The following is a 72,089-nucleotide window of genomic DNA, read 5'->3' as shown; positions in this document are numbered from 1 at the left end:
TTGTAGTTTTCAAAAAACATTTATTCCTTTTATTTTAATTTATATGACATAGTTTGAATAGACATCTAATATTAGTCTTAGATTGCTCGTTTTTCCTTCGTGATGAGCCCAAGTTACGGCAGCTCCGGATTGTTCTTTTCGAAACAGATTAAAAAAAGTATATTACATAAATTGAGATAAAGTAAATTAAAAAATTATTAGATGTAGAACAATATTAAATATCTAGAAGGTTTTGCAAGGTCAAGAGTGAATGGAAGGAGACTAGAAAAAAGAAACGGCAAATGGTCAAATATATTCCTGTATTTTTGAAAATGATCTAAGAATACCCCTCGCTATACTATTGGGCTATATATACCTTTCCCGTCATACTTTGGAACAAATATACCCTTATTTTGGATGGAGTGCCACGTGTCAGCACCAGATGAAAATGACCAATTTTATTTTTTTATCCGATCCGTTTTTAAAAACCCACCACCCGACCCGTTTTAAAATTCAGTTCTTTTAAAGCATATATTTTGTAAAAATTAGATTTTTTTTTTGTAAAAACTGAAAAAAAAAAGTAATTTGCAAAATATATATTTTTAAGTCTTTTTATTTTTTTTAAAGTATTTTTTTTGTAAAAACTGAAAAAAAAAATATTTTTTTTAAAAATGATTTGAAAACTGAAAAATATATATTCTATAAAAACTGAAAAAAGGAATTTGCAAAATATATATTTTTCGGTTTTTTCAGTTTTTGAAAGTATTTGTTTCGTAAAAATTGAAAAAAAAAAGATTTTGCAAAATATTTTCATTTTTTTAAAACTAATGCATATGTAGTCCACTGCTTTAGGAGAGTCTTTTTTTCCAGTTTTTACAAAAAACATACTTTAAAAAAACTGAAAAGACTTAAAAATATATATTTTGTAAATTCCTTTTTTTTTCCAATTTTTACGGAATATATATTTTTCAGTTTTTAAAGCATTTTTAATTTTTTTTCCAGTTTTTACAATAAAAATACTTTAAAAATACTGAAAAGACTTAAAAATATATATTTTGCAAATTAACTTTTTTTTTTTCCAGTTTTTACAAAATAAAATCTAGTTTTTACAAAATATATGCTTTAAAAAAACTGAATTTTAAAACGGGTCGGGTGGTGGGTTTTTAAAAACGGATCGGATAAAAAAATAAAATGGGTCGTTTTCATCTGGTGCTGACACGTGGCACTCCATCCAAAATAAGGGTATATTTGTTCTAAAATATGACGAGAAGAGTATATATAGCCCAATAGTATAACGAGGGGTATTCTCCGATCATTTTCGAAAGTATAAGAGTATATTTGACCCTTTGATAAAAAAAAATAAAAAATTGGATCTACCTTCCTTAGTAGTACAGCCTAAAACAAACCAACAAACATTCACATAGTCACTCATTTCCCAAGAATTTCTCACTCGTGAGAAATCAACACTAACTTTGAGAGATTCACTCAGTCCCAAGAATTAGCCACGGATTCAACACTAATCTTTTTGAATATATAAACAAACCAAAAACACACTTTTCTCCCCACGGTATCGGTCAACCGTTACTCGTCCAAAAACCAGTTAGCTTCCAAGAATTATCACAACACACAAATCCTACCCTTAAGAATCACCACCATCACCACCAACCACCACCACCACCAACGTCATATAATGTCGTCTTCTCCGGTCGGTGTCGCCACCTCAGATAACGGTTTTTCTGGTAGTTTAGCCTCGCCATGTTGCACCAATAACTCAAAGGATTCCATGGAGGATTTAGTTGCTTTGAAGATCAGCCTCTTGGGTGATTATCATATTGGAAAGACTAGTTTTTTGGTTAGTCCTTACTACTAGAATTATCTTTCCATGCAACATTATCGGCATGCAGAGGTAGATGTAGAATTTAAATGTAATAGGTGCACCCAGGGATGGAAGTAAAGGAAGGCAATATAATAGGTTTAATGAATTTCATTCGCTTGAAAATTAGACTGCAGGAATAGGAGAAAAATAATTTTTTGAATTACATATCAACCATTATTATATAAATTCCTTATTTCACCACATCTTAATTCATCTGCATATTTTAGAACATTTTTTCTAGTATTCTATATATTCGTGTGTATTCTTACTATTCGAGTTTATATATTGGATCTCTCTAGCTTGAAACTCGTTATTTCCATATGTAATCATGTTTTTTTTTCATTCAGACAAAGTATGTAGGAAAGGAGAAAGGGGAAGAAGGTTTTTCAATAACAGGGTTAAACCATATGGACAAAACTCTGTGTGTTAGAGGTGCTAGGATCTCCTATAGCATTTGGGAAGTCGAAGGTATATAAATCCAATTCCTTCTTTAATTTATTTTATCTTAAGCAGTAGCATTCTAAAGATACAACAATGTGAACAAGAACTAATTGTTTAAGGAGAAATTTTCTAAATTAATCTTGACGATTCGATAATTATAATGCAGGTGACGTTTCTCATATTCCAGTAGCTTGTAAAGACTCAGTAGCAATGTTGTTTATGTTTGATCTCACAAGTCGGTGTACGTTGAATAGGTATGAGTCTCTTTTTTCCTCCTTTTTAAGAAGATGAAATTAACTAGAGGATGATTACCTGTGATTATCTTGGTGAATAACAGTGTCATTAGCTGGTATCAACACGCACGGAAATGGAATCAGGTAAGAAGATCGAAAGTTTCCTTTTATATTTTCTTGATTTATGTTTCCTGTAATTTGTTCTTTCTAGATGAAATATTAAAGGGTATATGTTAATGTGATTTCCATTTTGTTTTCAGACAGCCATTCCAGTTCTAATAGGGACCAAGTTTGATGATTTTGCCCAATTACCATTAGATGTCCAATGGACGATAGCTTTACAGGTATCATTCTCTTAATTTATGTGTGACACCAATCAAGGATGAAAAGCATTGAATTCTAAAGTATTGCTTAAGAAAAAATAAAGTTCATTTGCTAACAAGTTTTAGGAATTTCGATATAGATTTAAGATACAATATGCATCGACAATATAAAAAAAATTCAGATTATCAATTGTTAATGTTGTTTAATTTGCATGTTAATTATTATTTTTACTAGGTTACAGTTAATACTTTTCATAGAAATTTACTAGTTATTAACTTAATAGTGGTGTGATTGTAATTTTTTATGTCAGTCAATACGGTTAAGCTTAACTCAATTTGTACTCATTGTGTTCCAATGATTCTTTGAACAGGCAAGAGCATATGCTAAGGCACTAAACGCAACCTTATTCTTCTCAAGTGCAACCTACAATATAAATGTGAATAAGATCTTCAAGTTCATTACAGCCAAGATCTTCAACTTACCATGGACATTGGAGCGTAATCTCACCATTGGAGAACCCATTATAGACTACTAGATTTTCTTCCATTTTTTTTTTGTATTAATTGAACCCCTCTTTTCCCAAAGAAGAAAACAAGATAAAAAAAAACATTTTGAATGTAGATATGAGAAAATTTGTAAATCTCCTAGAAAAACAAATGACTCTGCATAGTCAACCGGTCACTGGATCTTGTTAGTATTGCTACGACCAGTGAAAATTCGGGTTGACTTGGTATGTCATTTTGTAAAATGGAGAAATCTGGATAACATTTTTCTTGTTTTCTTTCTACTGCACTATGACGTTTACAATTTTTTTAACAGAGGATTTACTGTGTCGGGCCCTCCCAATGTTGAAGTCCCAATATAATGGCTAGAGATAAATGGCACTTCATTGCAAATGCATCTATTTTCGGTCGAAAACTTTCTGCTTGTTTTCAGTTACTTCATTATCGGAACAGAGTATTTCTGTCCCAACCTGAAATTCCCACCTTCGGGACCGTGATGACGCCTAACATTTTACTTGCTAGACAAGCCAACGTTGGAATAATTTTAACTATTTTTTTTAATAATTTAATTTAATTAATAATAAAGAAACTAATAACTGGAATACAATCTGAAATAAAGTGAGTAAACCATAGTAATAACGATGTCTAAATACCATCTCAGATCTAGTGTCACAAGTGCACGAACTACTACTAGAATAATACAAATAAGGGTCTGAATGAAAGTAAAATTGTCCGACAGAAATACACAGCTAAAATAAAGTAGATGGGGACTTTAGAGCTGCGAACGCCGTGCAGCTATACCTCAAGTTTCCTCTGGATAGCTGAATCCGAGCAAATCTACTGTACGCCGCTGGGACCAACTCCGATATCTGCATAAGAAGTGCAGAGTGTAGTATGAGTACAACCGACCCCATGTACCTAGTAAGTGCCGAGCCTAACCTCGACGAAGTAGTGACGAGGCTAAGGCAGGTCACTTACATTAACATGTACGCAATAATAATAATAATAATAATAATAATAATAATAATAATAATAATAATAATAATAATAATAATAATAATAATAATAATAATAATAATAATAATAATAACAACAACAATATAGGAGAACATGAATAGAAATTAAACCGGTAAATCATATCAACAATCAAGCCAACTCGGCAATCATAACCAATTATTACTTAAATCACTTTTCGTTGCGGCGTGCAACCCGATCCAACAATATATTTATATTCAATTCCTTTGCTGCATGCAATCCGACTCCACAATATATTTATTTTCATTTAATTTCGTTGCGGTGTGCAACCCGATCCTCAAATATATTCACTTTCAATCAATTCTGTTACGGCGTGCAACCCGCTCCTCCAATATATTCACTTTCAATCAATTCTGTTGCGGCGTGAAACCCGCTCCTCCAATATATTCACTTTAATTTCTGTTACGACGTGCAACCCGTTCCTCCAATATATTCACTTTAATTTCTGTTGTGGTGTGCAACCCGCTCCTCAATAATATAATTTACCAATTCTTATAAAAGAAATTATTCCAATAAATGCAATAATTAATATGAAATTATAAGACAACAAGCATATAATAATTATGATTTATTTAGAAACAAGTGATGACAAGTAGCAATTAATTGTTAAAATTAAGGAGGAAATAGGCAATTTAATATTTAGTATGCTAAACGTCAAGTAACAATTAAGTCACATAAATCAAATAAGCATGTAGCAAATATAGCATGGATTCAAGGCATAATATTGAGCAAGGAATATGAGAAAAATAATTAATATAATAATTAATTCATGATTTAAAATAATTTATGATTTTCAGATAAATGTGCAAACAATCAATTTGATGACGTATAATCACTCGTCACCTCGCCTATACGTCGTTACACATGAAATTCACGTAACAATAATTCAAGGGTTCTATTCCCTCAAGTCTAGGTTAACCACGATACTTACCTCGCTTCGCAACCAAATTCAAGATTCCAATAAACTTTTGCCTCGCGAATTGATGTCCGAAAGCTTCAAATCTAGTCACAAACAATTCAATATTCTGAACACGAACCGTAGGAATTAATTATATATGAAATTACTAATTTTTCGGATTAAAATCCGAAATTTATTTTAAAAACAGACAGTGTGACCCACGTCTCGAATCCAGGAAAAACTCACGAAATTTGAACATCCGTTCCGATACGAGTTTAACCATACAAAAATTATCGAATTCTGATATCGGATTGGCTTTCAAATCTTAAATTTTTATTTTTGGAAGATTTTATAAAAATTTGATTCATGATGTAAATGAGTATGGAATCATGAAATATAACTAATTTCGGATAAAGAATACTTACCCAACTCAAACTCGTAAAAAATGCCTATGAAATCGCCCAAAATCGAGGTCTAAAACTCTAAATATGAACAAAAGTATCGGACTCTGGACATATATATTGTCCAGGCAAGTCGCATATGTGAGATGCGACTTGTCTCAAAATTTTCAAGCCAAAAATTACGGTACCAACCTTCAGTCAATCGATCATAACTTTCTGTATAAATGTCCAAACGATGAATGGTTTACTTTCTAGAAACTAGAATCAAAGGGTTACAACTTTCATGTTTTGATAATTTCTAGATTCCTTATAGATTGCGAGATATAAGCTTCCAAAGTCAACTCTGCGCATTAGAAATTTCGCACACTGCTGTGAAAAACCAACAGTTAAAAATGACCTAAAAATGGTCCGAAACCACTCCGAAACTCACCCGAGCCCCTCGGGACCCCTTTCGAACACACCAACAAGTCTCAAAATATATTATGGACCTACTCGAGGTCTCAAATCACACATAACAATGGCGAAACTACAAATCGCGCGTCAATTCGGACTTATGAGTTTATGAAATTTTTAATTCTATAACTCGCGCCGAAACATGCCAAATCAATTCAGAATGAACTCAAATTTTACATGCAAGTCGTAAATGATATAATGGAGTTGTTCCAATTTCCAGAATCAAATTCCGACCCCGATATCAATAAAGTCAACTCCCGATCAAACTTTCTAAAAGTCTTATATTTTTCAACTTTCGCCAAAATGCGCCAAATTGTCCTACGGACTTCCAAATCCAAATCCGAACATGCGCCTAAATCCGAAATCACCATACAAAATTATTGAAATCATCAAAATTTCATTCCGGGGTCATTTGCTCAAAAGTCAAATCTCCGGTCAAACTTTAGAAATTCAAGCTTTATAAAATCAAATCTTTTTTTTTTCAAAAACTAACGGAAAACATGCCTACGTACCTCGGAATAACTTCAAATTTAGTACATAAGTCATAAATATATTTACGAAGCTGATCGAACTCTCGGAATCTAAATCGGGACCTGGTATCAACAAAAACCCAATTATGACCAAATTTAGAAATTCTTAAACCTTTAAATTTATAGTTTCCGTTAAATGCCTATAATTTGAGCTAGGGACCTTCAAATTTGATTTCGGGCATACGTCCAAATCCTAAATAACGATACAGATCAACCGAAACTGTCATAAATATTGATCCGGGTCGGTTAGCTCAAAACGTTGACCGAAGTCAACTCAGTTGTGTTTTAAAGCTCCATTTCACATTTTAATCAATTTTTCATATAAAAACTTTTCGTAAAAATTTACGGACTGCGCACGTAAGTCGAGGAATACTGAATAGTACTTTTTGAGATCTCAGAACAATGAAATAAATATTTAAAATTAAAGATGGTATATTAGGTCATCACAATTTCAAAGTTCAGTCTCAATTTATGTGATAGTGTTTGACTGAGTACGGAGTTATAAGAAAAAAAGAAAGACTACTTTAGGTTTAAAACAAGTTGTAAACATTTGTTTGACAATAAATTATTTCATTAAGTTTAAAATAAAAAGATTAAAGTTAAATTTTTTTTAATAAAGGAGTTTGATATTCTTTTCGGAATAAACTAAAGAAAGCATAACAAATTAATTGAGACAAATGAAGTATTAGTTTTCACCCAAGTGAAGTGAACTATTATTGGAACTAGTTGGTAAAAAAGAAGGGGGAAGGTCGAGTTCAACCTCTAAGTTCTAAGAAGTAGGGGTGTCAACGCTTCGGTTCGGCCGATTATTTTATAAAATCTGTATCATACCAATTTTTCGATTAGTCTATTATGTATAACTAAAATTAGACTTTTCGAAACCATACCAATCATATCGTTTGCTCTTTGGTATCGGTACAGTTCGTTTAATTTTCGGTATTTTTTTAAATATCATGTACAAGTCACTAGTAACAGTAGAATGCAATAATATACATACATACATACATACATACATACATACATACATACATAGGACTTAGCAAACTCTCTAGATAATTTTACTATTTAAATGGTGATAAATTAAGAAAATATGAAAGATGACCAGAATATAAATCCATTAACTACTCTACAACAACGTAAATAAACTAAACAAAGACAAAGAAAAGATAAATCACACGAGTAGAAAGATATTAACCAAGCTGAGACTCAAGAATAAAGTCTGTAAAAGATTAAATATTTAAAAAGATAAATCTAAATCATACGAAAGAAAACATATTCAATACATTGTAGTTTGCTACTCATAATCGCTAGAATACTTTGTGTCTTGCTAATGAATATGCTAGAAATAATTTAGCTAGCGTTTGGCCATAAATTCCCAAATTTGTTTTAAAATATCTGATTTGGATGAAGGTTGGTTTGAAGATGAAAATCTGTTTGGACATAATTTTTCAAAACATATTTCAATTTTGTCTTTAAAAAATATGAAATGTGACTTATACCCATAAGTTTTAAAAACTATCAAAAATACCCAACAAATACAAAACAAGCGAAACAAATCTGAAAAAAATTCATACAAAACAAGAGAAACAAATCTGAAGAAAATTTATACAAACATTAACAGATTTTAGCAAATTATCTTTAAATTTTATTTTTGCAGTAGATTGCCACAGATTGGCACAACAACTTTGGCGAAGATTTTCTTTTGTTTATAGAGAAGGGCAAAGCCACGTGAGTTTAATGAGGGAAAAATAGGTAGATATGGATTAGTTGGGTCATAATAACAGAAAGTGGATTTTTTTTATAAAATATAAAAGTTTAGGGCAGTTTTTGAATTTTTTTTTAAAAACCAAATATAATATTTTGGGCCAAAAACAACTCTTGAGCTGGTTTTGGGATTTGAATATTTGCAAAAATATGGATAAAATCTATAAACTAACAAGTATTTGTCAAAATAATTTTGAAAAAAATTTGGCAAAATCTATGGCCAAACGGGGGCTTAGTTTTAGTAGGAGTAGCATAATAGGTTTGAGAATTAAGATTTTGATTTTAATTACTTGTTGGCTAGTAACTATTTTTATAATTCAAAGGACCAAGAAAAAATTTATATTTTTAAACTTAATATATAAATATATTTTTCACATCTGAATTTATTCTGTACGGTTCGGTATTTTTTCAGTTTATTTTCATTAAAAAAACCCTAATTATTGGTACGTTTGTAGATTTATATAAAAACCTACGATTTTATTAAAAAAAAACCTAAAAATCAATTCGATATGGTACGGTTCGATCGGTTTAGTCGATTTTTAAATATCGATTGACACATCTAATTAAAGCCGTTGCTAAACCATAACACGCAGGAGACATGATTTGTATTATTGACCACCGCTACTTCACACTTCTCCTGCAATACAACTCTTTAAAAGGTTTCAGCCACCAATTATTTATCTAATTCTAGTAGCATGTTTGCAGCTAGTACTTGTTTTTTTACATGTTCTATTTCCTGTTCTGCTTATTAACCGGGTCAGCAAAATGCCCCCATTTACCATAAGAGTTTAGCTTCTATATATTAACATTGTAGTTTATATATACAAATAATCGTTTGTAAAGAGATGGAAGTAAGAATAGAGCTGTCAAAACGGCAGTCCAAGCCTCACGTGCCTTTGAATTTAGTGGGCTAGGCCCGCCATTTGAATGAGCCTTAAAAATGTTAGCCCAACCCAACTCTAAGAGTAAAAATAGCACGGGCTAACCAGTTTTCGGACTGGTAATTTAAAAATAGCCAGCGTTTGCAAAGTTATTGAAAAATAGCAACTATTTTACTGCAACACGGACCGGTCCAGCATAATATACTGGAGATTAGTGCACCTGTGTATGAACTTCCAGTATATTATGCTGGAACTCCAACACGCAGAAAGTTCCAGCATAATATACTAGAAATTGGAGCACTTTTGTATAAACTTCCAACATATTATGCTGGACCGATATATTATACTGGAACTCCAGTATATTATGCTGGAGTTCCAGTACTCCAGTATATTATACTAGAATATTTTTCGGATTTTGAATAGTGTTTTCGTTCAGATTTATCTTTACATGAAAAGTGGCTAAATTTCGATTACTTTTAAAAATGTGGCTATTTTTCAATTACCATTTGTAAATCTGGCTATTTTTGAATTTCTCCCACTCTAAGAGGGTCGCGAGCTACGACGGGCCGATCCTTTATTTTTTTCAAATCTTCGATTTCTTCGTGACATAATCGCCTAATCTCGAAATAACATTTGTTTTATTAGAGCCGTACAAGAAGCTTGATATTTGACAAAATGAATATCGTAATTAAAATGCAATTCTATATCTCTAGCTCTTTTTCTAACGTTACTTGAATTTTTTTAATGCTTGTTTTTTCAAATTCCTCAATTTCATGGATTGCTTCGATAAATTTATATAATGAGGTCTTTTAATTTGGGTTTTAGTTTATTTGCTAATTTTATCATCATAATCCATAAAACTTTTAAAATTTATGGAATTTGCTACTATTGTCAAATTTTTTCCTAAGTATGGAAAATTAATCATCTCATGGACTAGAGAGCAGTTTAATTATTTAAAATATATTAAAATAATTCAAACTGATCATTGAGAATATTTTTTTTTGAAAAAAGAATCATTATTGACCACTTCAAACTTTCCTAGTTCGTTATTAACTAAGCAAAGAAAAATTAATCATACTACATGTATATCAAAAATCTAAATTCTAATATCATCCATTAATTGTTAATATGGAAGGGCAAATGAACAATCTAGGGTTGAGGATTGGAGATTTTAGTTAATAGTTTTTAAAATTTTTTACTTTTTCTTTTATATATTAAATATTTATATTTGAATTTAACAAGACTTTTGGCTCACGGACTGGCATAGACCCAGTCTCAGTCAAGTCTCAAAGGCTAGCGGACTAACTTGTATCACAATTATAAGTCTCACTTTCAAATGAGCTCAAAAAATCCTACCCAACCCTACCTAAGCAGTGGACTAGGTTAAGCTGGTCGCACGGCCAAACCCATTTTGATGGTATTGTTTAAAATTTGTTATACTGTATCCTTTGCTAAATTAAACCAAGTTTATGGAGGAATGACATTATGCTATCCACTAAAAAGTTTTGATTGACCCTTGATCAAGTAACTATAGGACAAAGCACTCTTTACCCTCATCATGTTCTATTACACCAACAACCCCACGAGATCTCATATGGGGTCTTCGAGTATTGATCTTCCACAGTTAGTTGTTAGTATCACAACCCGAAATTTTCACGACGCCTAACATTTCACTTGCTAGGCAAGACAACGTTAAAATAATCTTAACCATTTTTAAGCAAATTAAATTAAACAGAAGTCAATTATTGAAATAAAGTGCGGAAGACCATAACTACCGAATCATCACAATACATCCCCGAATCTGGTGTCACAAGTGCACGAGCTACTAGAATAATACAAATAAAGGTCTGAATTTTATTCAAGTTGTTTGAAAGATAATACACAGCTAAGATAAGATAGAAGGGGACTTCAGAATTGCGAACGCTGTGCAGTTATACCTCAAGTCTCCTCTGAGTAACTGAATCCGAGCACGTCTATGATACACCGCTGGGACCAACTCCAAAATCTGCACAAGCAGTGCAAAGTATAGTATGAGTACAACCGACCCCATATACTTCATAAGTGTCGAGCTTAGCTTCAACGAAGTAGGACGAGGCTATGACAGGACACGTACGTTAACAACCTGTACAATATATACAAATACGAAGCAACAATAAAAACAATAAATAACACTTTATAAATTTAGGAGGGAACGTGCAAAGGGGGTTGATATAATAATTTCAGTAGGAGAATTATCACTTAGCAGTCAATTAATTCCTCAGCAATTAAATGAGCAACTGATGATATGAAAATGGTACGGCACCACCCTTCGTACTTCTACTCTCATTCCTCCCATAAACTGATAAATAAATAATAATAATTGGCACGACATTACCCTTCGTGCTTTAACTCTCTTTTGGCACGGTATCACCCTTCGTGCTTTTATACTCTCTGAAAATGGCACGGCATCACCCTTCGTGCTTTTACACTAAAAAATGACACGGCAACACTCTTCGTACTTTTACACTCTTTCTTACCATGACAATGATAGTATAAATAATAAAAATGGTATAGTATCACCCTTCGTGCTTTTACACTCTTTCTCACCATATTCAACAATAATTAAATCAATAAAACTTTCATTAATAATAATCAATAATAAACTTAAGTAGGAATATCTTAATTAAATAAGCAATTATTCAAAATGAAATAAATTCCTCCAGCATGCTTTGACTCAACCACAACGCATAAGTACTCGTCACCTCACATATACGTTGTACCCGCACATTAAATCATGTAGCAAATAGACAAATAAATCCTACTCCCTCAAGTCAAGGTTAACCACGATACTTACCTCACTTGCAACCAAATTCAAGATTTCAATAAATATTTGCCTCGCGAATTCATGTCTGAAGTCCTCAAATCTAGTCATAAACAATTCAATATACTCAATACAAATCATAGGAATTAATTCCATATGAATTTACTAATTTTTCGGATTAAAATCCGAAATTCATCTAAAAAATCAACAGTGGGGCCAACGTCTCGAATCTCGAAAAAACTTACGAAATTCGAACACCCGTTCCGAGACGAGTCCAACCATACAAAATTATCAAATTCCGATGTCAATGGACCTTCAAATCATAAATTTTCGTTTTTGAAAACTTTTACAAAAATTCCAATTTCTTCCTTTTAAATCCAAAATAAATAATGAATATAGACATGGATTTATGAAATATAATCACTCTTGGTTATAGAACACTTACCAAATTCATAGTCGTGAAAAATCCATTTGGAATCGCCTAAATCAGAGACTCAAAACTCAAAAATGAGCAAAAATGGCTAACTTTCGATTTTATGGGTTCTGTCCAGGCCTTTTACTCATCTGCGGACACTTTACCGCATCTGTGGTTACGCTTTTGAGGAAGTTGTGGTCGCTTCAGCGGGCTGGCTCGCTTTTGCGAACTCGCTTCTGCGAAGAAGAGTCCGCTTCTGCGCAAGGCTGCCCCTTCCCTCTTTGCCTGCTTCTATGACGCGTGGACCGCTTCTGCGGTCGCGCTTCTGCGATAGCCCGTCCGCTTCTATGGACTATCTGCTTCTGCAAGGCATGTCTCGCTTCTGCGAGCTCGCATCTGCGGTCTAAAATCCGCAGGTGCGATTACAACAGAAGGCCAAAATTTCAAATTTTCCTTAAGTCCAAATTTTGATTCGTTAACCATCCGGAATCCACCCGAGGCCCCAGGGACCTCAACCAAATATACCAACAAGTTCTAACACATCATACGAATTTAGTTGAGACCTCAAATCACATCAAACAACTTTAAAACCGTGAATCCTACCCCAATTCAAGCTCAAGGAACTTAAAACTTTTCAACTTCTACCTTCGATGCCGAAACCTATCATATCAAGTCCGATTGACCTCAAATTTTGCACACTAGTCATAAATAACGTAACGGGCCTATTCAAATTTTCAGAATCGGATTCTGACCCCGATATTAAAAATTCAAATTCGTGGTCAAACTTTGGAAATCTTTAGCCTTTAAATTTCTAATTCCCGTTAAATGGCCATAACTTGAGCTAGGGACCTCCAAATTAAATTTCGGGCATACGCCCAAGTCCCAAATCACAGTACGGACCTACCGGAAGTGTCAAAATACTGATCTAGCTCCTTTGCTCAAAATATTGACCAAAGTCAACTTAATTGAGTTTTAAGGCTCTATTTCACATTTTAAATCAAATTTTCATATAAAAACTTTCCGAAAAATTATACGAACTATGCACTCAAGTCAAGGAATGATGAATAGTGCTATTTGAGGTCTCAGAACATAGAAATAATTATTAAATTTAAAGATGACCTGTTGGGTCATCACATTCTCCACCTCTAAAACAAACGTTCGTCTTCGAACGAAATTAGAAAAGTACCCGAGCTGGTAAAAAGGTGTATATATTTACTCCGCATGTCTGACTCGGACTCCCATGCATCTATCTCAATTGATTGACCTCTCCATTGCGCCCGAACTAAAGGATAACTCTTAGACCTCAACTATCGGACCTGCCGGGCTAGAATAGCTATCGGCTCCTCTTCGTAAGTTAAATCCTTGTCCAATTGGACTGAGCTGACATATAACACATGGGACGGATTACCATGAAATTTCCGGAGCATAGACATATGGAACACCGGATGAACCGCTGATAAACTAGGTGGTAATGCAAGCCTGTAGGCTACTTCGCCCACCCTTTCAAGAATTTCATATGGTCCTATATACTTAGGGCTCAACTTGCCCTTCTTTCCAAACCTCATTACACCTTTCATAGGTGAAACCTGGAGAAATACTCTTTCTCCAACCATGAACACAATATCACGAACCTTACGGTCGGCATAACTCTTTTGCCTAAACTGAGCTGTGCGAAGTCGATCCTGAATAATTTTGACCTTATCCAAGGTATCCTATACCAAATTAGTACCCCACAACCGAGCCTCTCCCGGTTCAAACCATCCAACTGGTGAACGGCATCGTCTTCCGTATAATGCTTCATATGGATCCATCTGAATGCTCAACTGGTAGCTATTATTATAGGCAAAAGTGGCAAGAACTGATCCCAAGAACCTCCAAAGTCTATATCACAAGCGCGAAGCATATCTTCCAATATCTGAATAGCGCGCTCTGACTGTGCTTCTGTCTGTGGATGAAATACTGTACTCAAACTTAACCTGCGTGCCTAACTCACGCTGTACAGCCAGAAGTGCGAAGTGAACTGCGTACCTCGATCAGAAATGATAGACACGGGCACACCGTGAAGGCGGACAATCTCGCGGATGTAAATCTCCGCTAACCGCTCTGAAGAATAGGTAACTGCTACTGGAATGAAATGTGCTGACTTGGTCAACCTATCCATAATGACCCAAACTGCGTCAAATATTCTCTGAGTCCGTGGGAGCCCAACAACAAAATCCATAGTGATACGCTTCCACTTCAACTCAGGAATTTCTAACTTCTAAAGCAAACCACTAGATCTGTGATACTCGTATTTGACTTGTTGACAATTTAGACACTGAGCTACATATGCAACTATATCCTTATTCATTCTCCTCCACCAATAATGTTGCCATTAATATTAATACATTTTGGCGGCACCTGGATGAATAGAATCCCAGGAACTGTGTACCTCTTCAAGAATTAATTCACAAAGCCCATCCACATTAGGCACACAAATACGACCCTGCATTCGCAGAACTCCATCTTCCCCCACAGCAACCTGTTTGGCATCACCGTGCCGCACCATGTCCTTAAGGACAAGCAAATGAGGATCATCATATTGTCTCTCTCTGATACGCTCATATAAAGAAGACCGAACGACTGTGCAAGCTAGAACCCGGCTGGGTTCTAAAACATCTAACCTCACGAACTGATTAGCCAAAGTCTGAACATCTGCAGCTAACGGTCTCTCACCAACCAGATATACGCAAGACTGCCCATACTCACAGACTTTCTAGTCAAAGCATCGACCACCACATTGGCCTTTTCGAGGTGATACAAAATGGTAATATCATAGTCTTTAAACATCTCCAACCATCTTCTATGCCTCAAATTGAGATCTTTTTGCCTGAACAGATACTGTAGGCTACAATGATCAGTGAATACTTCACACGAGACACCATAAAAGTAATGCCTCCAAATCTTCAAAGCATGGACAATGGCTACCAATTCTAAATCATGAACAAGATAATTCTTCTTGTGAACTTTTAACTATCGTGACGCATATGCAATCACCCTACCATCTTGCATCAATACTGCACCAAGCCCAATGCGAGATGCGTCACAATACACCGTATAAGATCCTGAACCTATGAGTAATATTAACACTGGCACTGTAGTCAAAGCGGTCTTGAGCTTCTGAAAGCTCAACTCACTCCATCTAAATAGGGCACCCTTCTTCGTCAATGTGGTCAGTGGGGATGCTATGGATGAACCCCCCCTCCACAAACCGGCGATAATAACCTGTCAAACCCAGGAAACTCCGGATCTCTGTAGCTGAAGTAGGTCTAGGCCAATCCTGAACTGCCTCAATCTTCTTAGGATCTACTTTTATGCCTTCTGCCGATACAACATGACCCAAAAGGCAACTGAGTCTAACCAAAATTTGCATTTTGAAAATTTGGCATATAACTGATTATTCTTCAAAGTCTGAAGCACAATTCGAAGATGTTGCTCATGCTCCTCTTGAATGATGGAGTAAATCAAGATATCATCAATGAATACAACCATAAAAGAATCCAAATAGGGTTTGAACACTCGGTTCATCAAATCCATAAATGTTGTTGGGGCATTTGTCAGCCCAAATGACATCACTAGGAATTCGTAAGACGCATACCGAGTAAGAAAAGTTGTCTTAGGGACATCAGATGCCCTAATCTTCAACTGATGGTAACCAAACCTCAAGTCAATTTTTGAAAATACCTTGGCACCCTTAAGCTGATCGAATAAGTCATCAATTCTTGGCAACAGATACTTGTTTTTGAGAGTGGCCTTGTTCAACTACCGATAATCTATACACATCCGCATAGATCCATCTTTCTTCTTTACAAATAGTACCGGTGCACCCTAGGGAGAGACACTGGGTCTAATGAATTCCTGATCAAGCAAGTCTTGTAACTGCTCCTTCAATTCTTTCAACTCCGGCGGGGCCATGCGGTATGGTAGGATAGAAATGGGCTGAGTGCCCGGAGCTAAATCAATACAGAAGTCAATATCTTTATCGGGTGGCATCCCTGGCAGATCTGCAAGAAATACGTCTAGAAATTCATTGACAACTGGAACTGAATCCATAGAAGGAACTTCCGCGCTGGGATCACGAATATAAACCAAATAAGCTAGACACCCTTTCTCGACCATACACCGATTTTTCACATAAGAGATAACCTTGCTGGTAGAATTGCCAAGAGTCCCTTTCCACTCTAGTTGAGGTAACCCCGGCATGGCTAAGGTCACCGTTTTGGTGTGACAATCCAATATAGCGTGATAAGGGGACAACTAATCCATACTCAAGATTACATCAAAATCTACCATATCAAGAAGTAGAAGTTCTATGCTAGTCTCAAGACTCCCAATAGTAACCACACACGAACGATAGACATGATCTACTACAATAGAATCTCCCACCGGTGTGGACACACACACAAGAGCACTCAGAGAATCATGAGGCATAACCTGGTATGAAGCAAAATAGGAGGACACATAGGAATAAGTAGATCCTGGATGAAATAGAACTGAAGCATCTTTATGGCAAATTGGAACAATACCTGTGATCACTGCATTGGATGACTAGGCCTTAGGCCTGGATGGAAAAGCATAGAATCAGGGCTGGGCCCCACCACTCTGAACCGCGTCCCTGGGACGGCCTTTAACTGGCTAGCCTCCACCTCTAACAACCTAACCTCCACCTCTAGCTGTCTGACCCCTGCCCCTAGCTGGCTAGGCGGGTGGCAGAATAGCTGGTGCTGGAACCATAGCACGGGAACTCTGCTGCTGTGAACTGCCCGATGCCCGATGCCCGAGGGCAAAATCTAGCAATGTGTCTCGGATCACCACAAGTATAACATGTCTTCCGCTATTGTGACTGCTGACCCTGGAACTGGCCATGTCGACGTGGATAACCACTCTGATGACTCCGTACTGGAGGTGAATTAATATGAGCTGGTGGTGCACTGTAAGCTAGCTGGCCGGAATGTTACACATAAGGGCCGTGATGTGGGATGCCTGGAGTGCCGAATGAAACGGCCTGGGAGAATGGCCTCTACCAAAATTACCCCTGCCTCCATACGAGGCACCAATGAACCCAATGAACTGACGAGGCCTCTTATCAGACCCCTGTCCTCTCTCATGTGCAAGAACCATCTTGATCCTCCTCGCAACATTAGCAGCCGCCTGAAAGGAAATCTCACTTCCGGTCTCCTTGTCCATCTGAAGCCTGATAGGGTGAGTGAGTCCCTCAATAAACCTCATCACTCTCTCTCCCTCCGTAGGTAGTAAAAAGAGAGCATGATGAGCTAAATCTACAAAACGGGTCTTTTACTTCGTGACAGTCATACTGCCCTGCTGTAGATGTTCAAATTGCCTGCGGTAATCCTCTCTCAATGTGATAGGGAGGAACTTCTCTAGAAATAGCCGTGAGAACTGCTCCTAGGTCAACGCAGGTGATTCAACTGATCTGGTCAATGTATAATCTCTCCACCACCTCTTAGCATAACCCGTCATCTGAAATACAGCAAAATCGACCCCATTGGTCTCAACTATACCCATGTTCCGCAATACCTCATGGCAGCGGTCAAGATAATCATGTGGGTCCTCAGAAGGTGTACCACTTAAGTGAACTGGAAAGAGATTAGTAAACTTATCCAGTCTCAATAAGGCCTCATAAGACATGGCAGGCCTATCACCGGTCTGTGCCGCAACAACTGGCTGAACTACCCTAACTGGCGGGGCTGCTGGACCTGATACTGGGGAGCCATCTTCTCCGGAGCGGGAGTAGTGGGAGTTTCTTCTCCTCCCCCAGCCTGTGAGATGGCTGGTGTTACTGGAAACGTACCATTCTGGGCCACGCCCTCCATAAGACTCACCAAACGGACTAGACTGTCCTGAAACACTGAAGTAGCTATGAATCCTTCCGGGACCTGAACTGGTCCAACTAGTACAGTCTGAACTGGAACCTCCACCTGAAGATCCACCCGAGGTTCTACAATAGGTGATGATGCTCGAGCTCTAGACTGAGCTCTACCTCTGCCTCTGCCTCGGCCTCTAGCACGACCTTGGCCTCAACCTCTACCCCTAGTCATAGTTACCACTAGGGGCTCTGGTCCCTATCCATCGGTAGATGTATTACGTGTTCTCAACACCTGCGAGAGAATAAAAATATAATGGTTCAATCATCGATGATAGAATAAAATCGCACGACAAAATAAGAAAGAAGTGATATTGTTCCTAAACTTCATAGCCTCTGAAAGATAAGTACATACGTCTCCGTACCGATCCTTCAGACTCTACTAAGCTTGCTCGTGACTCATAAGACTTAAGTAACCTAGGGCTGTGATACTAACTGTCACGACCCAAAATTCCTACCTTTAGGACCGTGATGGCGCCTAACATTTCACTTGCTAGGCAAGCCAACGTTAAAATAATCTTAACCATTTTTAAGCAAATTAAATTAAACAGAAGTTAATTACTGAAATAAAGTGCGGAAGCCCATAACTAACGAATCATCACAATATATCCCCGAATCTGGTGTCATAAGTGCACGAGCTACTAGAATAATACAGATAAAGGTCTGAATAAAATTCAAGTCATTTGAAAGATAAAACACAGCTAAAATAAGATAGAAGGGGACTTCAGAACTGCGAACGCTGTGCAGTTATACCTCAAGTTTCCTCTGAGTAGCTGAATCCGAGCACATCTATGGTACGCCGCTGGGACCAACTCCAAAATCTGCACAAGAAGTGTAGAGTATAGTATGAGTACAACCGATCCCATGTACTCCGTAAGTGTCGAGCCTGACCTCGACGAAGTAGTGACCAGGCTATGGCAGGACACGTATGTAAACAACCTTTACAAGTATATACAGATACGAAGCAACAATAAAACAATATTTCATGACCTGAAATTTCCCACCGACGGGACCGTGATGGCGCCTAACATTTCACTTGCTAGGCAAACCAACGTTAGAAAATCGTTAAACCAATTCCTTATTTCCATTCAATAAATAACAATAATTAACTAAGATGAAATATAATAAGTACGAAATATTATAAAACTGTATTAATTACTACCCCCAGATCTGGAGTCATAATTCATAAGCATTCTAGAATTTACTACAAGAAATAGTCTGAAAGAAATACAACTGTCTAAATGAAAGAAACAGTAGAACAGAAAAGATAGATGGGGACTTCAAGGTCTGTGAACGCCGACAGATCTATCTTGAGTATCCGGACAGCAGACCAATAGCAAAATCTCGATCAGTATCAGTACAACCGACCCCATGTACTGGTAAGTGTTGAGCCTAACCTCGATGAAGTAGTGACGAGGCTAAGGCAAGGCACCTATAAATTAACATGTACAATTTAACAATGTATTTACAAATAGCAGAGATGAAGAATTAAACAGGAAATGTCGGGAGGGGAACATACTGAGGCGAATACAAGATAAAGAACTACAATAGAATAATCACCGAAGCAGTCAATATACCATGAAACAACAGGAATAGTGAATACAGTAAGAAAAAATATACGGCATCACCCTTCGTGCTTTTACTCTCAATCTCACCATAAAATTAATAGAAACGGCACGACATCACTCTTCGTGCATTAACTCTCATATCATGGCACGACATCACCCTTCTTGCATTAACACTCACAATATGGCACGGCATCACCCTTCGTGTATTAACACTCACAATATGGCACGGCATCACCCTTCGTGTATTAACACTCACAATATGGCACGACATCACCCTTCATGCATTAACACTCACAATATGGCACAGCATCACCCTTCGTGCACTAACACTCTCCCTTACCATAATGCAATGCATAAATAAGAACAGGGAGATAGATTAACAAGTACAAACCTTACTTCAACATTTGGTTCCATAATATCAATCTCAACTTTGAAATAAAAACACAATTATCACCAGAAAATCCGTAAACATGATAAGAACGATAAATTGAACAACACTAGTATAACACGTAGCAATTTGGCATAAGAAAGAGACAATATAAGAAAAACAGAGAAACATGGAAAACATGTAAATTGGCAGTGCATAAGTACTCGTCACCTCACATATACGCCGCTCACATGGATTTCACTTAGCAAGTAATATAAGGTTCCTAATTCCCTCAAGTCAGGGTTAGACACAACACTTACCTCGCTCCGAAGGCCACTTAATTCTCAATCACAGCTTTTCCTTTGGAATTCACCTCCAAACCACTCGTATCTATTCAAAAATGACTCAATAATATCAAATATTGCTAAAGGAATCAATTATATTGCATAAATTAAATTTCCCAAATTTTCCTCCAAAAAGTCGAAAAATCGACCCCAGGCCCGCATGGTCAAAATTTGAGGTTCAGACCAAAATCTATTTACCCATTCATCCCCGAGCCCGAATATATAATCGGTTTTGGAATCTGACCTCAAATTGAGGTCTAAATTCTCAAATTTCCGAAATCCCTAATTTCTACCCTAACCCCTAATTCTATCATGAAAACTCTAGATTTTAGGTTAAAAATTCAAGAAATGTAATGGGTAATTGAAAGAAAATGGTTTAGAATCACTTACCAATAATTTGGGGAAGAAATGACTCTTGAAAAATCGCCTCTCACCGTTTGGTTTTTGAGAAAAATGAGTTTTTGGCTAAAATCCCGTTTTTAGATTCTATTAAGTGTTAGGCGACAGTGTTCATCGCGTTCGCGAAGGGTACTGGCTGCCAAGCCTTCGCGTTCGTGAGACACAGCTCACGTTCGCGATGGTTACTCGTGACCTATCCGAAACTCACCTGAGCCCTCGGGGCTCCAAACGAAACATGCACACAAGTCTAAAAATATCATACGAACTTGCTCGCGCAATCAAATCGCCAAAATAATACTTAAAACTATGAATTTAGCACCAAATCAAATAAAATTCTCAAGAACGCTTTAAAATTTTTATTTTCTCAACTGGATGTCCGAATCACGTCAAACTAACTCCGTTTCTCACTAAATTTCACAGACAAGTCTTAAATATCATAATAAATCTGTACCGGGCTCCGAAATCAGAATACGGACCCGGCACTAACAATGCCAAACATCAATCAATTCTTAAAAATAATTAATTTTTAGACTTTTAATTTTCATCAAAAATTTAAAACTTGAGCTAGGGACCTCTGAATTCGATTCCGGGCATACGTCCAGATCCCATAATTTGATACGGACCCACCGGGACCGTCAAAACTTGGATCCGGGCGCGTTTACCAAATATATTGACCGAAGTCAACTAAAATCAACTTTTAGGTATAAATTCTTATTTTCGTCAATTTTCAACATAAAAGCTTTCTGAAAAAATGTCCGGACTACGCACGCAAATCGAGGTGGGTAAAAATAAGATTTTTAAGGTTTAAAAATACAAATTCGAGTTCTAATCATAGGATGACCTTTTGGGTCATCACACAATAAATAACACTTTATAAATTTGGGAGGGAATATGCGAAGGGGGTTGATATAATAATTTCAGCAGGAGAATTATCACTTAGTAGCCAATTAATTGATCAATAATAAAATGAGCAACTGATAATATGAAAATGGCACGACACCACCCTTCGTGCTTTTACTCTCATTCCTCCTATAAATTGATAAATAAATAATAATAATTAGTACGACATCACCCTTCGTGCTTTAACTCTCTTTTGGCACGACATCGCCCTTCGTGCTTTTACACTCTCTGAAAATGGCACGACATCACCCTTCGTACTTTTATACTAAAAAATAACACGGCAACACCCTTCGTGCTTTTACACTCTTTCTCACCATGGCAATGATAGTATAAATATTAAAAATGGCACGACATCACCCTTCGTGCTTTTACACTCTTTCTCACCATATTCAACAATAATTAAATTGTAAAATAATTTCATGAATAATGATCAAATAATCAATAATAAACTTAAGCAGAAATATCTTAATAAAATAAGTAATTATTCAAAATAAAATAAATTCCTCCAGCATGCTTTGACTAAACCACAATGCATAAGTACTCGTCACCTCACATATATATTGTACCTGCACATTAAATCACGTAGCAAATAGATAAATAAATCCTACTCCTTCAAGTCAAGGTTAACCATGACACTTACCTCACTTGCAGCCAAATTCAAGATTCCAATAAACCTTTGCCTTGTGAATTCATGTCCGAAATCCTCAAATCTAGTCATAAACAATTCAATATACTCAATACAAATTGTAAAAATTAATTCCATATTAATTTACTAATTTTTCGGATTAAAATCCGAAATTCATCTAAAAATCAATAGTGGGGCCCACATCTCGAATCTAGAAAAACCTTACGAAATCCAAATACCCGTTCCGAGACGAGTCCAACCATACAAATATTATCAAAATTTGATGTAAATGGACCTTCAAATCTTAAATTTTCGTTTTTGGAAAGTTTTACAAAATTTTCAATTTCTTCCATTTAAATCCGAAATAAATGATGAATATAGACATGGATTTATGAAATAAAATCACTCTTGGTTATAGAATACTTACCCCATTCAAAGTCATGAAAAATTGCTTTGGTATCGCCTAAATCCGAGACTCAAAACTCAAAAATGAGTAAAAATAGCTAACTTCCGATTTTATGGGTTCTGTCCAGGTCTTTTCGCATCTGCGGACACTTTACCGCAGGTGCGGTTCCGCTTTTGCGGAAGTTGGGGTCGCTTCAGCGGGCTCGCTCGCTTCTGCGGACAAGAGTCCGCTTCTGCGGACTCGCTTCTGCGAAAAAGAGTCTGCTTATTTAGAAGCATCTCCTAGGACACTTTATAAACCATAAACTTTGTGCTTGTGTTGGCTAGAGTTAGTCAAAATGATTAGCTTTGTAATAGAGTTATTACAAAGAGACTTGTAATATAGTTATTACAAGTAGGTGAAGTATTAAGAGTTTAATTCCTAGTTATAAAAGGTTCTAATCTAAAGTTGCTCTGTTAGTGAAGTTGAAATCCTACGAGTGTAGGTCGTGGTTTTTAATCCCGTGAGTTGAGAGTTTTTCACGTAAATATTGTTGTGTTATTTATTTACTGCTGTGTATTCTGTGGGAACTGATAGAGAACCAGATTTTCTATATAGTTTGGTGAACTCTTAGTTTACATGATAACGCATAGGTTCTAATTATAGATCCGCCCTGGTCTGTCTATTGGAAACTGCATTTCAATATAGTAGTGACCGTCAATTATTATTATAATAAGAATAAAGAGAAGAAAACAAAGGAAAAAGAAAGAAAAAGAAAGAAAAAGAACTAGTCTTAGTTGTACAGCAAATGTTTTTATGACTAGCACGCCGTAAATTATGGCCATATGCATCATACAAATGGCATATAAAACTTGAGCAAATTTTAAGGAAGATGGAAAATGACATGAACGAGTTGCAAAGCTTAGAGTTCAATAATTTAGGGTATGATGGTGATTGGAACGGTGGCTATGCATTTCGCAGAGCTGTATGTTTCCTAGATATTTGCAGACATTATTGATTTAATTTATTTCTGTAATTTGACAGCAGTCTTTAATTCGTATGAGAGTTTTGTATGTGAAAATCCATAAATATATAGAAAACATGGAACACATGTTATTTGCTTTACCAAGCTATTGCTAATATAATTATTTTCAAGAACTATGAGCAAGGGGGGAATCTTTAACATCCATTTACGAATTTATTTGAATAGATAGGGTGACTCCCGCTAAAGGAAGATGGCATTAACATCCCCTTTTCCATTTTTATTTATGCAATTCATATCTTTATTATTTCATGTATTTTAAGAGTGAGAGGAATTGACCTAATGTTGGTTCCCCAAGTACACGCAAGTATACGTAACCGTCAAGTAATAAAGTGACTCAAAAGCTGGATGTCGAACCCACAGAGACTTAGAGTAATTGTTAACTAAGAAAACTAAAATTAATTTACTGTTAAAGATAATCAAGAGTGATGTTTTTCGATTAATCTATTATTGCAGAAATTAAACAAGTAACGACTAATTTATCGAGAATGCAAATGTGTATAATGAGATTTTAATAAGAGGAGATGAAGATTCCAGGGTTATGGTTGGTTTATCAATCCTATTAAGTTCAATAATCACACTTATTAAGCCAGATTATTAATGCTTGCTAATTGACCGGATCGTTTATATGAATAGTATGTTCCCATAATATTACTCACCTATCCATAATATATCAATCATATATTCTTATGGTATTAAATATATCATGAACGAATATAATACGATATTCAACTAAGCAAGACTGTTAGGTATATTCCTATCCTAACCGCGAAATCGTTCCCCGAGCTACAAGTTCAGAAACAAGCTCTCTTTAATTCTACTCTAATTTAAACACGGCTTTCCCAAGTATAGCATAGATAGTAGGGTAAAATGGTAGCTACAACAAGTCACAAGTTAAAACTAGAATTAAAGAAACAACCACAAGATGATAATCCGAATTAAGAAAGATGTAATTAATAGACGTTAATAATTATGTCAACCACAACCCTAGAAACTAGAGTGCTTAGCCACTCATGTTCATAGTAACAAGTTTTCAAGTATTTTGCATAAACAAATTACAAAGAAAGATGAAGGAATGAAGAACTCGATGATTTTCTCCTCCAAATGTTGTTCCACGTGATGTTTTTGCCTCCAAAAAATGTCCAACCTCTCAAAAATAGGTTTAGAACCCCTTTTATACATGTTGGGGACGTTTAGGGTTGAAATCCCCAAGTCCCAGCTGAATTAGGATAAAATCCGCCCTTTGGCATCTCGCTTGACGCCAACTAGGACAACAAACGTTTTGGTCTTCTGTCATTGGCGTTTTGGTTGGTGCCTAGTGCCAACCTGGACAACAAAATTTTTGGTCTTCTGTAATTGGCCTTTTGGTTGGTTCCTAGCGCCAACCTGGGCATCAAACTTATACTTCCTCCAAAATCTTTCCTTTTTGACGTCAATTTGTATGCAAACTCCCCAAATCACTTCCACTTGACTCCTACACATATAAATACCATTATTAAGCTTGAGTCATAAATATTCACACTAAAGTTAACGAGATGAAGGCATAATGCAAGGCAAATTATATGCAAAAATATAAAATTTTAGCCAAACATCACCACCCCACACTTAAGCTCTTGCTCCTTGAGTAACCAACAATTCACTCTATCTTTGAGCACTTTTTATTTACCACATTTGAAGCACACGACACCAATGACCAAGGTTGATAGCAACAATTAAACTGTAGCATATGCATTAAGAACACACTTCCCTTTAACTTTTGCTATTCTTTGAAAATATTCACAGCAAAGAAAACATGTTCATAACAATCCTAGCGTCAATAACTGACTCAATGTCACCATGCACTCATGGCTTGAACACCCAACATCCTTAGAGAAGTCTAATAATGTTCTTATCCCTCGTGAAACCATGTGCCCTCACAACAAGAATAAGAGAGTAAGCTGAATCCGTACATTCAAATCAAATGCTCAAATATATTTTAAGGATTCATGTATATCAAAGAAAATCGCTCATTCTCACAAAAGAAGTCACATGCATGCAATTGTTACCGTAGGCTTGCCCTTAATGTAAATCTCTACTAATGTAGGCTTACTCAATCTAAAATCAATTAGGACTTTTTTATGGTTGTAATGTGGGCTAAGAGATAGGTAGGATATAATTAGAAATAGCGGTTCACCCTCCTAAGCACTTTAACACATCACATAATTAACTTTAAGTGCATATTCTTCAATCTCAACTTCAATTTCACAACTAACATCACCCAAAAGATTATCTATTTTTCTTTAAGCACTACTTTAATTTATACCCCACTAGCAAGAATAAGATGTTAATTTATTCATCTATATTTTCCTTATCTTTTTTTCCAGATTCTTTTTTTCTTTACAATTTTTGCTAGTGGTGTATTCTTTTACAAAACAAGTGCACCTTTCTTCCTTTCATTGGTTCCACTCGAAAGCCACCCAAAATTCCCTCCTTACTTCTTTTAACGCTCATTTTACAATTAAAGTGCTTTAAGAGGTAAAAGGATCAAAACAATGTCAATTAAGAACAAACAAGGATATAGGCTTGTAATGTGGGTGCCAAATAAAGTCTATAGGCTCAGAATGATTAATAGGGATAGATTTTATTTGTGATAAATATTAAACTCAAAAAGAACAAAGACAGCCTAAAATCATTTTTCAAATCGAGTCTCACCTAAAATTTCGCTTCAACTCACATATCGGGCAAGTTTTAGACACAAGTTCAATGACATGGACTACACAAAAATCTGACTTCACACATGGTACATGAATCACTAAGGACAGTCTCATTCTGACTCTCAAACTAATGCAAGTATTCGCGGAGCCACAAGATGTTAAGCATTAAGTATAAAGTGAACATAAGTCAAGAATACGAGACATAGGCGTTATGAGACATGCAATCCAATTTATAAAGGTATCATGATCAATTTCAAAATATAGGGAATATACTACACATGCCTAAAACTAAATATGCTCCTATCAAACAAGTCAAGGGCACATAGGACTCTCATCTTTCTTCCTCCATTTGTTTTTATGTCCTACACTAAATCAAGAAAATAAAAGAAATAACTACTACCCGGTTCAAACTACATCCTATGGAAAAGAACCAAGGCACAAAGAAAAACCACGAGGGATTATTACTACCTAAAGGAAACTAAAAGACCTATTTTTGGATTTTTGTTTAGCCTTTAATCCCTCGAGAAAACTGTCTAGGAGATCCATCATCGGGAAAAGTCCAATTTTCTACTTTTTTTTTCTTTCATATTTTTTTTTCCATATTTAAAAAAAATGTATACAACTACGAAAACAAAACTAAGAAGCTAAAATCAAAATAAGAAGTTAACATTTTTCTAACATACTTCTACTAATAATCTAGAGGAATTCTCCCACCCCACACTTAAAAGAGTGCAGTATCCCCAATGCACAAATAAAATAAAATAATAACAGGGTAGACGAGAAACTCCCTGAAAGGCCAAAGGTCGAAGCAATAGCGGCTCACGGGGTACTCAGACTTCCCACATGCATGGTCCTTTGTGTGGGCACCTCACACTTAGTTCTCACCATCTAGCTCACTTTTGCACTCTTCCAATGGATTTACTTCCTATGCTTATAATCCTACAAAATAAAAATAGACACTACAAAAATAATATAATAAAAATAAAAGAAAGCAGTAAAGTTGGGTTGCCTCCCAACAAGCACCTGATTTAATATCGCGGTACGATGCATAATCTCGTCTAATCATTGGCAAGTAACACCTTCGACTTCTGACAATCAAAATCACTTCCATAGTAGTGCTTTATTCTCTGTCCGTTCACTAAGAACGTTCTCTCGCCACCTACGATGCACAACTCAATTACACCATGTGGAGTGACTCTCACTACCTAAAACGGGCCCGACCATCTTGATTGAGCTTCCCCGAAAAGTGTCTCAACCTCGAATTGAACAAGAGAACTAGTTGGACCGGTTCGAACTCGTGATTGTGGATATTCTTATCATGCCAGCGATTGGTCTTTTATTTATATAACTTGGCATTCTCATACGCGTGCAAACGAAACTCATCATCGTTCAATTGCATCAATCGTTTTTCCCCCGCTAATTCTGCATCAAAGTTCAACTTCTTTATCGTCCAATAGGCCTTGTGCTCAAGTTTCACCGGTAAATGGCATGCCTTACCGTAAACCAGCTTGTAAGGGGAGGCTCCAATTGGAGTTTTGTAGGCGGTCCGGTATGCCCATAGCGCATCATTAAGCTTTGCAGCCCAATCTTTCCTACTTGCACTAACCGTCTTCTCCAAAATCTGCTTTATTTCTCTATTTGACACTTCAACTTGTCCACTAGTTTGAGGATCGTAGGCAGTCGCAACCTTATGTTTGACCCCGTATTTCGCTAAGACATTGTCCAATAGCTTGTTACAGAAATGGGTGCCCCAATAACTTATCATCACTCTCGGAGTACCAAACCTTGTAAAGATATGTTTTGTCACAAAGTTAACCAAAACCTTGGCATCATTGGCAGGAAGAGCAATGGCCTCCACCCACTTCGACACATAGTCAACGGCCACCAAAATGTACTTGCACCCATTGAACGAGGGAAACAGACCCATAAAATCAATTCCCCACACATCAAAAATTTCAACCTCCATAAAACCATGTAATGACATCTTATGCCTTTTCATAATTGTTCCTGTTCTCTGGCACCTATCACACCTCCTCACAAACTCATGAGCATCTTTAAACAACCTAGTCCATTATAAATCCTATTGCAACACCTTGGCTGCCATTTTGTCACCCGCATGATGTCCACCATAAGGCGATGCATGACAGTCATGTAAGATAGCATTTATTTCAGATTCGAGCACACATCTTCTCATTAACTGATCGGTAAAAGATTTGAACAGAAATGGCTCATCCCACACATATGATCTTACATCTCGCAATAACTTCTTTTTCGCATGAGGTTCAAGGTCAGGCGGCATTTCTCCACTTGCCAGATAGTTTACAAAATTTGCATACCATGGCACCTCCCCAACAGTAATGGCCAACAATTGCTCATATGGGAAGGTTTCTTTGATGACATCTCCCTCAGCTACATGACTCCGAGTTTCTAACCTGGACAAGTGATCGGCCACTTGATTCTCTGTTCCTTTACGGTCTCGGATCTCCAAGTCAAATTCCTGCAAGAGTAAAACCTAACGGATTAGCCTTGGTTTATCATCTTTCTTTTTGAACAAAAATCGGATGATTGCATGGTCTGTGTACACGATGACTTTGGTACCAACCAAATAGGTGTAAAATTTATCGAACGCCCACACTATAGCAAGCAACTCCTTTTCACAGTATATTTTATTTGAGCAGGAGTGAGAGTCTTGCTTGCGTAGTAAATGGAGTGAAATATTTTGCTCTTCCTCTGGCCCAATACGGCCCCAATTGCACCATCACTAGCGTCACACATCAGCTCGAATGGCTCGTTCCAGTCAGGAGCCACTATGATTGGTGCACTCACTAACTTCTTTTTCAGCTCCTCGAATGCTTTCAGACAAGAATCGTCAAACTTGAACAACACATCCTTCTCTAACAACCTGCATAAAGAAGAGGAAAATTTTAAGAAATCCTTTATAAATCGGCGATAAAAACCTGCATGTCCAAGAAAAATCCAAACTCATTTCACTGAAATTGGCGGTGACAGCTTTTCAATTGCTTTCACCTTAGCCTTGTCAACTTCCAGTCCATCTTTGGACACCTTGTGCCCCAACATTATACCTTCACGTACTATAAAATGGCACTTTTTTCGATTCAGTACCAGATTAGTCTTCTTGCACCTAGCAAGCACTTTAGCAAAATTGGTCAAGCATTCATCAAAAGAGGGACCAAATACAGAAAAATCATCCATAAAGACCTCCACAAATCGTTCCACCATATTAGTGAAAATAGCCATCATACACCTTTGAAAAGTCGCAGGTACATTACATAACCCGAAGGGCATTCTCTTAAATGCATAAGTTCCATAAGGGCATGTAAAAGTGGTCTTTTCTTGATCTTCCGGGGTAATAGCAATCTGATTATACCCCGAATAGCCATCAAGGAAACAATAGTATTCCTGTTCAGCTAACCTGTCAAGCATTTGATCAATGAAAAGGAGAGGGAAGTTATATTTTCGTGTAGCATTATTCAAATTCCTATAATCTATGCATATTCGCCAACCGGTCACAGTCCTAGTTGGGATTAATTCATTTTGTTCATTCACTACAACAGTCTTACCCCCATGTTTAGGTACACATTGGACAAGGCTTACCCACTTACTATCGGAGATAGGAAACACTATACCTGCATCGAGCCTCTTAATCACTTCTTTTCTTACCACCTCTTTCATGATTGGATTTAGGCGGCGTTGATGTTCCATGCTAGGCTTGTGTCACTCTTCCATGAGTATTTTGTGCATGCAGAATGTTGGGCTAATACCCTTTATGTTAGACATTGTCCAACCAATGGCACGCTTGTGCTCCCTCAGTACCCTTAATAGCTTTTCTTCCTGCAAGTTAGACAAATGAGAGGAAACAATCACAGGCAAAGTGTTAGAACTTCCCAAATATGCATAATGAAGATGATACGATAAGGGCTTAAGTTCCAGTTTTGGGGCCTCCTCAACTGAGGGTTTAGGGAGCGGGACAATTGGCCTATCCAGAGGCTCAAATTGGGATCTTTCTCTTATGTATTCGCAAGATGCATCCAGAATTTGCATCATCTCCTCAACCTCTTCTTCAAGTTCCAAGTGATTGAACAACATCAATGCCTTTTCTAGTGCATCTTCTTTAAATGCACTTGGATCCACGACTGCTTCATTTATTTCCACTACAGAAATCATGGCAAGGTACTCGTAATGACGAGGCAAATGAATGGATCGATATACATTAAAGACTGCTTCTTCTTTGTACACCCTCATGATCATCTTACCTTCTAGGACTTTGATAATTGCATCTCCAGTGGACAACAAAAGTTGTCCCAAGATTATAGGAACTAACTTATCAGCCTCGTAGTCCATGATGATAAAATTAGTAGGGAAAATAAACTTCCTAATCTGCAGCAAGACGTCCTCAATTGCCCTCTCAGGATAAACATAAGATCTATCAGCTAACTGTTGTATCACCGTGGTAGGTCTCGAAGCTCCTAGCCCTAATTGTTTGAACACTGACAACGGCATCACATTGATACTTGCACCCAAATAACATAAGGCTCTACTGCTCTACCCACATAAATTTCACCAATCCTCACGGGAATGGTAAAACTACCCGGATCCTTAAGCTTTCATGGAAGATTATGTTGAATCCTGGGAGTGCACTCCTCAGTAAGTGAGACAGTCTCAAACTCAGTTAACCTCCTTTTATTTGCCACTATATCCTTAATATATTTTACATATTTTGAGACATTACAGAGCATGTCCACCAAAGGGATGTTCAAGTGTATCTGCTTCAGCATATATAGAAATTTGTGGTCATCATTCTTCTTTCTCAATCTTTGAGGAAAAGGGGTGGCACCCACTCTGATATATGCTTAGACTCTGTTTTATTTTTCTCATCTACCTCTACAGGTTTTGGCACTCTTTCTTCTTCAAGCTCAGACGACTCCTTTTTCTTCTTAGGCACTTCTACAAACTCTCTCCCATTTCTCAACATCACTGCATTGACTTGAGGAGTTTTCTATGTATCACTTGGCAGAGCTCCAGCAGGTCTAGTTTTCTGATTGTTAGCCATTTTCCCAAACTGCCTCTCTAGATTTCTGAACTCTGTGCGCAACTGTTGATTGTCTATCAAGTGCTTTTTCATCATATCAGTCAAACTCTCCTTTGCTTGTTGTGGGGGTTTAGGTGGCTGATTGTAAATAGTTTGAGGCCTGTTATTCTGATTTCCACCCCAAGAGAAGTGAGGATGATTCCTCCAGTTCGAGTTGTATGTGTTACCATATTGAGCATTTTGATTCAGCGGCCCTCTAGCTTGTTGTCCAACATACTAGATGGATTCAGGATTCACGGGGCATATGTCACTTGTGTGACCTTCACCACATAACTCACAGCAAGTAGACATTTGTTGCACATGTTGTATCTGTTGTGCTTGGTGCATTATCATTTTATTCATCCGATTTGCTAATCTAGATATATCTGCCCTCATGGCTGAGAAATTATCAAGCTCAATTACACCTGATGCCTTCTGTTTAAGTGCTCTTCGTGGTTCCCTATCTCCTTGCTAATTATTATCATTAGCAATGAAATTGTTTAGCAGGATCTGGATTTCACTATACGGTCTTGCCATGCAACTACCCCCACATGCCGAGTCAAGATTCATCTTCGATGTCTCGTCCAACCCATCAACGAAAGTGTGACCTAACACCTCATCAGTTTGACAATGATGTGGGCAGTCTCTGAGTAACTTTTTGTATCTTTCCAAAGCTTGACTAAGAGTCTCGCCATCTCGTTGTTGAAACCCAAGAATCTGGTCCTCAGCGAATTTGTCTTCTTAGTAAAATTCTGAATGTGCCGCTGCGGATCTTCATGAGATAAACCCACATACTGCCCTGTGAACTAATAAGTTGTACCATATATTGTTTGAGCTCAAAGTGACCCGTGATATTATGCTTCACTAAGCCTGAGTCATATGAGCAAGATAAGGCCTTGCGGCCTCGATCACTGGTCGCTCTTCCTGACCTGCCATCTCAAGTGGTTGAGGTTGAACTACAATGTCCAACTCTCCTTCTGTTCTAGTCCTAGCTTCGACTTTCCTCCTTACCCCGTGAAGTGTTCGTTCTATTTCAAGATCAAGTGGAAGGAGGTTGTTCGCACTTTTACTCCTCCGAATTCAAGAGAAGAACCTGCGTTATCACAAATAAAGCAAACTAAAAATTAAAACTTGAACAACTAACGAATAAAAGCTTAACTTAAATAAACAATCAATAACTAAGTCCCTAACAACGGCACCAAAAAACTTGTTGGTTCCCCAAGTACACGCAAGTGTACGTGGCCGTCAAGTAATAAAGTGACTCGAAAGTCGGATGTCGAACCCACAGAGGTTTAGAGTAATTGTTAACTAAGTAAACTAAAATTAATTTACTGTCCAAGATAATCAAGAGTGATATTTTTCGATTAATCTACTATTGCGGAAATTAAATAAGTAACGAATAATGTTTCGAGAATGTAAATGTGTATAATACGATTTTAATCAGAGGAGATGAAGATTCCAGGGTTGTGGTTGGTTTATCAGTCCTATTAAATTCAATAACCACACTTGTTAATCCAGATTATAATACGGTATTCAATTAAGCAAGACTGTTAGGCATATTCCTATCCGCACCGCAAAATCATTCCCCGAGCTACAGGTTCAGAAACTAGCTCTCTTTAATTCTACTCTAAACTAAACACGACTTTCCCAAGCATAGCATAGATAGTAGAGTGAAATGGTAGCTACAACAAGTCACAGGTAAAAACTAGAATTAAAGAAATAACCACGAGATGATAATCCGAATTAACGAAGATGTAATTAATAAACGTTAATAATCATGTCAACTACAACCTTAAAAACTAGAGTGCTTAGTCACTCATATTCCTAGTAACAATTTTTCAAGTATTTTGTATAAACAAATTACAAAGAAAAAATGAAGGAATAAAGAACTCGATGATTTTCTCCTCCAAAAAGTTGTTCCACGTGATGTTCTTGCCTCCAAAAAATGTCCAGCCTCTCAAAATAGGTTTAGAACCTCTTTTATACATGTTGGAGATGTTTAGGGTTGAAATTCCCAAGTTCCAGCCGAATTAGGACAAAATCCGCCCTTTGGCGTCTCGCTTGGCGCCTGGCGCCAACCAGGACAACAAACTTTTTGGTCTTCTGTCATTGGCGTTTTGGTTGGTGCCTAGCGCCAACCTGGACAATCAACTTTTGGCGTTTTGGTTGGTGCCTAGCGTCGACCTAGACAACAAACTTTTTGATCTTCTGTCATTGGCGTTTTGGTTGGTGCCTAGCGCCAATCTGGGCACCAAACTTATACTTCCTTCAAAATCTTCCCTTTTTGACGTCAATTTGCATGCAAACTCCCCAAATCACTTTCAATTGACTCTACATATAAATACCATTATTAAGCTTGAGTCACAAGTATTCACACTAAAATTAACAAGATCAAAACATAATGCAAGATAAATTATTTACAAAAACATGAAATTTTAGCCAAACATCACCTAACATTAGTACAACCAGTTACTCATAGACGCATAACAAAAAAACATGAAAATGAAGAAGAGAACGAAAAATCTTTTACAATGTTAAGTCGTCTGAATTTCAGCCTTGGCTCTATCCCTTGTGAGGTTAAACTATTATTTGTAATAACTACCGGGAATAATAGGAAGATTTAGAAAGTCTGACATTTGGCCTATATGATTGCATTGGGCATTGGGGTGTAGGTTCCTGTTACATAGCAAACATGTGTCTCGCTGCAAATAATAGTTTTACCTTTCAATTGCCACACAAGATTGCTTTAATTGTAGTATTGGAGCTTAATTATGAGTCTCATCCACAAATCAATTATGACTCTAATTTGGTAGGGCGATTATGGAATATACACTATAGCTATGAAGTGCAAATCTTGTTAACAGAATTATACCTTGATTTCTATGAGGCATCTAAAGTTGGGTATCCACATGTTTGGACCAATCCAAAAACAAAAAACTAAACTTGAGAGATTATTTTAAAATTTTATTCATATGCATCATAATATTGACACGTTAACTTATTGCGATCATGACAATACATATACTGCGAAACAACAATAACAACAACCCAGTGAAATTTTACTAGTGAGGTCTGGGGAGGGTAATGTATACGCAGACATTACTCCTACCCCGAAAAGGTAGAGAGGCTGTTTCCGAAAGACCCTCGGCTCAAGAGCACAAAAAGACAAAATAAGACAATATCAGTATCACCACAGAAATTATAGGAAAAATAGGAACAACATGAAATCCAGAAGAAAGATGCAAAGCAAAAACGAAAAAAAAGCAAAAACAAAAACGATAGCTATTAAATTGGTCCGACACTGAAACGCAAAATAGTAAGACACGACATTTTCACTAGCTAGCTTAGACAAAAACTCTACCAGACTAGTCTCACAACGGTACGAAATAAGACAAGACTCAACTACCTTCTAACCTACAACCCTAATACCCGACCTCCACATCTTCCTATCAAGTTCCATGTTCTCGAAAATCTGAAGTCTCGCCATGTCCTGCCTGATTACCTCTCCCCAATACTTCTTCGGCCGCCCTCTACTTCTTCTCGTGCCCTCCACAACCAGCCGCTCACACTTCCTTACCGGGGCATCTGGGCTCCTCCTCTGTATATGCCCGAACCATCTGAGCCTCGCTTCCCGCATCTTTTCATCAATGGGAGCCACGCACACCTTCTCCTGAATATCAACATTCCTAATCTTATCCATCATAGTGTGCCCGCATATCCACCTCAACATCCTCATTTCTTCTACTCTCATTTTCTGGATATGTGAGTTCTTAACTTCCCAACACTCAGCCCCGTACATCATGGCCGGTCTAACCACCACTTTATAGAACTTACCTTTGAGTATCGATGGCACTTTCTTGTCACACAGGACTCTAGATGCTAACCTTCACTTCATCCATCCTACCCCAATACGGTGTGTGACATCCTCGTCGATCTCTCCTCCCCCCTGGATAACCGACCCAAGGTACTTGAAGCTGCCTCTACTTGAGATGGCCTGTGAGTCAAGCCTCACATCCACAACCACTTTTCCCGGCTCAGCGCTGAACTTACACTCCAGGTATTCCGTCTTCTTTCTGCTCAGCTTGAAACCCTTAGACTCAAGAGCCTGTCTCCAAACCTTCAGCCTCTCGTTAACACCGGCTCGAGTTTCATCAATCAAAACTATGATGAAAAATGAATTAAATAAAAATCTTCGGAACAAGTCAATAGCTTCAATGTCCACTTAAGTCGGAAAAGAAAAAGAAAAAGAAAAAGAAAAAGAGAAGCACAGACATAGAAATGCTTAAATATGATGAAAAAGCGAAAAAAACAGCCAATAGTAAAGTAAAAGATTCCAAATTCAATTTGTGTACAAGTCAGGTGACATGTGAATATTCCAAGAAACATTGCATTGTACCTCCATTAGATTTTTACCACTAGCCTTCGCAACAAGAAACAGCCAAGGTACCAAATTCAATTTGTGTACAAGTTCAAGTGACATTAGAATTTGCCAAGAAACTTACCATTTGTAACTCTAGATATTTACCTGTCTTTCGCAATATGTATATGGGCAGCACATTTGCAACTAGCCTTCACTACCTCGAGAGGTCCATAACTTTAACCCCTCCCCCCCCCCCCCCCCCCACCAAAAAAAAAAAAAAAAAAAAAAAAAAAAAACCAAACAGAACCTGCCATCACCTTTAAGAAATACTACTATAAATTCAAGTGCCCAAATTGCATCTCTTTATACTAAAAGTATAAGTCTATAACTAAAGAAATATTAGTACTACTACTAGCCTTATAGTCTTCTTTTTATAGTAGTAGTAAGACACTTGTTTTAGTACTATATTTCAATTATTAACAGTAATGGCCTTCTCTGCTGGGCAATCTTATGCAGTTTCCACAACTTTTGATCCCTTGCAACAAAATTCCTGGGGTTCTAAACCTTATGTTTCATCATGTTCCTTCAACAACATCACCTTTAGAAAATGTGACAAGTCCTATATCTTGTCAAGAAAGCCTCTCTATATTTCAGCAGTAAGTGGATTTGGATACGCTGATGAATCAAAGGAGTCCAAATCTAGGGACCCTTTAGTCCAGTGCAATGCATATGAAGCTAGTCGACCACAGTCGATACCAATCAGCATTGAGTTTGGGCAAGAAGCTCAGGCTGCTGCTGCTCAGAAGCTCAAGATTGGGCTCTATTTTGCAACTTGGTGGGCTTTGAATGTTGCCTTCAATATCTACAACAAGAAGGTGTTGAATGCATTCCCATTTCCTTGGCTTACTTCCACTCTTTCTCTGGCTGCTGGCTCTCTAATGATGTTGGTTTCTTGGGCTACCAGAATTGCTGAAACTCCAAAGACTGACTTTGATTTTTGGAAAGCCTTGTTTCCTGTAAGTAAATTATGAATCTTTAAAAGTTCATTTTTGGACATCAAAACTCAGGTTCTAAATGTTTCTTGTATTGTTTTTAGGTTGCCATGGCACACACAATTGGGCATGTGGCTGCAACAGTGAGCATGTCAAAAGTTGCAGTTTCCTTTACTCACATAATTAAGAGTGGAGAGCCTGCTTTCAGTGTTTTGGTTTCAAGTTTACTTTTGGGTGAAACTTTCCCATTGCCAGTGTACCTTTCACTTATGCCTATTATTGGTGGTTGTGCACTTGCTGCTATTACTGAGCTCAACTTCAATCTAACAGGTAAGAACAAAATGCATGTTTCACCCCTCAATTACAAATTTGTATCTTAGAATTCTGTAGTTTTTAATCTTGATAACATGCAGGTTTTATGGGGGCAATGATATCAAACTTGGCATTTGTATTCAGAAATATATTCTCAAAGAAAGGGATGAAGGGGAAGTCAGTTGGAGGGATGAATTACTATGCTTGTCTTTCAATGATGTCTCTTTTGATTCTGACTCCCTTTGCTATTGCTGTTGAGGGTCCACAAGTATGGGCACTTGGATGGCAGAATGCAGTCTCCCAAATTGGCCCAAATTTCATATGGTAAGTACATAGAGTAGTTTTTAGAGATAACATCACTTTGGTTATATTTGTAAATCTGCAAGATTTTGTAAACTGATGTCTGTCTTTTTTTGGTTAGGTGGGTGGTGGCCCAAAGTGTGTTGTATCACTTGTACAATCAAGTCTCTTACATGTCCCTAAATGAGATCTCCCCACTCACATTTAGCATTGGTAACACTACGAAGAGAATTTCTGTCATAGTCTCATCTATCATCATCTTCCAAATTTCAATTCAACCAGTTAATGCCCTTGGTGCAGCCATTGCAATCTTTGGAACTTTCCTCTACTCACAGGTAAATAGATTCAAAAAGTAGTGACTCATCAGTTTCAAAAAAATTGATATCTTTCAATATTTCTTTAGTAGGAAATATTTATAGTCACATAAATGCTCTGGCAAGTTTAAGACTACAAGTTTAAAAAGTTTTACATCGGCACAAATATTATGGCTTATTTAAGACCACATATCTCAAAAGTATTTCTTTTTTTATTTAAGTTTGTGCCTAGTCAAACTAGGGATAATCTTTTTAAAACATACGAGATTATATTATTTGATATTGTCATTGTAGTTTCTTTTCATATTTACTTGGGGACCAATGAAGATCCATCAAATGATCAATCTAGCATATGGACAACTTGCACCCCATGCTTAGACAACTAGAAGGATTGTGACCACTCAAATGAAACCTTTGATTCACTTATAAAATTAGTCCATTTTGAGCTAAATTTGTTTTTCTTGTTTTATTATTGCAGGCTAAGCAGTAAGTGAAGTTTGGCGAGAGGTGGAAGTAAAAAGTGGACAGCACTAGACTAACACTTGTTATAGATGAGATAAGATCATATATCTTAGTGACTATTATTTTCTTCCTAGCAAATGACCGGAAACTACAAGAAAACCAAAATGCTGTTTCATCCTAGCTGCAACTCCCATCCAAGAATTTCTACCAACATTTCTACTGTAGATTAATATGAGAATATTTTGTATTAAGTGTACACTGATTATAAATTCTAATGTTCAGTTTGCTCTATTTCATATTCGGAATGTAACTGGAGTAGTTTAAAAACTTGTCTTACAAACTAATTTTCCATACTGTTTTGACCTATTTAAATTGAGAAGAAGTTAAAGGAATTTGCATAAAAAAAGAATATTAGTACCACTCCCAATCTCCCATAGAAAGGTTCAAGCCAAAATAGAAAAGCGAAGACTTGCAGTATTTACATGGCCGACTCGTTCAAAGTCCTCGTTTCCTGTTATTCCAATACCAACTTCGGTAAAGTGAAAGTGTGAAATCAAACAACTGAATTCTGCAAAATTGTTATAGATTCACATAAAGCTACATAACGAATTTCATGATATCCTTTCCCAGGGTCAAAGGGCAAAATTAGATTACACAAAAATTGGTTAATCAACAATGCTAATAGTCAACTTGACTCTAACTAAGCTATTCAACTTTAGTTGGAAATAGAGACGGAGATCACACAACAACATTTCTTATAAGCTCCTCTGATACATATTAAATCCTCAATATAAAAGCGAGGAAAAAATAGAGTTAGAGCTGCACGCGATTTTGTTATTTTACTGAGATTGTGAGCTAATTAAGTCTGAGAACATGCAAACAAACAAAGCTTCGTTGATTGAGAGCTTGCAAGAGAAGCAATTCCTTTTACAATCGGAAGAGAGGAGAGGAGGAAGAAGAGAGAGTGTTTATTATTGTGAGCGCTTGAACAATGCTCTAATAACAAAGTTGCATTGTCTTGTAACTAACTTGCTAAACTAACCCCTCATAACATTCTAATTGCTAACTGACCCCTAACCTCCTTAGCCTCTCATTTGGCCTTCAATACTCCCCTCAAGTTGGAGAGTAGAAGACACCCAACACTCCTAGCTTGGGCGGAAGTGATTGATGCTGAGCAGCTCCCAAACCTTTTGTCATCAAGTCCGCTAACTGTTGCTCTGTAGGTATATATTCAGTGGCAATCAGTGCTGACTTGATGCTTTCTCTCACGAAATGACAATCAATTTCTATGTTTGATTCTTCATGAAATATAGGATTTGCTACTATTTGTAGAGCAGCTTTATTGTCACAGTGCAAATGCACTAGCCTCATCACCTTGTTTCCCAATTCTTCTAGTAATCCAACTGTCATGCCACGAACTCGAGGAGCGTGACCTGCGCTCAACCGAGTAAACCCGGCTGAGCAAGCCTGTTAGATTTTCTTCTACTCAAATTCATTCATGAAAAAAGAGGAGATGCACTCCATTAATCAAACACTGAAAAGATTTCATTAACTACTCTCATTTCATTTCCATTAGCAGCTTCATTCATAATTTCCAAAATATTACAATTTTATAGATATAATAAAAAATATGTTTGCCAAATATCAACATTTCTAGTTCAATTCCCCACGTCAAACACCACCCACAACCTGTCTATGAAACCTCTAAGTACAACAGAAGAGTAATATAGAAATGCTGGCAACAAGGCCCCGACTATACCTAAAAATACAAAGTACAATATCAAATGACATCAGGCCCGGAATAGAGTAGGGCTCACCAAAACCTGCTGAATAGGGAGTAACTACTAACGAGGACCAAAGTTGCCCGCTGATAAATCACCTGCATCCATTGAAGATGCAGCGCCCCCGGCAAAAGGGACATTAGTACATACGGAATAGTACTAGTATGTAAATCTAACTGTCCACTTTCAAAATAGAATGCCAATATAAGAATGAGAAAATCATAAAAACAACAAGTTACAATCAATGATATCCAAATGCCAAGTTAAAACATAATAATTTTCAAAATACAAAGATAATATTATTTTTGGTTGGGAGATCATTAATAACAATATACCATCATTCACAATACCAATACCACCGTACTTTTAGAACGGAGTACGATCACGACCCGATAAGCTAGGCAATCTCATTAGAGACATCAACCACAATCACTCTCAATACTAATTCCACCGTACTTTTAGCGCAGAGTCTGATCACGACCCGATCGGCTAGGCCATCTCATTAGAGACATCAATCACAACAACAATTTCAATTACAATTTTCAGCACAATCACTACCATGTGTGCGGCATGGCATCCGATCACGACCGGATCGGCTAGGCCGTCTCATTAGAGACATTATCCCTTTATATCAATCATCTCATCCCTATTAAAGGAAATAATTTATCACATCAATCTCATCCCAAATAAGGGGAATGATCACAATCCACTCCTACACCGACACATATAGTTTCGGGGTTAGGTTATTTCAACCTACCATTCCTCGGTGACCATCGATACTCCCAAAAATATTTTTGATTTGCATACAAAGGAAACAGAAGTACAAATTGCATTTTACCTCATAACTGTATATAGCTTCATTGGTACTTTCAGCTACTTGCCACATCATTATTTCATTGGCTCTCTTGGCCAAATATATGATTCATCATTCATGGCACGTTGACCGTATTTCATATTCCATAATTTTATTTCTTTTCTTTCATGGATCATCATCATAAATATCAACAAATAGAATATTCCGAAAATCACAACTTTAGGTTCATTAGTAATGAAGACTTTAAAAACAATGGATTTCTTTCCAAGAAATGGAGTAAGATTATTGGCAATCGATGCGCAAGTTAAAATCATAATCAAGTAACACACCAGTTATTCTTGAATTATTTTTTGCCAAAAAGGGCAATACACAATTTCAACTCACGAATATGTAAGAACGCAAAACACATCAAAACCAAATACAAAGCATAACATTAGTTAAAACAGCCACATATGGGCATCACTTGAGTTCATAAGCTTTTAGGCAATTCCATTTTCAAAGTCAATTTTGGAACAGTTGAATCAAAGCTCATTTCATAATCTTTATCACATCATTTCATTTCATTGGCACCATTGGCCATAAGTATAACTTTCACTCTTGGCACGTTGGCCACACTTTATATCCCCAATTCACTTCTTTCACTTTCGAGCATCTTTATAGATTATCAATATTAAGGCATTTCCAATCAAGACTTTAGGTACACATATGAGCAATTAAGAGTCTTAAGCATATCGAGTTTTTCTCACACAATTTGGCATAATAGCTTTCATTTGGAACACGACTCAAAGCCATAATATTTTAATACACAACCCGTAATTTGAACATATATATTTCGACATAAGGCTCATTCGGAATAGTCAAGTTTATAAGGAATAACTCGGAACATAGGAATTAGGAATTTGAGCTAACCATACTTGAAACTTACGGGAACATCATGGAATTCAATTCTAAGAGAGTAGTTTAGCCAACATAACTTGATGGAGCTCTATAGTGCTACTAAAACCACCCACTACTCTTACAACTCCAATCTGCATCAACATAATTCAATTGGACTAATATTAGTAAATATTTCAAGGTCTTAGGTCATTTTGGTATTTTATCAAATACCTAGAGTGCATAGCATTCAACTACCTCTAGTAATGGTGTTTGTTTATCCAACAATCACTCCTTCCCATCAACATGAGTTAAAACAACATTCTTTGTCCACTAACTACCTTCTTAGCACTATTATAATCATCGTTGAACTCACATCCACCAAATTTCACTAATTAACTCATTACAAAATCTCTACAACACCCAATAATCTAGTTTAAGTATTAATGGCTTCCAATCACCATCTCATAAGTGCTAGTACTTATTCTTTGCTCATATATTCACTAACAATCCATGCATGTAGGTTTAAGGGTGAAAGATTGCCTCTTGTAGACCAAATCGTGAAAGTCAACTTTTGGGGTGTTCTTGAGATTTTGAAGAAATCCTATGGAATCCAATACAAAGCCTTGTTTTAACTAGTGATTGAGAAGTGGAATCATTATAAAAACACACTTAAAAACTCACCTTAAGTGTGTATTGGAAGCCTTGGCCGGTTGGGTGATGGAGAGAAAAGCCCTAGTCTTGAAATCCTTTTATTTTTCTCTCTCCCCGCTCAGGTATTAATAGGCCCAGGTACAATATTTTTCCACTGGTGCTATCCCTGTGCTATAAGGCTTTAGCTCACTGGTTTGCTAAAATTTTCTGCTTCCCTCCTGTGCTGTAGCTGCGCTATGGGGAGATAGCTCACTTTATTTTCTTTAGTCTTATTGCTTTGAAATTAACATCCGAGTGTTCCCCATTATTACAACACTCAAAGACTAATAAAATAATTATCCCCAAGTATCCAAATAACTTTATTCACTTCAGTAATTCTCATGTGGTTCAGGTCTAAATTAAATTGTATTCCTAAGCTCGAAATCGCTCGAACTAGCAATAGAAATTCAAGGGTCCTTACACATTAGCCTACCCCGGCACCACAAACCTTGAGTTCTTGGTAAAATTTTATGGGGCCTTACATTCTCCCCCACTTAGGATCATTCGTCTTTGAATGAGAAGTAGAGACAGCCCCAAAAACACTGAACATAATTCATCTCCTCCTTTCATATATCGCAATCCCCCAAATTTGACTAACTCCCAAATTTTCCAAACTTTTCGGCAAAGTCTCCTCTGTAATTGGGCCTATCCATATGCCAGAGAATCACCAAAACCACCATAACAACATATCCATAACTCAACAATATATCACATTATATATCAACAATACTTATCTTAACATTAAGGGCATTACATTAACAGAAGTGGTATCTAGACAAGAGTTGCACATATTTAAATCATAACACATAGCAAGTACTCTTTTGAACCACAACCATTTGGTTATACAGGCAAGTGAGAATATTTTCTTTTCACAACACTTTCGGCCTTCGAGGTAACCTCCTCCACTCAAGAACTTTGCCATAGCTCTTGACGGAGGCAATCTCAACTTCTGAACTTATCTAACAAGGATGGAAATTAGGTACCTCTCATAAGCCAATTATCCATTAACTTCGCCTTCAATAGCTCCCACCGGAACGATAGACAAAGGATTCCCAACAACTTTTTTTTGACGTAGACACATGAAACACCGGGGGCATGAAGATGGGGACATCAACTCATAGGCTACTTGGCCTATTCCTTCAAGATTCCATAAGGCCTAATGTGACTACACATACTTTACCTTCCTTAGCAATTCACCCAATATATTCATAGAGAAAATCTTGAAAATAACCCGTTCACTTTCTTCAACTCTAAATCCCTATGCCGAACACCCAAACTAAACCTTTGGCGACCTCCAACAATTACTCTAAGATGTGCTAACTTTACTATTACCATAAAACTTCCTATCCAATATATTTGATCATGGGATGCTTCTTCTTCTTTGACATGTTTGAATCTTCAACCCCCATAGATTACTATAAAGAGGAACAACGAGGTCCGAGATTGGGCTGGAATTATTCAAAATCCATCAACGTGCTGAGCATAGCATTTCGAGAGGTTATATCCTAAGAGACATGAAGGTTACTACAAATAGCATTGACATGGTTAATCATTGTGATGACTTTGTTGATTCGACAAATGATGCATAGAGTTGCCTAGTAGGCATTGAAAATGTAGGGGCCATGTTCATGATTCTAAGATTTAAAAGAAATGAGTCATGAAAAGGACATCAACAATTGTTTCATTCGATATGTGCCTTGTTCGGTAATAGTAGGCCTCAAAGAGAAATAGCCAAGTACGTGACACTAGTCACCTCTTGGAGGGTAGGGAAAATTAGTTTAACTCGAAATGAGAATATTCTAGCACCCTGAATGTGATATGGGTTTCAAAATACATGAAGTTGCATTATGCTCTTAACAGTAACTAGCAAAAGGAATCTATGCCACAAGCCTACGAGGATGAAAAATAAGTTGAACACTTGTGAGATTATTATCATTCTGACAGCTTAACCCTTCACAATAGTTGATCCTATATGAGAGGACTAGAGATACAACAAACTTGTCTTTCAAATCAATATGCTCATGATATGTGCTAGAATATTAAACATCCACCTGAGGTTAGGAGGGAAAGATCACGGTAAGGCTACTTAACTTTCAACTGCACATAAGTTCGTGAAACCATGTAGTTAGGACATCTTAACATTGGGGTGAAATCATGTATTGGTTAGAGAGAATGAACACTTTGCTATGAGCTAGACATGTCTCTTCCATAATAAATCTCAAGCTACAATACCAGGCCACTTTATGGGCAACTACAATACTAGGAACAAAGTGAGTTACTCACTGAGGCATGATCTATGTGGACTTGAAAATTACACTGAGATGGGCAAACAAAAAGATCTTTCTGTGATGAATTTGTGAAATCTCAAATTTCCCGAAAACTTTTATGCGGACAAGTGACCCCCTTTCAACTGACAGGTACACATATAATAGGTGCTGAGATATGCTCTCATGTTACTAGACAATGAAAAGGATTCATGATAATGTTCACAAAGGAGTAAAGTGACTGTTCCAACCATAGGAGCCACATACACCGGAGAGAGAAACAGTGGCTCAAGAAGGATCTCAACACTAGGCTGATTTACATTAGATTTGATACCACATAGGTAAATATTATGATGGTGGGGTGAGTAAAAACATCTGTACCAGTTTGACGTGTGGGCCTTTGGAATTTCCCAAGCATACCACCCCTAACATGCTCCTGAGCATACTCACAACACGACGCCAAATGTTCCTTCCCGAATGTCGGGCAGACAGGGATGGGTGTACCCAACTTAGGGCATTTGTTCTTCTTGTGCCCCCTCGTTCCACAACCATAACATATTACAAGAGTCATCCAACATAAACCCGAGTAGCGCTTCTTATATATCAAACATTCTGGCTTATTGGTTCGAACAATCCTCTTTCATTTCTTAGGTACTCTTACCACATGATCCGGTGGCGCGATAACATTGATAGGAACAAGGACCCTTTCCTTAGCAACTAGTTCTTTCATTCCCTCATTGTTGCCTCGAACCTGTGGGTTACTCATATGGAAAATGTGACATGAAGAGGAAATTAGCTTCCTGTCTTGAGCTCTATCGCACGATCTGGAGTAACAAAGAAGTGTGAAATTCCTAAATGTCAAAGTAGCCTCCACATTATAGATGTGGTCGACAACACACCGATAAGAAGGACTCTACTAGACATGGCTCCGAGACATCCTAGGATATTTTAAAACCTTAGGCTCTGATACCAAGTTTCTCACGCCCCGACCTCGGGGAGCGCGACCGGCACTCAACCAAGATAACCTGGTCAAGCAAGCCTGCTAGATACATTCTACCCGACCTTGCCCATGAATAGAATGGAGATGTACTCCATTAATCAAACACTGAAAAAATTTCATTAACAACTCTCATTTCATTTCCATTAGCAACTTCATTCATAATTTCCAAAATATTACAACTTTATAGATATAATGAAAAACATGTTTGCCAAATACCAACATTTCTAGTTCAATTCCCCACGTCAAACATCACCCACAACCTGTCTACGAAGCCTCTAAGTACAACAGAAGAATAATATAGAAATATCGGCAACAAGGCCCCGGCTATACCTAAAAATACAAAGTACAACATCAAATGACATCAGGCCCGGAATGGAGTAGCGCTCACCAAAACCTGCTGAATAGTGTCGCGCCCCTCTTTCTCGCGAAATCGGGCTTCGACGTCATGACAACTCTTTTAAAAGGAAGGGTTATTAAAAGAGAGAGTCGCCACCTAACTCAAATCATGTGAATTAGTCTAAGATAAAAAGGAACAATTTGGACAAAGAAAGAACTATTTTAATAGGAATTGTGTGTGTGTGTGTGTGTGTGGGGGGGGGGGGGGTCCTAAGTTTTTTAGCCTAAAGGATCACCTCGTGCAACATAAATAATACTTCATAACTCCCTTAAGATGAGGTGTTACTCATATTATTCAGCGGGCACAGACTATTATCTCCTGCTACCCGATTACTGTCTTTAAGTTGTTTACCTAAAGCGTTCTATTTGATTCTAAGTCATACCTTATGCGTGCACTACCCGTCCCATGCCTATGGTCCAGGAGGCATTTGTACCTCTATTTCAGGGTAGTTCTAGACCTTAACTTAGGTTGCTCAAAAGGAGAAAAATAGGCAACATACAAAAACAATTAAGACTTTCAAATAGAAACAAGTATGGGCTCAAGTTACCCTCCGCATTTAGACATTAAATGCACGCCAAACTGATTAGCACTAACAGGTTTTATTAATTGCAAAATCGCAGAATCCTATAGGCAGGATCTCTATGTGATACTGAACGAATGAGCAGACAATTATACGCAAAAGCTAGTTTCTTAATACGATTACCAAGACCTACATGAATTTGTCTCCTGATTTTTAGCATAATGAGATTAAACCTACTAGCATGATGTCTATATATTTTATGCGATAGTAAATAGTGGCAATCACAGAAGCATATACAGAATCACTTGTTTTGATCCTATAGCCATGTTTTCTAATGAGAACAGTAGCACAGTGTTTGACAAAATTCCTGAACCACCAGGAAAAATGATAAATAAACTGATTCAAACCTATAGGCATGCTTTCTACAATTTGGTCCAGTTTTAGATCCTTTAGACATGGTTTCTAGAATAAGGCAGCATGTAAACATAATTTTTGCACATACATTGAATCACACTATTTTCTATAAGCATGGTCTCTAACAAGCAGAAATAGAACACAATTGAACCAAGTATTGAACCTATAGGCAAGGCTGCTAGCATATGATGACTGAACATAACAAAGTACCTATAGGCATGATTTCTAACACACGACATATAATAACACATTATCGAACCTATAGGCATGATCTCTACCCAACTTGTTGCAAGTAAGATAAAAATCCCTTTCCCAATTTTACTAATACCCCAAATGTTATTATAAATAATTATTACATACCAGAATTTAATGAATGAATTACAAGGTAAGTAAAACTATAAGGAGCCTACATCAGGCCCAAATACACCTGGACAGGCCAGGCCTTCAACTCACAGTAGTTCCAAAAGCCCATGTTCATAGATACATAATAACCAGTAGTGAATGATTCACCCATATTTCAAGGATAAGCATACAAAACCCAAATCTCTAGTGTGTCAGAGTTCCCAAGGGCTTCAAGAACCTAGGGCAGTGCCCACACTAGAGAAGAATGATCCGAACAGTTCAAGGGAGACTAGGGACCAAATCCTAGTATGTCAGAGTTCACTAGGGTCTCGTATGAACCCTGAGTAGTGCTCACACTAGGGAGGCCAAGGGACATAACCTAAATTGCTTTGGCTTTCAGCCAGCAAAGAGTGAGAATTTAGGAGAGCAAGATGGGATTAGGGGGTACAAAATCACATATAGAACGCAAACAAATAGCAATACATTTGAACCTAAGCAGACTTAATCCAGTTTTCTAGAAGTTAACACAGTCGCATGCTAATAAGACCAGTTCATAAACATGTTCACAGTGATAATAAAGACTGCAGATCAGACTAAGTCACAGAAAGAAAGCTCATTAATTAACAGTAGGTCAGGAAAACACTAATTAGTATGAGAAACTGATTAAACAATTTAGCAGATGTATCATAACATAGTGAGCACAGAACCAAACAAATCACATGGTAACAAGTTCAACAAACAAACTGATGAATCTATTAAGGCACACATAATTAACCAGTCCTTAAGAAGAGGTATAAAAATATTTTTTACTCTAAAAGACAGCCCTAAATAACACAAAGTTAGGCAGATTTCACTAATCGATTCAACTAAGTTCAACATGTCTTAACTATAAGTAATAGCATTTAGGGTAGCGTGGTTTAGTGGCAGCAACACATTAAACAAGTAATCATAATGGAATAGCAAAGGATTCAATAACTCACCAGTTAAGGTGAAACAGGTAAAAAGGAATCCAACAGTGTAGCAATTGTCACCAACAAAAGTAGAACATTTGAGGATTTCTGGCCTTGGCTTCCAGCCGGACAGGAATCAAAATCACAGAATAATAATGCTAGAGAAAATATGAGTGAAATCTTTTATTTATAGTAGTGAGAAATTTCGAACACTAAAATCTCTTTTTTTTCCAGAGGGAAGTGGGAGGGGTTTGAATAGTACTGCTTCCTCTTAGCCTTAAAATTATTGCTTACTTAAATACTGAGGTTAGTGTTTAAATCAGTAGGGTTGAACCCTAAATTTTAGGTGGAAATACACAAAATTAGTAGGAAATAAGGAAAAGAATCACATAAGGCAGACAAGAGATTATTACATAAAAGGAATGTTGAATCGAACCAGATTTGGTTTAAGTAAAAAGGGTCAGAAAACCTAAATTAGGTAATCCCCAATATCAATAGAGAATAATGGCAAAGAATCACGTATTAATACATAAAGACGAATGTAGACAAGGATTATTCAAAAGAAACATGAAATCGAACCAGATTAGTTCAAGTAAAAAGGGGCTGAAACCCTAATTTTGGGTAAAATACAAAATCAACAAAAATAAAGGTAAGGAACACATATTAGCACAAAAATAAACACATATAGGAAATTATTCAAAAGGAAATCTAATATCGAACTAGATTTGGTTCAAGTAAAAATGGTTTGAAACCATAAATTAAGTAAGTCACAAAATCGGCAAAAAATAAGCAGATCCATAAGTAATAGAACGAATATAGACGAAAAAAAAATGTTAAAAATTAGAGTTTGAACCAGATTGGGTTCAAATCAAAGAAATATCTGGAACCCTAACCTTTAGGGCTTAGTGCGAACCAAGCGAGATATGAGAGAAATATTACAAATAACGTACTTGGACTCGAGGTTGTCCAGATTCAAGAGGTAAACATAAATTTGGACGGAATCACAACGGGGTACTTGCCATGTTTAGGCAAGTACCTAAGTTATTCCGAAATTTAGCACCAAATAAAGGTAAAACACTAAAATGGTAAGGGAATAGGGAAAGAATCCCATTAGACTGGGATTCGGGGGGATTTGGGTGAGGCGGTGGCGTTAGGGTTCATCAAGGGAGGGGAAATGAGGGAGACGGATTTACAGAAGTGAGGATTAGGGTAGAGAGTAGGGGATAAAAGGGAAAGGGGCCGTTATTTGTGGGCCGTTGATCATATATGATCAATGACCAGGATTTAGGCAGATTAGGGTTGGGTTTTAATGAATGGGTAGGGTATTGGGCTTAGGGTATCAACAACTGCCCCTCTTTACCCGAGAAGGATGAAAAAGTTATCGGGTAAAGAAATGATGACCAATTTTGATCGAATGGGGTGTTTTGAAAAATATAGGCCGCACCCTGGTCTCTAAGCTGCCTACATATCCCTGGTTATACAGGAATCAGGCCATGTGTAGTTCTGGATCCGACGGTGGAATAAACCGATGGAATTGTTGTAAGAACAGACTGAATATTCTGGATATGACAGGTTGAGAATGGTTACGGATATTTGAGTAGGCATCAGGTGAGAATAAGTAACGGACGGTGGTCGGTTGCGTTTGAAATAATTGAAGGATGTGAACGCTGATTGGAAACTGGAGCGAAGATTGCTCCCGTTATGAGAACGGTTACTTCCCGGATTACCTGCAAACTCAGAATACAATGCATGCATACAGATTATCGCATAAATTTAAACATGATGCAAATTACTTTTGGACCATGGAGATCGACCTTGGACGGTGAGGATGACGTCCTTAGACCATGATGTCCCGGGCCATGAGTTGTGCGGTAAAGGATTCGCAGGCTATGAAATGATGGTCTTGGGCTATGAAGATGGTGCCTCTGAACCATGATGCCTTTGAATAATGATTGTGCAAGATTAAGAGATCCTCAGGCCATGGCATGGTGTCTCCCGGCTATGAGGATGATGCCTTCGGACTATGACGCCTTCAGACAAATTGGCTATGTATCAGCCCATGAGATGCAGAGATATGATGCTTGAGATAAAACAAGACATAGCTTAGTCCTGTGTAGAGTCGGGAGCAGAGCTTAGTCCCGAGAGAATAGAATAATGCAAGGTTTAGAGCAGAGCAGCATTTGTGGTTATGCAAGGAGAGACAATGCTTAGTCTCATGCAATGAGAAGGAAATGCTTAGCCTTGTGTAGTTGAGGAGGCTGAGCTTAGCCTCATGCATGATGGAGATAGTGCTTGGTCTCATGCAAGGGGATGGAAATTCTTAGCCTTCTACAGTTGAGGAAGCATGGCTTAGCCTCATGCAAGATGGAGACAATGCTCAGTCTCATGCAAATGGAAGGTAGTGCTTAGCCTTATGCAGTTGAGGAGGTAGGGCTTAGCTTAATGCAGGATGGAGACAATGCTTAGTCTCATGCAAATGGAAGGCAATGCTTAGCCTTATACAGTGGAGGAGGCAGGGCTTAGCCTCATGCAGGATGGAGAGAGTGCTTAGTATCATGCAAATGGAAGGCAATGCTTAGCCTTATGCAGTTGAGGAGGCAGGGGTTAGCCTCATGCAGGAAGAGGAGATAGGGCTTAGTCTCATGCAATGAAAGGCAATGCTTAGCCTTATGTAGTTGAGGAGGCATGGCTTAGCCTCATGCAAATGGGAGACAGTGCTTAGTCTCGTGCAAGCTTGGAGACAATGCTTAGTCTCGTGCATTACGAAGGCAGAGCTTAGCTTTATGCAATTAAGGAGGCATGGCTTAGCCTCATGCAAGATATGAGACAATGCTTAGTCTCATGCAATAGGAAAGGCATAGCTTAGCCTTGTGCAATTGAGGAGGCAGGGCTTAGCCTCATGCAAGATGGAGACAATGCTTAGTCTCACGCAAATAGAAGGCAATGCTTAGCCTTATGCAGTTGAGGAGGCAGGGCTTAGTCTCATGAAGGATAGAGACAATGCTTAGTCTCATGCAAATGGAAGGCAATGCTTAGCCTTATGCAGTTGAGGAGGCAGGGCTTAGCCTTATGCAAGATTTGAGACAATGCTTAGTCTCATGCAAATGAAAGGCAATGCTTAGCCTTATATAGTTGAGGAGGCAGGGCTTAGCCTCATGCAAGATTTGAGACAACGCTTAGTCTCATGCAGTGAATAAATAATAAGTGATAGAGGAGTATTTCTTAGTTGTGGATGAGTTTGGTAGCTTTGTTGTTGTAAAGAAAGTGATTCTAAGGTGCGCACGTACTGGCGACTATCTCTTGTTCCTGCATTCAAAGAAAAATCGTGAGTTTTGCGAGGGAGGTTGGTTCGTGCCTTTGTCTCCTCCGCTCTGCGTTGGAATCCTGTTCGAGTTACCATGGGTAGCATCTGGCTAAAAATAAAGTTTTCGAAAAATATGCATGCATAGTTATTCAAAACACAGTAATGTGCAATTTAAAATTGATTAGATGAACCGGTAATTGTGACACTATCAGAGACATTGCGACTTTCTTGCCATAGAATTTTTAGGGTCCTCCTTAAAATTCTGCCCCAGTTATCTAGACAAATTTCTGGCTATTCCGCATACGGTGCCGTTGGCTGAGCTTGCCCCGGAATTTTGAGGGTCCTCCTCAAAATTCTGCCCCAGTTTCTGATTGTGGGGAAAAATGAGAATTTTATTAAATTGTGACTGAACCCACAGGGTATGTATCCCCTTTTAAACGGGAATCAGGTCAGGCGTAGTTCAATTACATCATATGAAGAAATGCAAAAGGTTTAGACATAGTATCTTTTGACTGCGTCTGAATTGATAGGCTTTGGCCAAATTTTTCCATCCATCTCTGCGATTATGAGTGCTCCTCCTGTTAGTACCCTGTGAACCATATAGGGTCCTTGCCAATTAGGTGAGAATTTTCCTTTGGCTTTATCCTGATGTGGAAAGATTCGTTTCAACACTAGCTGCCCGGGTGTGAACTATCTAGGTTTGACCCTTTTGTTGAAAGCTCTGGACATTTTGTTCTGATAAAGTTGACCATGACACACTACATTCATTATTTTCCCGTCAATGAGAGCTAATTGTTCATAGCGACTTCTTATCCACTCTGCATCACTGAGTTCAGCTTCTTGTATAATTCTCAAAGAAGGAATTTCTACCTCGACGGGGATGATGGCTTTAGTACCGTAGACCAATAGGTAAGGATTTGCCCCGGTTGACGTGCAGATTGTGGTACGGTAGCCCAATAAGGCAAATGGTAACCTCTCGTGCCATTGCTTGTGGTTGTCTACCATCTTTCTCAGTATTTTCTTGATATTCTTGTTTGCGGCCTACACATCTCCATTCATTTGGGGTCGGTATGCTGTGGAGTTTTAGTGCTTGATCTTGAAGGTTTCGCACATTAGTTTCATTAGATCACTGTTGATATTGGCGGCATTGTCAGTGATGATGGATTCTGGAACCCTGAATCGACAAACAATACGCTCCCTGACAAAATCTGCGATGACTTTCTTGGTTACAGCTTTGTAAGATGCAGCTTCAACCCATTTCGTGAAGTAGTCTATGGCCACTAGAATGAACCTGTACCCGTTTGAAGCGGCATGTTCGATTGGTCCAATGACATCTATTCCCCAGGCGTCAAAAGGCTAAGGTGCACTGGTTGCATTAAGTTCATTTGGAGGTACCCGTATCATATCTGCGTGTATCTGGCACTGATGACATTTTTGGACATACCGGATGCAGTCTGTTTCCATAGTCATCCAAAAGTATCCGGCTTTGAGTATCTTCTTGGCTAGGACAAAACCATTCATATTTGGGCAGCAGGTTCCGGCGTGTATCTCTTCAAGTAGTTTGGAGGCTTCTTTGGCGTCAACACACCATAATAGCCCTAAATCTGGAGTTCTTCTATATAGAATTCCTCCACTCTGGAAGAAATGGTTAGACAGCCTCCGAAGTGTGCGTTTCTGGGTGTGGCTTGCGTGCTCTGGATATTCTTCTTTTGTCAAAAATTCCCTAATATCATGGAACCATGGATTCCCATCTGTTTCTTCTTCAATATGAGCACAGTAAGCCGACTGATTATGGATTCTTACCGGAATAGGATCGATGAAGTTCTTGTCCGGGTGTTGTATCGCGGAGGACAAAGTGGCCAATGCGTCTGCGAACTCATTTTGGATTCTCGGGACATGTCTAAACTCTATCTTCGTGAACCTCTTCATCATCTCTTGCACATGATATAAATATGGTAATATCTTGGTATTCTTTGTAGTCCATTCTCCCTGCACCTGATGTACCAGCAGATCTGAGTCGCCAATTACCAGTAATTCCTGGATATTCATGTTAACGACCAAATTGAGCCCCAATATGCAAGCCTCATATTCTGCCATATTATTGGTGCACGGAAATCTAAGTTTTGCGGATACCGAATAATGTTGTCATGTTTCTAACACCAAAATGGCTCCAATACCCACTCCTTTGAAGTTTGCGGCTCCATCGAAAAACATTCTCCACCCGTCGTAGGCTTCAGTGATATCTTCTCCTACGAACGACACTTCTTCATCAGGAAAATACGTTTTCAATGGTTTGTATTCTCCTCCTACAGGAATTTTTGCAAGATGATCTGCTAATGCCTGTCCTTTAACTACTTTCTGAGTTACATAAATGAAGTCAAATTCGCTCAACAATATTTGCCATTTGGCCAGCTTTCCTGTAGGCATAGGCTTCTGAAAGATGTACTTTAGAGGATGCATCCTCGATATGAGATATGTGGTATAAGCACAGAAGTAGTGCCTCAGTTTCTGGGCTATCCATGTCAGAGCATAGCAAGTGCGTTCCAGCAGAGTGTACCGTGCTTTGTAGGGTGTGAACTTCTTACTCAAATAGTATATTGCCTGTTCTTTCCTTTCCGTCTCGTCGTGTTGTCCCATGACACAACCTAAAGCCCCATCTAATACGGAGAGATAGAGTAGCAGTGGTCTACCAGGTTCTGGAGGGACCAGGACTGGCAGTGTGGACAAATATTCTTTGATTCTGTCAAAAGCTTTCTGGAAGTCTTCAGTCCAATTGGTTGCGACATCCTTCTTTAATATTTTGAAAATCGGCTCACAGATCACGGTTGATTGTGCTATGAAGCGGCTGATGTAATTAAGATGTCCCAAGAAGCTCATCACGTCTTTCTTGTTCTTTGGAGGCGGCAAATCCTAGAGAGTCTTGACCTTTGATGGGTCTAACTCAATTCCTCGGCGGCTGACGATGAACCCTAATAAATTTCCTGCGGGGACCCCAAAGGCACATTTTACGGGATTTAATTTCAAATTGTACCTCCGAAGCCGATCAAAAAAAATTCCTCAAGTTTGCTTTGTGATCTGTACTCTTCTTGGATTTGATGATGACATCATCCAAATATACCTCTATCTCCTTGTGTATCATGTCATGGAAAATAGTTTTCATGGCCTTCATATAAGTGGCCCCATCATTCTTCAGACTGAACGACATCATTTTATAGCAGTACACCCCCATGGTGTGATAAAAGCTGTCTTTTTGGCATCCTCTTCATCCATCCAGATCTGATGATATCCCACGAAGCAATCCATAAAGGATTGGAGTTCATGCTTGGTGCAATTGTCGATCAATATATGTATGTTAGGTAACGGGAAATCATCTCTAGGACTTGCTCTGTTTAGGTCCCGATAATCGATGCATACTCTGACTTTCCCATCTTTTTTCGGAACTGGCACGATGTTAGCCAACCAAGTTGGATATTCAACCACTCTGAGAACCTTAGCTTTGATCTGCTTGGTGAATTCTTCTTTGATTTTCAAACTCATATCTGGCTTGAACTTTCTGAGCTTATGCTTTACTGGCAGACACATTGGGTTGGTAGGTAGTTTATGAGCCACTATGGACGTGCTCAAACCGGTCATATCATCATAGGACCATGCAAAGATATCCTCATATTCCTTCAGGAAATGAGTGTATTCTTCTTTCTCTGATGGTGACAGGTGAATGCTTACACGTGTTTCCTTGACTATTTCGAAGTCTGCTTGATTAACTATTTCAGTCTCATCTAAATTGGACTTAGGCTTGTTTTCAAAGTTTTTCACTTCTCTGACAATTCCCTCGGGAATTATATCCTCTTCCAGATCCTCTGAGTCATTATCCTTATGTTGCGTTTTCTCATTACATGTCATAGTATTAAGTTCATCGGGGTAGGTAATAATAATGCTGTAGAAAACAAACGTAAAGGATAATAATAAATACTAAAAACATCAAAGCATTTAGATAAATCTTAAAAATGTCAAACAGGCGGGGCTCGATGACCCGAGCAGTTATTTCAAAACAAAACATGCTTAAAACAAAATGCTGAAAACGTCTAAAATGCTCATAAAAATTGCTTTTAAAAATAAATTATGCTAATTGCTAGGCTACCCAGGAACTCGATGGGCCCTTGATGGTGCAGCAGTCCAGTTCTTGAGAAGATGCCAGTATGCACGAACCCACCTTTGGGAATGGAAATAATCAAAATAAAGAAAAAGCAAAAGGTAACCAAGTTAGTAAGGAATATTAAAAGAGTGTTTGCGATATTAAAACATGTTTCACAAAGTCATGCAATAATTTACATCCTAATTTGGGAACCTCAATGTGCCTGAGGTAGGCCTAGCGACACATAGATTTGGAGAAACTTGATGTCGATAACTGCCTCATTTCATTAATGTAATAAATAGATCAAACCTCTAAAATGACAATAATTAAAAGAGTTGCTAGTGGCATTTGCCTTATTACAATCAATTTCTAAAACGACTCTAGAAAAGCAAATAAACAACAATTCTATTCTATTTGGTCCCGGAGGGACCCTCTCCAAGCTTGGCCTTCTTGGCCCCATCGATCAGATTCCCCAGGTCGCGCATGTCTAGCAGCAGATACGCCCTTGCTAGGTGTATTCCTTCGTTGCCCTCTGCATTCTGACAATCCACGATCCTTTTCCTTATCTTCCCTTCAAGTTCCAACAGACCCTTCTATAAGTACTCCAACCTCTCTGTTGATTTTGTAGCAACTTCCCTCCATTCATTGATTGATTCCATGTCTATCTTGTGTTGTTCCAAATGTCTGGCTTCAAACTCAAGGATTCTCTTGCGCAACCTCTTGTATTTTACTTGTGCTTCAGCAGCATCGTCTATGACCCTGTTTCCTCGATCGATCCCTAGCTCAACTTCTCCTGCTATGTCATCATCCAACCATGATAGGTAGAAATACAAATGACCGGCGTGGTACCGATCTGGTTCGATGGTATCTTTTTCCACAATAATCTTTAGATGCCACATGTGTTGGGCCTCACACTTGAATGGAATGGCACCACCCTGAAAGTCTACTTTGTAGTGAACCATCTTAGAAACTCGCGGTATGACTTGTTTTCTCCCAGCCTGTCTCATGACCCTGATAGGAGCATAAGGATAGATACCCCTCAACCCGATTAGCACTAAGTGAGGAACATCCCTGGACCTGATGATGAACTCGCTAGTAGGGAACCACTCGAACATCCAATGGACCTTGTCATCAGTCAAATTGCTAAAGAAGTGTACCCAATGCACGGCGTTTTTCCGATTGTGCAAACCTGTCTGGGATGAAAGTCATTCTTTTTGGATGGTGAAAAGCTTTGTGGTCATTTCATGGTCGCCGCGGAAATTCCTGACGGTACTGTCCTCTTTGAAGATGCTCCAACAACCATATTTGCAGTAACAAATTACAACCCTCATAATGTCTGGTCCAAAACTCGGTATATCTCTGCCACGACCATTGGGACAATAGTGTAAGTCTGTCCCTCAATCCCTTCCATTAAGGTCTTGGTAACCATAGCCAAACGAGTGTGAATCATGTCCCCTTGAATAGGAAATACTATCATACCCAGAAAACAGACGATGAACACAAAAATCCGACGATGAGTCCAGCCCAGAGAAGTGATGGCAAACTCATCATGATAGATACGGTAGGATGTGCTGTGCCCATAACGCTCGTAGAGGAAGTCTAAAGGTATGTAGGACTTCTTCAAGCAGACTAACTCGTCATTCTTTCTAAGACCCATCATTTTTAGAAATCCCCTAGAAGTATGATTTTCCTGTACCAGCAGACCAGGGCTATCCCAGGGTAGCCCGGCAAAACCACTTATTTCCTCAAGAAGGGGAGTCATCTCTATGTTACCAAAACGGAAAATAGCCCTCTTTTCATCCCAGAACATAGTAGCGGCCTTAATCAGTACATTGTTTGGCTGAATGTCCAGCAAAGAAGGTAATTTTTCAAGAATTCTGTTCACCTGGTTCTTGTCCCTTGGCGAGAGATTTTCCCACCAGTCTAGCAATAGAGGTGAGATACTTCGGACGATGACGAACCTGGGGACTTCGTGCCTCATTTTTGCAAAACAAATAAAGTTAGCTCTTTCCTCCTCCGGGTTTGACTACTTACACATTAATGATTAGCATATCGGCACGTTTTCTCCAAATAATGCACATATCATGATCGTGCCCGTTGGGATTATGGAAATCCCGATGGACTTTACACAAGGCTTTCCTTAGAGAGTTATTATGCGGATAACATTCTAACTCATGCTAGGTTTGGACATGATGCATGCACGGTTAACATCAGAGTGGGTTTTCTATAGAAGTCTAGACCGGTACCCTCAAGCGGACAACTTGAGAGGGAAAGGCACGAAATCATCGACTGCACCTCTGATCGACTAGTTTTACCGCAAATTAGACTTTCCAAATTTAAAAAGGGTGATATAGGAAGAGCGCAGACACTCATCAAGTGCCGCTATGGTATTAATTGCGTACGAGTGGAACATGATGCAGAGCATGTAATTATGCAAAAAAAAAAAACAACACCTTGTCAAGTATTTTGCATGATGAAAGCGATAAATGCGGTATTTGATAAATGTAAAGACAAGAAAGAAATAAAAACACAGAAGAAGTTAGTTCGCATAATGGAAAAATTATAATAAAGCGGTAAAAGGGGTAGGGATTGGGAAAGACATAAAGATTGAAGCCAGCGAACAAGGTTAAACAAAAAGTTGCATGTAAATTCATGTAAAAGGGAAAATAGGGAAGGGGGTGTGCATGTAGCAAATAAACGGTGAATTTGAGCATAAAATAATAAAGACACGCTTATCGAGGGAGACTAATTCACACAGACCAAGTTCATTATGGTAAGAGCCTAAGGATATCCCCAGCAGAGTCGCCATGCTGTCGCGCCCCTCTTTCTCACAAAATCGGGCTTCGAATTCGTGAAAACTCTTTTAAAAGGAAGGGTTATTAAAAGAGAGAGTCGCCACCTAACATATTAAGGTGCGTTAGGGCACCTATTTGCAAATGAATCAGGTTTACTAGTTTGCTTCACCAAAGGTCGGGTAAGGACTCAAATTACCTCGAGGAGAAGGTGTTAGGCACTCCTCGAGATCCACAACGGTGGGTCCCGGCCGAACTCAAATCATGTGAATTAGTCTAAGATAAAAGAAACAATTTGGACAAAGAAAGAACTATTTTAACAGGAATGGGGGGGGGGGGTCCTAAGATTTTTAGCCTAAAGGATAACCCCGTGCAACATAAATAATACTTTGTATCTCCCTCAAGACTGGGTGTTACTCATATTATTTAGTGGGCACAGACTATCATCTCCTGCTACCCGAATACTATCTTTAAGTTGTATACCTAAAGCGCTCTATTTGATTCTAAGTCGTACCCTATGCGTGCACTACCCGTTCCATGCCTATGGTCCAGGAGGAATTTGGACCTCTATTTCAGGGTAGTTCTAGACCTTAACTTAGGTTGCTCAAAAGGAGAAAACTAGGCGACATACAAAAATAGTTAAGACTTTCAAATAGAAATAAGTATGGGCTCAAGTTACCCTCCGCATTTAGACATCAAATGCACGCCAAACTGATTAGCACTAACAGGTTTTATTAATTGCAAAATCGCAGAATCCTATAGGCAGGATCTCTATGTGATACTGAACGAATGAGCAGACAGTGATACGCAAAAGCTAGTTTATTAATACGATTACCAAGACCTACATAAATTTGCCTACTGATTTTTAGCATAATGAGATTAAACCTACTAGCATGATGTCTAGATGTTTTGTGCGATAGTAAATGGTGGCAATCACAGAAGCATATATAGAATCACTTGTTTTGATCCTATAGCCATGTTTTCTAATGAGGACAGTAGCACAGTGTTTGACAAAACTCCTGAACCAATGGGAAAAATGATAAATAAACTGATTCAAACCTATAGGCATGCTTTCTACAATTTGGTCCAGTTTTAGATCCTATAGACATGGTTTCTAGAATAAGGCAGCATGTAAATAGAATTTTTGCACATACATTGAATCACACTATTTCCTATAAGCATGGTCTCTAACAAGCAGAAATAGAACACAACTGAACCAAGTATTGAACGTATAGACAAGGCTGCTAGCATATGATGACTGAACATAACAAAGTACCTATAGGCGTGATTTCTAACACACGACATATAATAACACATTATCGAACCTATAGGCATGATCTCTACCCAACTTGTTGCAAGTAAGATAAAAACCCCTTTTCCAATTTTACTAATACCCCAAAATGTTATTACAAATAATTATTACAGACCAGAATTAAATGAATGAATTACGACGTAAGTAAAACTATAAGGAGCCTACAGCAGGACCAAATACACCTGGTCAGGCCAAGCCTTCAACTCATAGTAGTTCCAAAAGCCCATATTCATAGATACACAATAACCAGTAGTGAATGATTCACCCATATTTCAAGGATAAGCATACATAACCCAAATCTCTAGTGTGTCAGAGTTCCCAAGGGCTTCAAGAACCCAGGGCAATGCTCACACTAGAGAAGAATGATCAGAACAATTCATGGGAGACTAGGGACCAAATCCTAGTGTATCAGAGTTCACTAGGGTCTCGTATGAACCCTGAGCAGTGATTGTACTAGAGGCCATGGGACAGAACCTAAATTGCTTTGGCTTTCAGCCAGCAAAGAGTGAGAATTCAGGAGAGTAGGATGGGATTAGGGGGGTACAGAATCACACATAGAACACAAATAAATAGCAACACATATGAACCTAGGCAGACTTAATCCAGTTTTCTAGAAGTTAACGCAGTCGCATGCTAATAAGACCAGTTCATAAATATGTTCACAGTGATAATAAAGACTGCAGATCAGACTAAGTCATAGAAAGAAAGCTCATTAATTAACAGTAGGTCAGGAACACACTAATTAGTATAAGGAACTGATTAAACAATTTAGCAGAGGTATCATAACATAGTGAGCACAAAACCAAACAAATCACATAGTAACAAGTTCAACAAACAAACTGATGAATCTGTTAAGGCACACATAATTAACCAGTCCTTAAGAAGAGGTATAAAAATATTTTTTACTCTAAAAGACAGCCCTAAATAACACAAAGTTAGGCAGATTTCACTAATCGATTCAACTAAGTTCAACACATCTTAACTATAAGTAATAGCATTTAGGGTAGCATGGTTTAATGGCAGTAACACATTAAACAAGTAATCATAATGGAATAGCAAAGGATTCAATAACTCACCAGTTAAGGTGAAACAAGGAAAAAGGAATCCAACAGTGTAGCAATTGTCACCAACAGAAGCAGAATAGTTGAGCATTTCTGGCCTTAGCTTCCAGCCGGCCAGGAATCAATAGCATAGAATAATATTGCTAGAGATAATAGGAGTTAAAGATTTTCTTTATAGTAGTGAGAAATTTCGAACTCTAAAATCTCTTTTTTTCAGATGGAAGTGGGAGGGGTTTGAATAGTACTGTCTCCTCTTAGCCTTAAAAAAACTGCTCACTTAAATACAGAGGTCAGTGTTTAAATCAGTAGGGTTGAACCTTAAATTTTAGGTGGAAATACACAAAATCAGTAGGAAATAAGGAAAAGAATCACATAAGGTAGATAATTATTATAAAAAGGAATGCTGAATCAAACCACATTTAGTTTAAGTAAAAAGGGTCGGAAACCCTAAATTAGGTAAACCCCAAAATCAGCAGAGAATAATGGCAAAGAATGACGTATTAACACATAAAGACAAACGTAGACAGGGATTATTCAAAAGAAACATGAAATCGAACCAGATTAGTTCAAGTAAAAATGGGCTGAAACCCTAATTTTGGGTAAAACACAAAATCAACAAAAATAAAGGTAAGGAACACATATTAGCGCAAAAATAAACACATATAGGAAATTATTCAAAAGGAAACCTAATATCGAACCTGATTTGGTTCAAGTAAAAAGGGTTTGAAACCATAAATTAGATAAGTCACAAAATCAGCAAAAGATAAGCAGATCCATAAGTAATAGAACGAATATATACAAAAAAAATGTTAAAAATCAGAGTTTGAACCAGATTGGGTTCAAATCAAAGAAAAATCTGGAGCCCTAACCTTTAGGTCTTAGTGCGAACCAAGCGAGATATGAGAGAAATATTACAAATAACGTACTTGGACTCGAAGTTGTCCAGATTCAAGAGGTAAACATAGATTTGGACGGAATCACAGTGGGGTACTTGCCATGTTTAGGCAAGTACCTAAGTTATTCCGAAATTTAACATCAAATAAAGGTAAAACATTTAAATGGTAGGGGAATAGGGAAAGAATCCCATTAGGACCGGACTTCAGGGGGATTTGGGTAAGGCGGCGACGTTAGGGTTCATCAGGGGAGGGTAAATGAGGGCGGCGGATTTAGAGAAGTGAGGATTAGGGTAGAGAGGAGGGGATATAAGGGAAGGGGGTCGTTATTTGTGGGTCGTTGATCATATTTGATTAACAACCAGGATTTAGGCGGATTGGGGTTGGGTTTTAATGAATGGGTAGGGTATTGGGCTTAGGCAAATTGGGTTGGTTTGGGTAGTTTTAGGTCCGAATTTAATTAAAAAATGGGGCCAGATTTTTAAATACCCAAATTTAACCAATAAATAATTTGTAAAAAATAATACATAAATAATAAAAATATCATTTATGCATAAAAATAAATAACAACAGTTATTTAACATTATAAAAGTATAAAAAGGTTATTTTGGCATAAATAAAGTATTTATAAGTACATATAGGCTATTATTGCAAAAATATGCAATTTTAGCCTTTAAAATGCAAATGTACTTATAACAAATATACTAAAAATATTTAAAACCTAATATGAGTGTAAATGATGAGTTTAGATGATAAAAGCATCATAAAAATTATTTGTAAGGTAATTAATGGGTATTCATATAATAAAAATGCGAAAATAAATTGATTTAAAGTCTTTAAAAATTATGTAAAATTATGAAAATACTCGTATATGCTTGTAAATTAAATGATGATGCATATGCACTATTTTGAATGTGTATATACAAGGCCCCGGCTATACCTCATAGTACAAAATACAACGTAAGATGACATAAAGCCCGCAATAGAGTAAGGCTCACCAAAACCTGCTGAATAGAGAGTGACTGCTAATGAGGACCAAAGTTGCCCGCTGATGAACCACCTGCATCCATTGAAGATGCAGCGCCCCCGGCAAAAGGGACGTTAGTACATATGGAATAGTACTAGTATGTAAAGATAATTGTCCTCTTTCAAAATAGAATACCAATGTAAGAAAGGGAAAACCATAGAAACAACAATCGACAATCAATGATATTCAAACGCCGAAGATAATATTATTTTTGGTTGGGAGATCTTTAACACCAATATACCACCGTTCACGATACCAATACAACCGTACTTTTAGCACGGAGTACTTTTAGCACGGAGTCCGATCACGACCCGATCGGCTAGGCCATCTCATTAGAGACATCAACCACAATCACTCTCAATACCAATACCACCGTACTTTTAGCACGGAGTCCGATCACGACCAATCGACTAGGCCATCTCATTAGATACATCTACCACAACAATAATTTCAATTAAAATTTCCAGCACAATCACCACCATGTGTGCGACATGGTATCCGATCACGACCCGATCGGCTTGGCCGTCTCATTAGAAATATCATCCCTTTATATCAATCATCTCATCCCAATTAAGGAGAATAATTTTATCACATCAATATCATCCCAAATAAGTGGAATGATCACAATCCACTCATACACCGACACGTGTAGTTTCAGGGTTAGGTTATTTCAACCTACCCTTCCTCGGAGACTATCGATACTCCCAAAAATATTTTTGATTTGCATACAAAGGAAACAAAAGTACAAATTGCTTTTTACCTCATAACATTTCATACCGTATATAGCTTCATCGGTACTTTCAGCTACTTACAACAACATTATTTCATTGGCTCTCTTGGCCATACATATGATTTATCACTTATCGCACGTTGGCCATATTTCATATTCCACACTTTCATTTCTTTTCTTTCATGGATCATCATCATAAATATCAACAAATAGAATATTCCGAAAATCCCAACTTTAGGTTCATTAGTAATGAAGACTTTAAAAATAATGGATTTCATTTCAACAAATGAAGTAAAATTATTGGCAATCGATGCGCAAGTTAAAATCATAAACAAGTAACACACCATTTATTCTTGAAATAGTTTTCACCAAAAAGAGAAATACACAATTTCAACTCACGAATATGTAAGAATGCAAAACACATCGAAACTACTTACAAAGCATAGCATTAGTTAAAATAGCCACATATGGGCATCACTTGAGTTCAAAGTTAATTTTGGAACAGTTGAATCAAAGCTCATTTTATAATCTTTATCGCATCATTTCATTTCATTGGCACCATTGGCCACAAGTATAACGTTCACTCTTGGCACATTGGCCACACTTTATATCCCCAATTCACTTCTTTCACTTTCGAGTATCATTATATATTATCAACAACAAGGCATTTCCAATCAAGACTTTAGGTACACATATGAACAATTAAGAGTCTTAAGCATATCGAGTTTTTCTCACACAATTTGGCATAATAGCTTTCATTTGGAACACGACTCAAATTCATAACATTTTAATACACAACTCGTAATTTGAACATATATATTTCGACATAAGGCTCATTCAGACTAGTCAAGTTTATAAGGAATAACTCGGTACATAGGAATTAGGAACTTGAGCCAACCATACTTGAAACTTACGGGAACATCATGGAATTCAATTCTAAGAGAGTAGTTTAGCCAACATACCTTGATGGAGCTCTTTAGTTCTACTAAAATCACTCACTACTCTTACAACTTCAATCTACATCAACATAAATCAATTGGACCAATATTAGTAAATATTTCCAGGTCTTAGGTCATTTTGGTATTTTATCAAATACCTAAAGTGCATAGCATTCAATTACCTCTAGTAATGGTGTTTCTTTATCCAACAATCACTCCTTCCCATCAACAGGAGATAAAACAACATCTAGGGGTGGGCATTCAGTATTTCAGTTCGGTATTTATGAATTGTGATTCGGTATTTCGGTATTCGATTTATCAATTATATATACCAAATACCGTACCAAAGTATTTCGGTATGGTTCAGTATTTTTTATTTTGGTTCGGTAAGGTTTCGGTACGGTTTTGATTTAATATTCACTAAATAAGCAACACTAATGAGTGACAATAATCGCTAAACTTTATCACAGTGAATTATTCTTATAGTGGTCACCCTACTGCAACCCTCTATGCTTAGGACGTAGTATGTTTTGTGAGATGATGTTGTAAATATTGCTAAAAATTCCATGTTCTTTTCCGTTGCACAGCTAGTGCATAAGATTAAGATATACAAAACCATTATTTTTCCCTTTGCTTTTTTTGAAGTCTAGACAGGCAGTAATAGAAAATTTGTTTAAACTTGTATGCTGTGGCTTTGAAAAGCCTAGGTTTAGACCGAAAAACATTTTCCAACTAGTCTTTCAACACTAAGCAGTAAGCAACAGTGCACAATTCAAGGCAACACTAACGAGTGAAAGTGTGCAAGTGCAACAGTGCACAATTCAAATTTCAAAGCAAATGCAATAATGATTAACAGTGCAGCAGAATTAAACAAAATCAGAGACTCTAATAGTGCAACAGTAGCAGCAGAATTAACTTAGTCTTAACAGTGCAACAGTAGCAGCAGACTCTAATAGTAGCAGCAGAATTAAACACAGTGCAACAAAAACAGAGAGGGCATCCCTCAATTCAAGTTCATACTAATAGTCTCGAATCAACTTATTCTTAATTCTTAAATACGGATTTTAGGAAGACGCTCAAGACAATGCCTAATATGCTTCCTTAAACAATATGTGCCATCCCTCTTTAGATGAACATTATAGACTCGACCTTAAGATACTTCAAGTCTTCTTTAACACTAATAGGATTCTTCTCTTCTCTAAGCCAATGTTGAACACAAACAAGACCTTGCACACATTTAGAAGTCAATGAACTCCTAAATGAATCAAGAATACAGCCACCGATGCTAAACGCACATTCTGACGCCATACTAGAAATTGGAATGGCCAACACATCACGAGCTAACTCCGAAAGAATAGGAAATCTAGGAGCATGTGTTTTCCACCAACTTAAGGTGCCATATCCAACATCAAATAGGTGGACTTTCACCTAGTAGGAACATCCAAACACAATGTTTTGGTACATTCTACCTTTACATGTGCACAACACTGTTTAAACTTTAAGGTCCTTGCAGGAGAAGATCTCACATACCTTATAATATTTCTAACACGTGTGACAGAAGCATCAATTTCTTTCAAACCATCTTGCATAATTAGATTTAGTATATGAGCCATGCATCTCACATGAAGATATTTACCACTCATCATATTAGTTTTTCACATATCTAACTTTTTAGACAATTTTTTGACTGTGACATCATTTGAAGAAGTATTGTCCACGGTAATAGTGAATACCTTATCTAATTTCCATTCAAGCAAACAATTAGAAATAGCTTTAGCTATCTCTTCACCCTTATGACTAGTGATAGGGCAAAAATTTAGTATTCTTTTATGCAACTTCCAATCCCTATCAATGAAGTGGGCTGTCAAACACATATAATTTATTCTTTGTAATGAAGTCCATGTGTCTGTTGTGAGGCAAATTTTTGGTTGTGCTTCTCTAAAGACCTTCTTTGATTTTGCTTCAATTCACCGTAAACTTCATAACAATCCCTTGTTATTGTTCTATGACAAGGAAGATGAAATAGTGGTTGAGTTATTCTCATAAACTTCATAAAGCCTTCATTTTCTACAAAGCTAAATGGTAGTTCATCAATAACTATCATCTCAATTAAGGCCCTCCTAACCACTTCTTGATCAAATTTCCAAAGTGATCCTCCATCATTTTGGCAAGATTGAAAATCTATCTTTGTTTGACTATTATCCTTATCAATATTAGGTGGGTATTCTTTGAATCTAGTCAAATGATTTTTCAATCCTGTTGTTCCATTCCTAGATGTATTAGCAGCATAAGCTTGCTTACAATATCTACACCTTGCTTTACCAACCCCATTTACCTCAAATTTATCAAAATGATTCCAAACGTGAGATCTAGGTTGCATAGCTTTTCTTTTCTTAGAATCTTGAGTATCAATGGTGTTGGTGTTGCTATCTTCAGTAATAGGTAAACTTTCACTTGAACCGGCATCACTCACTGTACTTTCACTTGCCATCTATACAAAATTAAAACAAATATAAACACAAATTAAGAACTTTCATTCCCATCAAGAAGATAACTACAGACTACTGTCTCGACATGCACAATTGAGTTTAAGGAAGTAACTCACTAGAATTGCATTACAAAATCTAAGAAGGTACACTTTGAAAAGAAAATGAAGGATACCATTGAAGCTAAATAAATTGAGTTTAATCATGTTATGTGTTTTATATGATAATATTGAAATTTGTTTTGACACAATTAATGTAAATCTACCTACATCAGTATGTACCTTAATTTTCATATTAAGTCTAATATATTAATCCGAAAAATAGACTATTAGACTAACAGCATATGCCTAGATGCTTAGCTTATCTGAGTTGAGATGAAATGTTGTTTGGATAGATTTTCTACATAGTGCATATACACGTACATAAGCACCTAGTACAAATATGATCATGAACGAGTTCTTGTTGCGCGTGAAACAACAACAACAAGACCAACAAAAATTGCATTATAAAATCTAAGATAAAAAGTCTGATCAGCAATTTAAAAAGTTAAAAAAAAGACACCTAAACATTCAACCTATTACCGCAATTCACTAAATCGTCGCCCTTGAGAAAAGAGAAATTATTTCAATAACCTCTCAAATGTCAGCTCCTAATATATGATTGGAACAGTACAACTATTATTATAAAAATCTGAAGATTGAAGAATGAAAAGTTATGAACCTGTTGAAGTCTTGAAGAGTTGAAGATTAAAGAATGAAAAGTGACGCCGTCTCTATCGCACTCCAGTACTTAGGTTTCTCAGTTCTCACTTCTCTGAGTTCTCTCACAACCGATCTCTTCAGTATAGGTTAGCACGTTAGGTTTCTAATTACTAATTCTAAGTGAAACTAGGGTAAGAGGGTAAGAAAGTGAAAGAGGGAAAGAGGCCTGGTAGTCTTATTAGGTTGGGCTGGGCAGTGTAGAGATACAACATTAAAAATTAAAATTTTGGGTTGGGCACTTAGACTGGGCAGTGTACAGGTCCTACATGATCTTTAAAAATTTGGTATTTGGGTATACCGAATTTTCAAGATCCTAATATCGAGGACCATACCGTTATACCGAAATACCAAAAATTTAGTACCAAATTGAACCGAAATACCAAAAAGACCGACATACCGAATTAATTCGGTCCGGTTTGGAATTTGGTTTTTTGGATTTTATGCCCACCTCTAACAACATCGTTTGTCTACTAACTACCTTCTTAGTACTATTATAATCATCAATGAACTCACATCCACCAAAGTTCACTAATTAACTCATTATAAAATCTCTACAACACCTAATAATCTAGTTTAAGTATTTATGGCTTCCAATCACCATCTCATAAGTTCTAGTACTTATTTCTTGCTCATATATTCACTAACAATCCATGCATGTAGGTTTAAGGGTGAAAGATTACCTCTTATAGACCAAATCTTGAAAGTCAACTTTTGGGGTGTTCTTGAGATTTTGAAGAAATCCTATGGAATCCAATACAAAACCTTGTTGTAACTAGTGATTGAGAAGTGAAATCATCATAAAAACACACTTAAAAACTCACCTTAAGTGTGTATTGGAAGCCTTGGCCGGATGGGTGATGGAGAGAAAAGTGCTAGTCTGGAAATCCTTTTATTTTTCTCTCTCCCCGCTTAGGTATTAATAGGCCAAGGTACAATATTTTTCTACTGGTGCTATCCCTGTGCTATAAGGCTTTAGCTCACTGGTTTGCTAAAATATTCTGCTTCCCTCCTGTGCTATAGCTACGCTATGGGGAGATAGCTCACTGTATTTTCTTTAGTCTTATTTCTTTGAAATTAACATCCGAGTGTTCCCCATTATTACAACACTCAAATATTAATAAAATAATTATCCCCAAGTATCCAAATAACTTTATTCACTCCAGTAATTCTCATTTGGTTTGGGTCAAAAATAAATTGTATTCCTAAGCTCAAAATCGCTCGAATAAGCAATAGAAATTCAAGGGGCCTTACACATTAGCCTACCCCGGCACCACAAACCTTGAGTTCTTGGTAAAATTTTAAGGGGTCTTACACCAACCATCCAGATTGCCTCTGCAACTGCTACTGCCATACTCTTGTACTTTGCCTCTGCTGAGCTTATGCTTATTGTCTGTTGTTTCTTTCATTTCGAGGAGATTAAAGAGTCTCTTAGCTTAACAACATATCTGGTAGTTGACCTTCTGGTATTTGGGCACACTGCCCAATCCGAATCATAAATAGATTGTCAAGGTGTTTGCATCACCTTTCCTCAATAGAACACCTAACTCAGGTGATCCTTTAATGTACCTCATTACCCTCAAGGCTGCATCTAAATGAGATTGTTTTGGATTCTGCATTAACCGGCTCAAAACCTGAATAACAAAGCTTATGTCTGGTCTTGTGATGGTTAAATATAACAGTTTTATATCAATTTTTGATAACTTCCAACATCCTCAAGTAGAGCATATCCAGTGTTCCAAACATGACTATCACAATCCTCAGTGGTAAGTTTGTGATTTAGCTCTATTGGAGTTGCAACTGGCCTGCAGCCGCTCAGTCCTTCCTCTGAAATGTGAAAATTACCAGATACCAAATGATCATACACATACTCTAAGATGATCATAATGTCTTTGTCACATCTTTTGGTAAATAAAGAACGATCATATGAGCTTTGAGAGTATCTACCTTGTAGCAAAGGACTTGTTAACTTAATGTTCCATTGCCTTGAGGCTTGTTTCAAGCCATAGAGGGATTTCAACAACCTGTGTTGGCCCAAGTGAAGTTTGTTTTGATGATTGACAAAGGAACTCCAGCATGAACCAGGTCCATACATAGTATACACAGACACTAGCAGATTCGAGCATAAGGGATGCACGTGAAGAAGATAAGCTTAAGTTGTTATATCTAATATCTCCTGATCGAAAAGGTTGCTTAAATGATAAGGAGTAGGACTCCTTACTTGACTAGAACTTTATCCAAGATAAGGGAGGAGTTAGAAGTTGAAGATAACTAGAACTCTTCCACCAAGGAAGAGTATAGCATTACAACTCTAGTTATTCCTATTCTACAAACTCTATATATTGCAGGATGTTCTCATTCTACAGGTATGCACAAATGCTGAAGTTAAACGTGAATTGAGAGAAAAATAGCAAGGAATTTTGCAAACAATTCTTGTGTGAATCAAGTGTGCGAACATAAAGCTACATGAACCAGATAGAAAAACCATTTCCAAGCGTCTATCTTTTATTCTAGTTTAATTGTAGTAGGTGTTTTCAAGTTGTACCTTTCAACTTTATCTAGACGCAATTGTATTATGTACTATGAGTATTCCAGTTAGAGTTAACTTGAAGTTGTCGCAACAGTTAGAGGCTGGTTGCCACAACGGGATTAGAGTTAATCCTTAGGTTTATAAAGAGTTTTATAAATGCTGTTTTGGCTCAGTGATTTAGTGAAGTATTGGGGAAAATCCTACTGAGTAGTAGGTCGTGGTTTTTTCACCTTTTGAGCTGGGTGTTTTCCACGTAAAAATACTTCTGTTCTTTACTTTTCGTATTTACTATTTCCGCAACTGTAGTATAAGGAACACTTAGAAGAACCAGGTCCTTCTATAATTAGTGCACGCGAAAATTGGACACCACACAAATCACTGCCTCTTGTGTGACATTGAAGTATAAAATATCAATTGGTATCAGAGCGGGTTCTCCTTGAAGAGGTTTACACCTTAGGAGAAGATTAACTTGAGTGCACTACCTGAAAACTAGGAAGTGTAATCCACTGCTAGGCCACCACTCTTTAACGGCCAGTACTGCTCTTGGTGGAAAAAATATGATGAAAGATCACATTATAGGAGAGGACTATGAGCTATGGGATATTGTCACCGATGATCCACTGGCTACCTTGAAGATAAATGCTGAAGGAGTAGAGGTACCAAAGACAAGAGAGGATTGCACTGCTGAAGACTTGAAGAAATGGGAGAAGAATGCTAAAGCCAAGAAATGGCTTGTTTGTGGACTTGGTCCAGATGAGTATAACAGAATCCAAAGTTGTACCACTGCTAAGCAAATTTGGGACACATAGCAAGTGGCTCATAAAGGAACACCTCAGGTGAAGAGATCTAGAGGAGCTCTACTATGTTCTCAATATGAGAACTTTGCTATGAAGGAAGGAGAAACCATTCAAGATATGTACACAAGGTTTACTACACTGACAAATGAGCTAAAGTCTCTTGGAAGGATTATTCCTGAAGAAGATAGAGTCGAGAAGATACTGACAAGGGTTTTGCCTATCACTTGGGAGAGCAAAATCACTGCCATTCAGGAGTCAAAGAATATTGCCACTCTCCTACTGGATGAATTAATTGTAAATCTTACTGCCTATGAACTTCGGAGAAAAACTATGAAAATGGATGTACCTAAGAAGGAAAGGAGCTTGGCACTCGGAATCACTAAAGGTTCTGATCTAGAAGATGATGAAATGACTATGATCACCAAGGACTTCAAGAAGTACCTGAGGAGAGGAAAGGGTTCTTCAAGAAGTGAAGCTATAGCAAGTCAAAAGCCCCTGAGAAGCAAACAAATGATGGCTGCTACAAGTGTGGAAAGACTGATCACCACATCAAGAACTGTCATTTATGGGAGATTGAATGGAAGAAGGAAAGAGCTGAATGAAGGAACAGGAAAAAGGAACTGGTTCAACCCAAGAAAAGCAACAACAAAGAATCAACCAAGGCTATGGTCGC

At 37.5% G+C, this 72,089-nt stretch overlaps 2 protein-coding genes across 2 annotated transcripts; both read left to right on the top strand.

Annotated features, from left to right (window-relative positions):
* The first annotated feature begins 1,534 nt into the window (after nt 1-1,534).
* LOC107763498 (septum-promoting GTP-binding protein 1-like) lies at nt 1,535-3,676 on the top strand. The gene is made up of 6 exons (XM_016581982.2): nt 1,535-1,831; nt 2,203-2,323; nt 2,463-2,550; nt 2,634-2,673; nt 2,790-2,873; nt 3,224-3,676. Exons 1-6 carry the CDS (start codon nt 1,670-1,672, stop codon nt 3,386-3,388), a joined length of 660 nt encoding a protein of 219 aa, XP_016437468.1. The 5' UTR covers nt 1,535-1,669; the 3' UTR covers nt 3,389-3,676.
* A 32,773-nt stretch (nt 3,677-36,449) lies between these two features.
* Nucleotides 36,450-38,935, top strand: LOC107763496 (glucose-6-phosphate/phosphate translocator 2, chloroplastic). Its single transcript, XM_016581980.2, has 5 exons — nt 36,450-37,244; nt 37,325-37,550; nt 37,634-37,856; nt 37,954-38,167; nt 38,625-38,935. Exons 1-5 carry the CDS (start codon nt 36,714-36,716, stop codon nt 38,634-38,636), a joined length of 1,206 nt encoding a protein of 401 aa, XP_016437466.1. The 5' UTR covers nt 36,450-36,713; the 3' UTR covers nt 38,637-38,935.
* The last annotated feature ends 33,154 nt before the right edge of the window (nt 38,936-72,089 follow it).

The sequence above is a fragment of the Nicotiana tabacum genome, chromosome 13, assembly GCF_000715075.1.
Source record: "Nicotiana tabacum cultivar K326 chromosome 13, ASM71507v2, whole genome shotgun sequence".
NCBI lineage: Eukaryota > Viridiplantae > Streptophyta > Magnoliopsida > Solanales > Solanaceae > Nicotiana > Nicotiana tabacum.
The sequence above is the reverse complement of the archived record's forward strand: the minus strand, read 5'-3'. Positions and strand labels throughout refer to the sequence as shown.

Excerpts from the sequence above, each read along its gene's own strand:
- LOC107763498 (XM_016581982.2), top strand. The coding sequence starts at position 1,670 with ATGTCGTCTTCTCCGGTCGGTGTCGCCACCTCAGATAACGGTTTTTCT. Across the intron at positions 2,551-2,633 it reads AGTCGGTGTACGTTGAATAG|TGTCATTAGCTGGTATCAAC; the intron begins GTATGAGTCTCT and ends GGTGAATAACAG. Across the intron at positions 2,674-2,789 it reads ACGCACGGAAATGGAATCAG|ACAGCCATTCCAGTTCTAAT; the intron begins GTAAGAAGATCG and ends TTTTGTTTTCAG.
- LOC107763496 (XM_016581980.2), top strand. The coding sequence starts at position 36,714 with ATGGCCTTCTCTGCTGGGCAATCTTATGCAGTTTCCACAACTTTTGAT. Across the intron at positions 37,245-37,324 it reads TTTGGAAAGCCTTGTTTCCT|GTTGCCATGGCACACACAAT; the intron begins GTAAGTAAATTA and ends TATTGTTTTTAG. Across the intron at positions 37,551-37,633 it reads GCTCAACTTCAATCTAACAG|GTTTTATGGGGGCAATGATA; the intron begins GTAAGAACAAAA and ends GATAACATGCAG.